General features: G+C 48.7%; 1 protein-coding gene across 3 annotated transcripts; it reads left to right on the top strand.

The window, feature by feature from the left end:
- The first annotated feature begins 1,556 nt into the window (after positions 1–1,556).
- LOC144138443 (voltage-dependent calcium channel gamma-8 subunit) lies at positions 1,557–55,732 on the top strand. 3 transcript variants are annotated; one of them, XM_077670726.1, is made up of 6 exons: positions 25,375–25,563; positions 47,654–47,957; positions 48,120–49,118; positions 51,152–51,229; positions 52,232–52,369; positions 53,136–55,732. In XM_077670726.1, exons 3-6 carry the CDS (start codon positions 48,770–48,772, stop codon positions 53,372–53,374), a joined length of 804 nt encoding a protein of 267 aa, XP_077526852.1. In that variant the 5' UTR covers positions 25,375–25,563; positions 47,654–47,957; positions 48,120–48,769; the 3' UTR covers positions 53,375–55,732. The 3 variants fall into 3 exon arrangements, with proteins under 3 accessions (XP_077526851.1, XP_077526852.1, XP_077526850.1); XM_077670725.1 differs by lacking the exon at positions 25,375–25,563 and adding an exon at positions 1,557–1,738 and having other exon boundaries at positions 47,654–49,118; XM_077670724.1 differs by having other exon boundaries at positions 47,654–49,118.
- Positions 55,733–72,089: the final 16,357 nt, after the last annotated feature.

The raw sequence follows: 72,089 nt of genomic DNA on the forward strand, positions 1-72,089 counted from the left end.
ATTGATTGATTGATTGATTGATTGATTGATTGATTGATTGATTGATTGATTGATTGATTGATTGATTGATTGATTGATTGATTGATTGATTGATTGACTGACTGACTGACTGACTGACTGACTGACTGACTGAAGGGTTTAATGCGCCGACGCAACGCAGGCGATGAGGCGCGCCGTAGTGGAGGGCTACGGATTAATTTTGGCCACGTGGGGATCTTTAACGTGCGCCAAAATCTCGTACACACGGGCGTTTTTGCTTTTCGCCTTCATAAAAGCGGCCGCCGCGGCCGGGAGTCGAACCCGCGATGTCGTACTCAGCAGCATAACGCCTTAGCCACTGAGCCACCGCGGCGGGTCATTTAAAAGAAAGAAAAAAAAAAAGATATGAGGCTGGGCAGGACCCTGAACTTCAGAATCTCTTCACATCCCTGTCGTATTTGACTCCCCCGAGTCTCCCGAGTTTGTAAAGAAAGGGGCAGCGAAGATATTCGTTGCTTTCTCGAAAATCATTACAATGTTCGAAAATATTTAAAAATTAACCTACAATTTGGGTAGAAGCTACGCAAGAAATAGTTTAAAATAAGCTACTAATTACCAATATAGAATTTAATTGAAACATGCTGAATTACTCAAGGAGGTAATTAAACTACACTAACTTGAGCAATCAGCCAAATCGCATTGAATACTGCTCTGGATAGTACCGATAGTACTAGAGATAGTTTTGCATCCTTACGGTAGACTCAAAATAACCAGTAATTTACTCGATTCCTTATATTCTGTATTTCGCCAATAACTTGCTAAAAGCAAAACTGGTGAGTTTCATCTCGTTTTTTTCCCTGTATTTCGTATTTAAACCTCATTTTAAAAGTACATACAAAAAGTGCTGATATCTGTTTTGGCGGGATCTGTCGTACGGGAAATTTCCCTGCAAATTGAAAACGTTCAGTTGAAACCTGCACGGAATCGGGGTGATCGAAAAATGGCCTAATTAGCATGCAGGCGCAATTTGCTTTTAAGCCCCCATCGCTTCTGTTACCACCCTAATGCAATAGAACCTGGCCAACACCCCTACGGGGAAAAGAATTCGCGCAGCGCGCGAACCGGTAAATCGCTCCTAAACCGATTTTTAGGTAGAATCACACCTTAAGCCGCGAGGCGTTTGCGTTAATCCTCTGTGGTTCGCGATTTAGGCTTACACAATCCAGACTAAGCGCTTTACTCGAGGCAGAACGGTATGCGCGGAGTTCAGACTTGCGTAATGGTGTAGCAGCCTTTCGGTGTAGCAGCGTTTCGGTCCCTCCGGGTAGGTGGCGCCAGCTACTAGGAGGTTTACTGTCACCCCCTTGCTCTTATCTCTCTCTCTCTCTCTCTCTCTCTCTCTCTCTCTCTCTCTCTCTCTCTCTCTCTCTCTCTCTCTCTCTCTCTCTCTCTCTCTCTCTCTCTCTCTCTCTCTCTCTCTCTCTCTCTCTCTCTCTCTCTCTCTCTCTCTCTCTCCAAGCGCGCAACAGAGCGAACAGTTAAAAAGAGCCAGAAGCAAAAATAAGTCTGAGGTTGCCGGAGTTGTGAAACGGTACTCGAAGCAGTCGGACTGTGGCTTTCGGCGCTACCCGGCCCAGCGGTAGGTTGTGTGCCGGCGACTCAGCGGGCCCCCCGTTTCGGCGCTGAGGATTACGGCCGCTGTTCGAGCTGCTGGCGCTTTGAAAGAGACGTCGTTAAAAGAACACGTGGATTATAGAGAGTGAGCTACTCTGTTTCTCTCGATTCCTAACACGCCTGTGTGAACACTCGCGATTAGTTTTGTTCACTAACTCCTTCTTTTTTGTAAGCTATAGTTAATTTCCGGTCAAAACAATGTACTGGCGGAATATAACACGCTTAAAAGGCACAGGGTGAGCCCTATACTTACCATGCATTTTTGGCCATTTTGAGGTATATTTTTCTCGGCATCTTCTAAAGATATCTACAGAATGCCCGCATCATTTTCTTTCAAATTTTGGGCTCTTTAAACTGTTCCAGAATTTTTGAAATCAGAATAAAATAAAATTTTTAACAATTTTTTTGCCAGTACCTAAATTTTGGCTTAATTTACATATCGAAAATTTTGTAACAAGAAAGCCGTTGCGTGCATATCTTCATTTCTGGCACAGTAAAGGTGGCAACTTATTTAGATGACAGGAAAAAAGAAACAGCCGGTTTTCCCGGAAAATATATGAAATAAAAGTACCTATTTAATAAAAAACCCTGTTTTGAGATAATTGAGTTTAAAGTAAAAAAAGAGGTGAAAGAACAATACTTTTTCTCCACAAACACCACTTGAGTCGTTTATTTAGTAAGCACCGGCTTCGTAATCATCGTAGAAGTCCTTTTTTTTTCGCTTTTCAGCTTGTTGTCTCTCCTGCCTTGCTATTTTGTTAGCTGTCGAAGCAGCACTATTCGCAAAGTCTCTTTTAGCCACTTGGCGGTGGTGTTGCGCCGATGGTTCAATCCGAATTATTTTGAAATCCTGGCTCGTGCGATGTTACCATCATTGAATGAAAGGACAGCATCCAATGTTGCAATCTTGACAGGGTGAAGCCCAACAGAGACATTTTTTGGCGCGCGGCTCCGAAGCACAAATGTGGAAGAAACATGCACAACGTCTTTGGATTGCCTTGGCTGAAAAATCACCTATGAAATGGTTGCCAAACAATGTCTTGATACAGCTGGTTCCAGATTATCATTTTGATCTGGAGCTGGGAGTTCCTGGATGAAAAAAATGACTATAAACATGGAGCACATTCCAAAATAATGCGTGGTCATTTGCTACTTGCTTGCGGGAAAACTGTTTTTGAGCCAGAAATACAACTTTCTCAAATAAGTGTGATTATAAAAAATGTGCATAAGGAGGTGAACTGCCCTAATTGCGAAGAAAAAGTTATTTTTCTTTTTCAATTTCGCCTTACCCTGTGCCATTAAACACTAGCTTTGAAGGCACAAGCTTAACTTGCGCGATATCTCCTTTTGTTTCTTTTATTCTCCGGCCACATACATGGGTATATTGCGGGAAATAAATCTATCGCGGTTGGAGGTGGCTCATATTCAATTCCTCTTATAGCAAATGTCGACATTGTGACGTCGATGGGCACCCAGATTGGTGCCGGTGTACTGGGAAAGATAGATTAGTGCTTAATTTTTGTTTGAAGTTACCTTCAGAGCACGTTATACAAGTACGTTTTATAGCTATCATATTCTCATGGCAGAGCTACAGCGTTCCGCTGTAGTTCTGCCAATATATATTAGGACGAACATTAGTACAACTCTGCAAAGACATCAGGGTGAATATATTCGTGAACTTACTCAACAGTTTTAGTTTAAACCCATTTCTCCCTTAGAGGGACCTTGCAACATTTTCGATAAGCGCTTTCACTTTTTCCTTCACGTCTGGAAGCACTGCGAAAGCTACAGTTATCGCCAGCACGGAACGGCACTGCTTAATTTGCTCGTCGCACCGGAAACGCCTTCCGTTTCTGCTTTGTTTTTGTCGCTTTTATTTTTAAAGTTGCTATCGAAAAGCGTTCATTTCTGCAACTGAAGGAAAACCGGCCAACAGCCGCTACATGGCCTCAGTGACGTAATTCGGGCCGTCGAAGAACGTCAGGACTGGGAAAGAGAGAAAAATCTTTTGAGCGGGTTTCAAAGTAATCTGATGGGCATAGAGCAGTAATGTTTTGGCTGAGGTACTTTGCGACCATCCAATCAAACTGGGTGTGTTGGGTGACTACGTTCTGCAAGCATTTAAGATTTAAAAAAAAGTTGAAAAAAGTGTTGCAGGGTCCCTTTAAGCTGGTTGCTTTTCACCAAGAAAGGGTATCTATAAGGACGAACACCTCTTCCACAGAATTTTTAACCACACTGCGCCATTTGAGCCTACCCTTCGCTCCCGTATAATCTCATCAATTAAAAAGCGTTTATTCACAGACTCCTTAATGGCCCGTCAGACCTTACGCTGCGCATGTTCAGAAAGTTTACACGAACGCGTGTCGGCGTAAATTTTCTGAGGAGGGGACTAAGGGGCAACCATTAGTCCCCCTTAACTTGATCTCATCCAACTTTATGTCGGTTCCACTAAAACTTTCCGACGGCTCCCCCGTGAAGAGGTTTCACTCCATTCTTGATGACTGGCCAAGAAGAAGAGGGGGGGGGGGGCTGACGGATGCGACATTTCTTCCGCTATGACGACTCGGCAAGGGTTAAGGAGGTCGTCTTCGAATGTGCCAAGTCTTGTGGCCAACAGAATTATTTGATATAACCGGGATGCGGGAGTGCCTTGCTCGTTCTTAAGCGAGACTTAGGTGGTTCATTTTCCTGGAGACGAAGCACTGCGTCATAGCCGGCTACCCACAACGTTTTGAAAATACCCCTCGTTTAAAGTCTCGCAGGGCTTCAGTTGATCAACGGTACGGGGTTTCCCATCAACGACAGTCGAGCACAAAATGTGGCTGGAAGTTACAAGCGAAGTTACAAGTTGTTACAAGTTGTTACACGAAGTCACAATCGCACATTCAACTATGTAAATTAAGTAGACCCTGGATATAACGAAGTTATTGAGACAGCGAACGGACTTCGTTAAAAGCGTGATTCTTTAAAAATGCGTCTCTATTTACTTCTCTGGGCACGCGCGATTCGTTAGATGTTAACGTTTGCGCGAGGGTCTTTGATAAAGCAGCGACTTATTCTTGGCTCATATGGAAGGTTGTTCTCAAAACAAGGGTGCGTGATAAGAAACAGATGATTATACGGATGGGAATTGTTTCAGAGGATATATATATATATATATATATATATATATATATATACATATATATGTAGTAAGGAAGTGAGGGGCTCGTTGAGGAAGTACAGAAAGGTAGGTCGGCAGTCTACAACGCCAAAGGAGGCGTAGGGGTGTGGTTTGGCTCTTTTTTTTTACTACATTTAATGAAGTTAACATGTTCTTTTAATATACGGAAGAAAGAAAGAAAGAAAAACACGCGCCCAGAGTGGGGACCGAACCCACGCATGGGTTCGGTCCCCACTCTGGGCGCGTGTTTTTCTTTCTTTCTTTCTTCCGTATATTAAAAAAAAAACATGTTAACTTCATTAAATATAGTAAAAAAAAGAGCCAAACCACACCCCTATGCCTCCGTTGGCGTTGTAGACTGCCGACCTACCTTTCTGTATATATATATATATGTATATATATATATATATATATATATATATATATATATATATATATATATATATATATATATATATATATATATATATATATATAGCGGGAAGCAATTTCTCGGACACCGGTAAGTATAATGAAGAAAATGAAACACGTCGAAAGAGAGTAGGTTTTAACGTTTCGATCTCTTTCGACGTGTTTCATTTTCTTCATTATATATATATATATATATATATATATATATATATATATATATATATATATATATATATATATATTTATTTATTTATTTATTGTCAAGAAGACAGCCGACACGCCGGTAGCCGGGTGAGGTTGTTTATTCGCAGCAGCGAAGCCGATGGAAACGCAGGTTTGAGCGTGTTGCAATTACCGAGCGCGTTTCTGGCGCATGTACCTCCTGGGGTTCATCGTCTTCCCTGACACCTCTTTGGCGAATATCCCCTTGTGTGGATTGTGCATAATCCTACATGGGCTATGCTGGTGAGGCACATAACCCGATGTCTTGATGGCCTGTTGCGTCCGTTCATTAATTACCCTCGCTACAATATATATTTATATATATATATATATATATATATATATATATATATATATATATATATATATATATATATATATATATAACACAGAAATAAGGGTTGGTCTGTGTTATTTCTACGAGCCCCTCATTTCCTATTCTGATTCGCTATTCTGATTCTGAATCCCTCGTTATAACGAAGTCAGCGGGAAGGCGAAAAAATCGTTATAAGCGGGAAAGAGAGAGAAGGAGTAAACATACAAACATCCGTATTGATTAAAAGAGCAGAGGTCTGAGAAACTGGTCTTGTGCCGGCTACTTCCCACTGGGGGGAGGGTACGGGGTAGAAAAGGAGAAAACAATGCATATGGTAGGCACGAGAAATAACAAAGAAACCTAGTAAGGAACTATGTACTATCGCGCTCACAATGACCTACAACGCTCATTAGTATTCGCCGCTTTATACAACCTTTGTCTGGTACCCGGGGTTGAAGATCAAGTACCCATTAGGACCACAACGTCCTAACGAATCAAGCCTTATACTAACGTATATGCCCATAGTCATCGTTTTGATGATATACTCGCCTGAGTACTAATGCGCGCTGTAGGTCATAGTAAGCGTGATAGTACATGCAGCAAGGCAAATGAACGTCTCACGTGCAGCGGGGCGCCGAATCAGATTATCGCAGTCCAATTTTCATCACGTGATTATCGCTCATATAAAAATACGCGAAATTATTCCGCAGTCTGTGAAATTTTTGCAACCTAGAGCCGTGAATCCAGAGAGACGTCACCGGGGAATATAAACAGGATTTTAACGGCTATAGGCTTTGAGTTCCGGTGTTAGAAATGACAAGAAGGGACGACGAAACGACCTTGGTGTAGTGGAGATGAGCAGTGTCGGAACAAGGATACTCGTAATTATGGTGTCATCATCATCGTCATCATCATCATCATCATCATCATCATCAACAACAACAACAACAACCTATCTACGCCCAATGCAGTGCAAACGCTTCCATAGATCTCCAATTATCCCGGTCCTGTGCTCACTGCGACCAATTTATCCCTGCAAACTTCTTGATCTAGTCTGCAAACTTCTAGATTGAATATGATGCGAATGTATATCTGAAATGAACTGTCAGCTGGAATGAAACGCTGTCAACACTCAAGCTAACAAGAGGTTCTCGTTCCCAAACCTAGCAAAATGCTGTGGAATGAATTCCCCCGAACTTGACGAAATCTTGTAAGTTGCTGCGAACACTGCAGTTATCTTTCAGTTAACATACAACTGCTACTACTAAACTAAATTTAGCCTGTTTTTTTTAACTCGCATAGTCGTTATTTTTGCGTTTTTGCTCTAATGTGTTACAATTTTTCTGTTTTCTCACCCGAGCTTGCCAAATCTTGTGCCTAAGTAGCAATGAACACAGTAGTTATGATTTTACAACTACTGCTAATTAATATATTAGCATTGGTTTGTTTACTGAACTCGTGTAATTGTTATTTTCGCATTCTTTCTCTTCCAATTAACTTGTTTTCCCCACTCGTGTGCTATTATTTTCGCGTTTTCACTCGAACCTTGCCGGAGGACGTTTTTCTTGGCACTGGGCCATATCTATATATGTCCGTTCCCCACCAGGCTGTCCACGTGGAACGCGTTTTTCGGCCAAGACGCCGTTAATCCGGCCACCCGCCGTCGCCATGCGCTCCGACCGCTGAGCATTCGTATCGCGATAAACAGCGGTAGAGCACAGGGCCCGTTCTGAGAACCGCTTAAACGCGTATGCGCAGGAAATGACAATTAACTTAATCGCTACCACCTGCAGTTTGTATGCAACTGCGATGCACCGGTCAACCCTTAACAGTTGATTGAATTCACAGCCACCATGCCCCCCCCCCCTCCTCCTTCTCCTCCTCATCATCATGGATAAATAGCATCAACCCTGCATCTCTGCATCAACCCTTTCCACAGGGCAAACGCGTATCCCAGAGAGTTCGGACCGCCGCTAACCTGCGACAATCCGAACCTCACGGCAAAGCAGCCTTCGTTCGTTATGAACGGAGTTCGTAATAAACAGCATTTTATTCACTTACGGCATAACCCAGATTTGTTCGTTACAAGTGGTTGTTCCCTCTCGGTTTGGCTGTGACAATCGATCTGCGGGCACTGACGGAAGTTCCAGAACACAGCAGTTCCCCGACGTAGCCTTTCGGCACTTCTGTTAGCTGAGCAGCGAAGTTTTGGCGGTCGTGCACAGCTATAAAGGCCCCCGAAAGCATCGGAAGGCCCAGGAATGCCGGCAACGACCGTTTACGCTTGCTCTAGCGATCACAACGTTAGAAACCGTCAACGTGCACTTTAACGGCGGCGTCGTTTGCAGCACATCGTGTTTTGCGCCGCGGAACAAAAAAGTCGGCAAGAAAATAGACTCCGACTTGAGAGCGAAGATATAAACATTTGATTTACGTTCTCTGGCGTTTGCTCCTGGAGTTGGCTTCGAAAATGTAGTGCACCACCCCCGGAGAAAGTTACACGAGTAGACGGCACGTTGTCTTTCTTTAGTGTGAACGTAAGACACCGCGTTTCTGGCTTACGGGCGATCTGTCACTGCTGGGCCGGCGTAAATAGAAGCTGCAGGGGAGCTGCAGAACTCGGGAAAATGTTTCGTGGAGCGGGAGGGGGGCATGCACCTGGACGCGTTGTCCGTCTCAACGTCGAGGATGCGTGAGACGTTTGTTGATATTTCCGGGGACCGGAATTCTGTTTTCCAAGAAGAACACACAAAACGTGGCGCAGAGGAAGGGGGGACAGAGAGTAGGCAACCGTGTGTCGTGAAAGCGCGTCTTTTGATTCCTCTGACGTCCTGAATGTACAGTAAATCATAGTCATAAATGACTGGCTTTGTCGTACTTCTGCTTGTATTCGAATTGTTTCTCGGTTACAGCAGCCGTGCATGCAGTGCAGAGCCTCCCAATATAGCTAAACGTAAATCACGCTGTACAGGATAACAGTACACCACATGGTGAACAGTGGTGTAGGTTCTGTGGACTGCTCGGCGCAGTGAGTCTGTTTGCAGGTCGTTCCGTCGCGTCAGCACCTTAAGAGGCCGTTGCAACGTAACCCAACCTAACTTAACATAGCCTTCGAAACTTAAACCCAACCTAAGACTAACCTAAACGTAACCTAAAACTAACACAGCGCGGTGCGACGGAACCTGCAAAAGACTTTCCTCGGTGGTTGCCACCGAGGGCAGAAAAGGTTGGTCGAACCCGCGGGAAGGACCGTATCTATGGCAGAGGAAGGAAGCAACGATGATGATGATGATGATGATGAAGCAGAGGGTTTTGGACTGCAGTGGACACAATCAGGCTGACGGCGATGATGGTGATAGTAGTCGTAATGATGATGACGATGGGTCAAACATGTACGCTTTGAAGGAGTACTGACACTAAATTTCTCGTTTTCGGTTTTTATGCTGTAAAGAATACCTATTGGTCCAGTAATTACAAAAATCGAACCAAAAGTGGCCAGCCGCCACCGTAGAATTAATCATAACACATTTATTCCAATCAGTTTTAAATTCGATCTTCACGCGCCAAATGACCGTTCAAATGCAGGACGGAGAATGTGACGTCACGGTTTCCGTGAAGTCAGGGACGTTCGCCGCATCGTCTGCTGCGATTGCACATGATCCGCACTCGTCCGCGCAGTCAACATGTCGTCTGAATCATCAGACTCGGATGAGTCGCTGCTACCAGACAGACAGACAGACAGACAGACAGACAGACAGAACAACCTTATTTGGCCACATATTGGGCGCTTAGGCCGGCGACGTCTTCGCCGTCGTCCGTTTTTTAATATCGCTGCGGCTCGAACCGGCGCAGACCGTGATAGCAACAGCTTGTCGCCACTCTTCCAATCAATCTGATCGCCGAGAAGAAGTTCCACATGCGAGAAAGTAGATGTTAGCGTGGTGAAAAATTATGCTAGGGATTGTTATCAGCGATGAATTTAAAAGCGGCGATCAGATATTTGCCGCGATGGTAAGCCTCGCTGACCAGCAGCGGAGGTTCGGTGGGTCGAGCCGGCACTGTCGGCACAGCGGTGCGGCGAGCGGCCGAAAGATGGCGCCACCTGCGCGGTAGAATCAAAACAGGCTACGGCAAATGTCTTGGTCACCGACCGCTCAAACGGCAATTATCGCCGATAAAGTTCCCCATGCGAAAAATGGGATGATGAAAAGTTGTGTAAGGGGTGGTCATTCGCAGTTGTACAGACAGCGGCGATCAAATATTCGCCACGATGCTAAGCCCAACACTCAAGCTGACCCGAGCAACGCGAGCATTGCGGGGCTGGTGGGGACGCCCCTTTTCTGAAACACGCTGCGCGTGAGCGCGTTGCGTTTGGGTTCCCCTAACTTGTTGGGGGCCCCCAACACCGCCTTCCCCTATTCTAAAACTGCCTAATTGCTTCCACTCCGCTTTTACTGCAGCTCCACCGTCAACTTCGGGCTCTGCAGGTAGCAGCCGAGAAGTGCAACGAGCAAATTCTGTTGGCTGGATTGGGCGACAGTTCTTGCGGCCGCCGCCACGCACGAACTCAGTTCACGTTTCGTGCTGCACATCGTCACGTGGAAAATATTTCATCTTGGCGTCGTCATCGATTTGCCTGGACAGGCTTCCACTGAGCAGTACTTCGCATTCCGCGAGCTTGCCATAGCAGAACTTTGAAGAGCTCGACGACGCGCACAGGCCGCTCAGATAAGTCACCGCGCAGTTTACGGCACAACTGTTAGGGAACACCATGCGCCGGCCACGAACTGAAGAGCAAAGACGTCGAACAGGCAAAGTGCTCGAAGTTTACAGGAATTGATCACAGAGGCACACCCACGCCTCCTGCCGAAACGAAGACCACCGCCAACAGCAGCGCAGGGTATCGTTTCCGGTTCCGAAAACTACTTACGACGTCACCCTGAACCGGCCAGACACGCCGGTCAATGTGTCGTCACGCCGACAGCGATTTCGCTAGTGCTGCCGATTTGTCATAGCTCGCGGCCGGGACAATTGAAATCGATTTTAGATGTGATTCCGGCCTCGGATCGCTGCAAACATTTCTGTGAGGCGTCTGTACAAACTAATGAAGCCAATTATATCATTTTTTAGGCGTCAAGATTTGGTGTCAGTACTCCTTCAAGAGGCAGACTGCGCATTCGTAAAAGGCTCAGATTTTCTTGTGAACATTGAAACGACTGTACGGTCCACAACTTCCCAGATTCGTCGTGTGTGCAGGTTTATAGTTGGAGTGGGCGGACGAAGACGTTTAGTGGATGATGACTTCCTTGTTGGAGCGCAAACCCGGTCCTGCCCTCAGCGGAAGTCATGATGGAACCAGAAACACGCAAGATCCAGCGCCGCGGCCCTCACGTGGCTCCCCGCCACGGGCCTTGGTCACGAAGAGGAACTCGACCGGCCGCCATCACAGCAGACGTGCAATACATTGCCATTCAAAACTCGTTTCTTCAACGCCGGCTTGTCGCTGTCCGAACAAGTTCAAAAAGGGGATACCAATGGGGTGCTCTGTCGGCGATTGCTCGTTGCCAATAGAAAGAGCTGTGTGAGGGGGTCATCATCGTCATCATCATCATCATCATCATCATAATCATATCTACGCCCACTGCAGGGCAAACGCTTCTCCAATAGATCTCCAATTATCCCGGTCCTGTGCTAACTGCGACCAATTTATCCCCACAAACTTCTTGATCTCATCTGCCCATCTAACTTTCTGCCGCCCTCTGTCACGCTTGCCTTCTCTAGGGATCCGCTCTGTTACCCTTAATGACCAGCGGTTATCGTGCCTTCGCATTACGTGCCCTGCCCACGTCCATTTCTTCTTTGTAATTTCTACTACTATGTCCTTAGCACGCATTTATTCCCTGACCCACTCCTCTCACTTCTTGTCCCTTAACGTTACACCTATTATCTTCCGTTCCATCGCTCACTGAGTCGTCCTAAATTTAAGTTGAACCCTTTTAGTGAGCCTCCAAGTTTCCGCCCGTAGGTGAGTACGAGTAAGATGCAGCCGTCATACACTTTCTCCTTCGTCGACAATGGTAGGCTGCCACTCATTACCCGAGAATGCCTGCCAAATGCAGTCCACCCGAATGCAGTGCCCAATGCAGTGAGAAGGCGTTAGGGCGAAAAACATGCGAGAGAGGAGAAGAGAGGGGCCTTTGTGTACATCGGCGGTCTCTGCTTCTGGAACCCGCGTGCCCCAGATACAACCTACCAGGCCCTCGTGGTTTTGTTTGCTTTTTTTCGGGCGTGACGAAAAGTTTGGGCGCCGACCAACACCAGCTCGCCATCTCTCTTTCTCTCTCTGAGTCCTGCCTCTGAGCCTCCAAGTTAGGGTGCTCGTGATGGCCTCGGCTCCCTCCCCTGTTTGTTTTGTCTGTGCCTGGAAATGGCCTGCTGGCTCCGGGCTGCCGCCGGCCGACCGCGGGTTCCTCCGCAAATGCACCGCACTCGAAACGGGCTCGAGAGGGCGTTAGCCAACGATACCTTTTGCCCGGGCATGAAGGATGAAGTGGACCGTCCGACAAGCGCGACGAGCCCAGCGTCGCATGGGTACGCGCGACTCGCGGGAGCAAGGAAAGAGGCGCTCGCTTCCCGTCGAAGCCTGTCCGAGTCTGTTGTATCGGTAATTATTGTAGGCCTTGATGCTAGTTTCTATTGCAGTGTCATCCATAGCGGATATAGGAGAATTCACGACGTAGATTAGGAAACAAACATCGGTCTGGATATACGGGGTGATCAAAGTTAAGTCGACAGGCTTTTTAAAAATTAGGCGCTTAGATATACGGGAAGACTACCTATACACTGAGGTTATGCGCCGAGGGGGACACAGAATAAAGTTGTAATTATTAGTGTCGGTGGCTTAATTAACTCAAATTGAATAATTAATCTTTTAGTGGCTGCAGTAAGCAGACATGCTTGTATTGAAAAGTTAGACGCAATCCTGTTTCGACGCAGTTCCATTTGGCAGAATTCTTCTAGCGGATCCGTACTCCGAAATATCGAACTGCAAGTTTAATTGCCGTTCGCACCCGCCGCGGTGGCTCAGTGGCTAAGGCGTTGCGCTGCTGAGCACAAGGTCGCGGGTTCGATTCACGGCCGCGGCGGCCGCTTTTCTGATGGAGGCGAAAAGCAAAAGAGCCCGTGTGTGCAAGATTTCGGCGCACGTTAAAGATCGCCAGGTGGTCAAATTAATCCGGAGCCCTCCACTACGGCGCGCCTCATCGCCTGCGTTGCGTCGGCGCGATAAACCCTACAATCAATCAATTGCCGTTCGCATGGTTACGCATGCAAGACAGTGTAATACGGCGCAAAGCTCCTCCCTTTTGTGACGTGCCTGCTGTGTACGGTGCTTAGTTTGACAACGAGGTGAAGGCATAGGCAAAAGTGATAACTGGCACCCTTTCTTTTCAGCCTTGGCTGGCGTTATCGCAATCTGCAGTAGGCGGAACCGCTATCGAAACACAGAACAAAAGGAAGGAGCTTTGCGCCGGTCGTCACTATCTAGCATGAGTAATCATGCGAACGGCAATTAAACTTCGCAGTTCGATATCTCGCAGTACGGATGCGCTAGAAGAATTCTGCCAAATGAAACTGCGTAGAAACACGATTGCGTCTAACTTCTCAATACAAACATGCCTGCTTACTGCAGCCACTAAAAAGTTAATTATTATATCTTAGTTAGGCCATGACATCAATAATTACCGCTTCATTCTGTGTCCCCCTGGGCGCATAACCTCACTGCAGAGGTGGTCTTCATGTAAAGCTAAGCGCCTAATTAAAAAAAAAAAACATGTCGACTTAATTTTGATCACCCTGTATTCCACCGTAACGGCGAGAGAAAATGAGTCCGAACCAGCGGATATGTGACCGCTGAGAGGTAAGAAGGAAGCAACAGGTACAAACAGGAGGAGAAGGTAACCGGCGACAGGCGTGGATAAAGTAACGTGTATTACGAAACAGTGTCATGCATGCGTGTTTCGTAATCCGCGTTGTTTTCTTCGCGCCTGCCGCTTATCTTTCCCTGGTGCATGCTTGTACCGCCGGCAGTCCTCATGATAGCGGCATGATGGCCGCGTTCGCACGCCAAGCAAGGGGGACATTTAGCGGGGACGCCTTTTGATGCTTGCCTAGTTACCACGTCCGTGACTATCATGCTCGAATTACTCGCATGTGCCTCAGTACACGTCTCTAACAGGCGTTTATAAGACGAAGGCCACAATACATGCAAGGAACCCTGCAACACTTTTTTTCAACTGTTTTTACATCCTAATGCTTTGAGAACGTAGTCAGCAAACACACTAAGTACTTATAATAAAGGGTCACAAAGTACCTCAGATAAAAATTGCTGCTCTATGCCCACTAGATAACTTAGAAACTCGCTCTGGAGGTTTTTCTCCCTTTCCCTATCTTGGTGTCCTCCCAGCGCTCGAATTACATCATTACAGCGCTATCGAAGCCCCTCGGCTCGATTCCCACCCGGACTCCGGTTTACCTCATCTTCTTTTCAACTATAGTATACTTTACTGTTATACTCTGTGCGCCGCTGGCGAATAGTCACGGGAGTTGTGGAGCCGTTTCTCTGCAACAGACGCCGGACGGAGGGTGTTTTTTTAGATGCGACGCAACTCTTGCTCTGAGGCATGTCCCTCCTGCGTCGTCGCGCCGTCCGTCCGCAGCCCTCCTCCGTTCTTCTCTCCCACAGCTGTGTGCAACACTCTCACTCCGGCTCATTAGCATACCACCGCTGGCGCGCTTGTTTGGGAGCGCTTCACTGCGTTAACAACTGCTCCGGCGCGCGCGGTGTGCGCAAGTGCGCGCATGCGCGACTCTCCTCCGCTGTCTCCTCTCCTTCAGGCGCTGTGAATATAAAGCGGGTAGCGCGCTGCGGCGGTTCAGTCAGCACTCGCTCTCGTTCGACTCCACGTGACTTTGCTTGACGACTCCGTGCTTGACTTGATTCTTCCGATGAAGACGTGATGGAAGCGACGGTCCCTTCAGCGAGTGGGCTGACACAATCCAATACCAGCGTCAGCGCAAACGCTCAAGGCAACGTTACGGCCAATTGAATTGAACCCCCGATGCGTCGCATCACATCAGGGTTCCCTCGCGGGAAGATGGGCGTAATTTTTTTCTCAACGAACTACGTAATGCTTTCGCATCGAAAGTCTGCAAATATTGTCACGAAATCACAAAGATCTGTCTAGTCCAGCGCCCTCCAGAATGCTATTGAGGAAAAGTGAGGTTGGTGAAACGGAGAAGCGGCGTAATAATGGTTACACTTTAGTAGGAAATTTTGCGAAATTCTGTAGGCGTAAAAAAAGAACAAAGAACAAAGGCCCCGTATCTGCTCGCTTCGCTGTAAATGTCGTCGACAGACGATAGTCTTCTGCCTCTCCTGTCACGTGACATCCTATGCTCTCTTCCCTTCCCACCCCTCACGCTGCACCCCCTCTCCCTCCTCTCATGATGAGTGCAATGGAGGTTTGGTCAATTGAAATGCATTATTCCGCGGCGTTCGTCGTGCTCGCGCGCCAGCCGTTGCGGCTATTCGTTTCTGTTTTGCTTTAAAGAACCGTCTTTTGTTTCACTGTCGCTTTCTTCGATCGGACGTGCCTCGCAAAGCTCCGCCAACGTTTCGAGTGTTGAGCTGAAACTCCCTCCCGGAGCCCTTAAAACCAGTGCCCATCGACGTCGGAAGATGTAAGGAACGGCTTGACATCAGTTTTCCGGACTTTCCCGCGTTTTCCTGGACGCAATTTCCACTTTTTTTGTGGACCACGCCGGGGTTAGGCCTAATGGCCAGGCCTACCCGCGACCAGCCACCTGACCCACGCCTGCAGCCGCGGCCATGGAGGTCGTAGTGCAAGGAGAGGATATCGACCCGTCCGAACTCAGCCAAGACGGCTGGGAAGTAATACGACAGCACGCCAAAAGTGAGTCTTCTGGAATTCCCCCAACAAACAATGCACCCGGCCGCAACGGTGCCCGGAACTGACCTGCCCGCCGTGGCCCTCCGGCATCGCCGCTCCCCGAGGAGGACATTAAGATCATCCTACGCTCAAGAGGAGGACTCGACCTCGGATCAGTGCCCCAGGCCACACTGGCCAACGCTATCTTCCAAGAAGCATGCATTGCCCAAAACATGGCTGATTAGATACGGGTTCATCGAACGCCAAACTACTTGCTTATCAGCACCCCCGCTGAGGAGAGGGCTCAAAAATACGCCTCAATTCAATTCATAAGCATCAAAGTCCGACGATACGAGATGGCCGCACACGTCTCAGCCCCAGACAACACCGTCGCTGGAGTCATATTCAATATACCCGAAGACGACTCTCCTGAAGACATTTTCCGTAGCGCCACGAACTACTACAACCCCGACCTGCAAATCTTGTCAGCAAAACGCCTCGGAACCTCCAGCATGGCATATATTCTATTCAATGGCACCCGAGACCCTTTCTGGATCAGGTACAGTGCAGGGACTTTCCGGTGCAGGCCCTTTAAACACAAGGTCTGCACAGCTTGCTGGCAACCCAATCATCGACAAGACGTCTGCCCGAATGCAAGGCCACCGCCAAGGTGCAACACCTGCGGGACCCTCAACGCCGCTGCAGACCATACATGCCTCCCGAAGTGCATCGTGTGTGATGGCCCACACCTCACTGGATCAGCGGACTGGCCGCGACCGCGATTTCAACCCCGCCGGCAGCCCCTGACCTACGCCCAGGCGGCCATTGCCGGCCACGACCAACACGACGCCAATACCAACCAACAAAACGCCCCAAGAGTTCCGAGTACGGCCACACAAAAGAAACCGGAAGCACGTGTAACCAGAAACAGGAGAGCTCGCAACAACAGGAGAAAACACTAAATGTATACGATCCTCGAACAAGCAGCCGGGAAGCGACAAGGTGAGCAGTCCCAGTGCCTCCTCTCGCTGCTCACGCCAAAGCGCTCAAATATCCGCCCCCCTCCTTCCAGAGCTAGTCAAGGAGCTAGCTAACATAAAAGCGGAGTTGGCGCTTCTCAGACAAGAAAACTACACGCTGCGACAAGAAAATGAGGTGCTAAAATCGCATCTTGAAAACCGCCCCCAGGAAGACTCTGATAGTAACCCCCCTGCCTCCAAATGTAGAACTGTAGGTGACTCCCCGGAAAATAGGGTAGAGGAACCTATGAAGGATGACGAGGTAGATAAAAGAATTACCATCCTAGGAAAGAGCTTAACCTCAGTAAGAAAGACATTTCACGAGCAAAAGAACGAATTACAGTCCAACATGACCGCCATACAGGCTAGCATAGAAGCTCTCCGAAATGAGTTGCACACATTCATAAGTAACTTCATGAAAAACATAAGCACCCCCGCAGGGCTAGTCCCCCAAACCGGACTTCACACAGGGCTTCAACATGGATTCGCAACCCAATAATAAAACCCGCGCAGTTAGAATCTGGCAATGGAACTGTAGCGGTTTCGCGAAGAAAAGGTGCAAACTCCAGTTACTCGTTCAATCAGTCGAAATTACCCCAGATGTAATTGCCCTTCAAGAGACGGGCAAATCAGCCAAACTGCCAGGCTATGAAGCCTTCCAAAGCGACAGCGATCACAAAACAGCAGTACTTATTCAGCGTAATATCACCCCCAGCAGAACCCAATTCGACACGATTTCATTACGATTCTGCCCACCAAAAAAAGAGCCACAAAGCTCTTCATTCTAAACGTGTACAGTAATCCCAAAGCGCAACACCATCGATTTCACTTTCTATTCTCGCTAGCCAGACGAGAGGCGGGTCCCTACGCATTGGTTGTGCTAGGAGACTTCAACGCACCACATAGAGCATGGGGTTACTCCAAATGTACGCACAAAGGCAACGACCTCTGGGATCAGGCCCAAATTCATCACTTTACAACAGAAACAGAACCAAATACCCCAACCAGGATAGGTAACAGCGTACAGAAAAACTCCACCCCAGACCTCACTTTCACTACACGCCGAACAGGTCAGGTGGAAAACCACGGATGAATCACTTGGAAGCGACCATTTTATTATACAGATAGACCTTGAGCTCACTCATGCCATCAACGAAACTCACAAACAACAACAACTCACCGACAGGCCCGAGTTCAGAAAAGTCAGAGAATCAAGGCGAACAAAGCACACGAAACCCCCCGGACCTCCACAGCTGGGTCAAACAACTGGTTAAAGACGTGAAATCAGTCACTCAAAGGACAGACCCTGAAATTCCCGCGGAAACAGTGGACACGCATCTTCAACACCAATGGGAAGCATTCAAAAGCGTTCAGAAAAGGTGGAGGAAAAATCAACACAATCGAAAACTACGCCGAAAACTCGCTGATTTAGAATCCGCCATCCAAAAACACTCTTCCACTCTCACAGAACCAATGGGACGAAATTTGCGACCGAATTAACCTGGGGATGAAACGTACCTGGCAACTACTCAAACACCTGTTGGACCCCAGCAAGTCGAAAATAGACCAGGCCCACCGACTCACCCACATTATACAATACTTCACTGGCTCGGACACATACCTTATTAATCGCATCAAAGATACGTACCTTCCCAAAACCACTCACGACCCCCATACACGGGCACAGACAACCCGAACATGGACAGGGACATCACCGAAGCAGAGGTTAAGGGAGTCATACTCAATTTACGACTTGGCTCAGCCCCGGGTCCTGATCAAATCACCAACAAGATGCTAAGAAATTTAGACGACGACTCGATAGTCGAGATCACCAGCTACTTCAACTACTACTGGAAACAGGGCACACTACCGCAGTCATGGAGACACGCCAAAATAACAATTATTCCCAAGCCCGGTAAACCCCTCTCTCTTGAACACCTACGACCTATATCCCTCACGTCGTGTCTGGGAAAACTGCTTGAACCCTTTATACACGCAAGACTAGTCCCTCATTTACAAACGACGAGCTCTATACCGCATACTATGATTTGATTTAGGGCGGGGCTTTCCACGCACGACATTCTTCTCCAAATCTCGCACGAAATCATAACCCCTAGAAACAACCTCGACACAGCAGCAATCCTAGCACCCGATTTATTAAAAGCATTCGACAACGTATCCCACTCAGCCATTATGCGAAAACTTAGTTCAGTAAACCCAGGGCATCACACATACAATTACATACGGAGCTTCCTAACCGATAGAACGGTCATCTTGCAGATTGGAGGAGTTACGTCGGACGCGGTAAAACTCCAGGCTAAAGGGACGCCCCAAGGAGCAGTTTTTTCGCCCTTGCTATTCAATCTGGCCGTACTAGAAATTCCCCAACGACTTGACCAGATTCCGAACCTTAGATACAGTTTATACGCTGATGACATTACCTTGTGGGTCAAAGGCGGAAGTGAAGCACAAATAGAACAAACCTTGCAGGAAGCAGTACAACAGGTGGTAACATGAGCCGAGAAGGCAGGATTAACATGCTCTCCTAGCAAATCCGAATTGCTTCTACTGACCCCCAAGACCCGTTGCAAAGTATCCCCTAACATCAAAGTCCACATAGGGGATGATCCCATACCAGAAGTCTCCGCGTTCAAAATTCTAGGATGCATATCCAAAACAACAGAGCAGATAGCGAATATCTGAAAACTCTTGAACGGCACGTCGCCCAAACGATATGCCTTATCAGTAGAATCTCAAACCGACGGAAAGGCCTACGTGAATGCGAAAGAATTCAGCTAATCCAATCACTCGTCATTTGCAGAATCACGTACTCCCTACCATAATTGCAACCCTCTAAAACCGAATTGCAAAAAGTCAATATTTTAATTCTGAAGGCATACAAATCGGCGTTTCAGCTCCCTCTAAGCACTTCCACTGCCAGATCGAGAGCTGAGGGGTACACAACACGGCAGAAGAGCTTATAGAAGTTCGCATATCGAATCAAATAACTCGTTTATCCAAAACGCCAACTGGAAACCACATTCTCAAACAACTGAAAATCAACCAGGTCAATAATACGGAAGACAGGTTCCCCCTACTCCCTGAAATTCACAAATAGCTGTCTGTCAAACCAATCCCCAGAAATATGCATCCTGTATACCACACCAAACGCAGAGAGCAGAGGGCGAAGGCTCTACAGCAACGATTTCCCACCAAAGCGGAAACAATCTATGTGGACGCGGCAGTATGTACGCATCGTGCTGCATTCGCAATCGCAGTAACCAACGACCCCATAACCCCCCCCCCCCCCCCCCCTTAACTCCCTAACACTTCTCACCTCCAATCCTGCAACTGCGGAAGAGGCGGCTATAGCCCTAGCGCTCGTAGAAAGGCCAACCCCTACAACCATAATCTCCAATTCTAAGACGGCATTCACATTTTTGCCGCATGCAACGAAAACTCGTATGGGCTCCGGCGGACGCTGGCCTGGAGGGTAAGGAGGCCGCCCACAGTATAGCTCGAGGGCTTACTATCCGAGCCGGGGCGAACACGTTCCCCTACCGTCGTGTCAGATCCGCCAGAGACAGCATGATCTCATATCAAAAAATAACCATGCACTACCACCTCTCCCACAGAAAACTCTCCTCAGTCAGTGTGCTGCTCAAACCCGCACAAGAGCACACTTGGAGACTCCTTCAAACGAACACCTTTCCGAACCCCGCCAAGCTCACCCTCATCACCCTCCCTTTACCCCTCACCAAACTGCAAAACATGCGGAGCCCTCGCGACCCTTCCCCACATCATATGGGGATGCATCAAAGACCCTTCCCTCGCCCCCCCCCCCCCCCCCCTCGTTTCCTTCAATGAGCAGTGGGACGAGGCACTGGCGAGCGCAGACCAGGAGAACCAAATCTCCCTGGTCACCACAGCCGCCAGAGCCGCCGACGTCGCTGACGGCATAAACCGGCAGCCACAACAGCCTTCTTACCGCGCAAAGCTCAATAAATTGCTTTCTCGCTCTCTACCTCTCTCTCACTGTTTGTTTTTACGTCGCCTCTCTTTGAAACCTTTTCAACGCGTTGCTTTTTTTTTCATTTGTTAAAGTAAATCAACGTGTATTCTTCGTTAAAACAACACTGGTACTCTCCCGTATCTACTATTATGAACAATATGAAAAGGAACCCAGGAACGCGTAGAAAAAACCCTCCGACCCAGCTATGAGTGATACGCAGCGGCCGCCGTCGGAAACAAAGTGGAAAGGGGGACGCTGTTCTAACAACTGTCCCCATTCCCGCCGTGCGTCTTATCGGCTGTCGGTCGATACCATATTATCGGCGAAATGACGTAAGCTGCTGCTGCTTTGTAGAAATGCCAGCGTGGTGGGAGTGCTAACAGTTAGTGGAACAGCGTCCTCCTTTCCCCCTTTGTTTTTCACAGCCCCCTCCGCGTATCGCTCCGAGTCTGTTTTGAGGCTGTTTGCCACGCGTTCCTGAGTTCCCTTTCATATTGCTCATAATTATATCTTACCTCGATTGATTGTAGGGTTTAACGCACCGACGCTTCATAGGCGATGAGGCGCGCCGTAGTGGAGGGCCCCGGATTAATTTTGACCACCTGGGGATCTTTAACGTGCGCCGAAATCTCGTACACACGGGCGTTTTTGCTTTTCGCCTCCATCAGAAAAGCGGCCGCCGCGGCCGGGAATCGAACCCGCGACCTTGTGCTCAGCAGCGCAACGCCTTAGCCACTGAGCCACCGCGGCGGGTTTATATCTTACCTCAAATATGCCGGAGGTTTCACTTTCACTGTATAATATAGACATGTGTGACCCATGGCAGCAGCTTTTGTAGTTTGGAATGGACTTGCCTACAAATTATTCGTGTCCAAGCATTCTTTCGACTGTTTGTTGGCCGGGCGGTTGAGTCGAATGACACAGGCAGAGAGACAGGCCAACATTTTTGCGTTTAGGTAGCCCAAGAAAGACCATCGTCTTCAAAACCGAAACGCGCATTTCTGTGACGCAAATCTGTTAACCAAGGCGTCACCACGCAGTCACGCGCGACGCTGTCCAGGACGGGACCAGCGGCGCCGGAGAATCTGCCAGCGAAGTCTTCCCCGGGCGTCTCTCCGGCTAAACCTGCATGCGCGTCTGTCACGCCCGAGAAGATTGCTGTTTTAACTTGCCCCCTAACTCGCCAGGAGGGGCTGGCCGTTAAAAATAATCACCCTGTCCTGCCTTCCCCCCTAATGCAAGCACGTGGCGGCTTCAAGACTCGCCCATTGAGGAGCGTATTAATGTTGCACCGCGCCTCTATCAGGCGCCTTATATTCGTCATCTCGCATCTCCGTCAAGCTATCTCGTCTGGGGCAGGCGCTGAGCAAGACGGTGCCGCTTAAGCAGCAGCAGCAGCAGTCACGTCGCAAAGACGGCGCTCCTCGGTGACGGCTCATCGCTCAGGCGCGCTCACCTTGGAGCCACTGTGGCAACACCGACAGAGGCTACAGCTCGGATCTTCTTTCCTCGTTTTTTGGCGCGAAAAAAGAAGAGAGAAACGGTAGGAGAGCTTGGCGCATTCGAGGCTGCGTGAATATTTGAGCTGCTTGGGGTAAACGGCGTGGCATTTCCTCTGGCCGCTGCGCATTTTGTTGATTAAGTGAAGTGACTCTCTAATCGACCGTCGAGGTAAGGCCAGCCTTGCCTGCGGGTCAGCGAGCAGGACCACGCCTTGCGCAATTTCGTGGCGGTCGTCCGCAACGCCCAGCTGCTTACGAGAAGACCCACCGCGGTGGCTCAGTGGCTATGGCGTTGTGCTGCTGAGCACAAGGACGCGGGTTCTGTTCCCAGCCGGGGTGACCGCTTTTCTGATGGAAGCCAAAAGCAAAAACGCCCGTGTGAACGAGATTTAAGCACACGTTAAAGATCCCCGGGTGGTCAAAATTACTCCGGATCCCTTTACTACGGCATTTCGTCCGCAAACACCCATCATCATCGTCAGCGATTCGCAAGCCGCCTGCAGACAATTGATCAGAAATTATCTGCACCACCGCACAGCCCGCCTCATGAAAGACGCGCTCGACTACAAACCGTACGCGTTCCACATTATTTGGACTCCTGGGCACGAGGGTTTGGCAGGAAATGAGCGGGCACATACGCTCGCCCGAGCAACTATTTACCGGGCACCTGACCAGCTCTCGTCAACCTTAAGCGGTACACAGCCGTCCTTAAGTGATGCACAGCCGTCTTTTAGCCCGCGCGAATACCTTGAGTCTTTTCGCGCGCAGCGCAAGGTACATCCCTCCCCCATCGTACACTCACAAGGCGGCAGTCCGTCCTCCTCCGACAGATTCAGACAAACACATTACCCACTGAACATCTCACACATCGCTTTCGAAATTTACCCGGCACCCCTACTTGCTCGTTCTGCGGAGGTTACCCAAACATATTCCACACAATATGGGCATGTGATCGACATCCAAAGTTGACCCCCATCCCGAATCCAACTCTAGCATCCTGGGAGGCAAGTCTGGCTGACCCCAGCGCTGCGACACAGCTCCTGCTGACGTCCAGAGCGGGGGAAGCCATGGCCATGGCTTCCCAAGACGGCGCCATGGACTAAGGGTGCTCAGGAAAATAAAGTTTACTTCCTTCCTTCCTTCGCCATATCGTCCGCGTTGCGTCGGCGCGTTTAACCCTGTAATCAGTCAATAGGAGAAACCGGGATAATCGGTTGTTGTTCTATTCCGTGTGTGCGTGTGTGTGTATGTGTGTGCGCGTGCGTGCGTGCGTGCGTGCGCGCGTGTGTGTGTGTCGGGATTACATCATTCCCTGTCTTCTATTTTAGCTGTAGAAGCTACACGAAATTGGCCGGGCGCACACACTTCTGTGGCAATTATACGGCCTTGCAGAAGTACAGTAGAACCAGCGTGAGGGGAGCTCTTGCAAGACTAAAAAATGCAGCCAAGGAAAATTCTTTAGCTTGCGGGTCTTCCGGGCACCGCGCAGCCTCTTCTCTGCCAAGTGATGTCATCTTTCGTTGATGTCACCCTGCGATAATTTCGGTGATACGAGATTTCCGGAAGCTGCATGTAGCTGCTGACCACAGCATAACTGACAACTGGAGATGCCTTGCGTGACCAGGAAGGCTGCGGGTCGCGAAACATTTCTTGGGTGTGGCATTCTGCAGACGCTGTGAATCCTCCTTTCGGCTTAGTGATGGCACCCCGAGTTCCGAGGTGCCGGAGCGGAGCATTTAAAAGTTCTCCCATCTTTTTTTTTTTTGAAAATTCCGGGCCATCTCCACTAACGTGAAACCTGGGGAGGGGCGACGCATGCAGTGTATGAGTGTATTTTTGGCGCCTTGGCGTTTTTTGCCAACGGAAGTGAAACCATTGCGGAGTAGAGCTATACAGCTTTCCTGTAAAAGTCTGGTGTCCTTGAATCACGAAGCGTCCTAGAACGAAGCGTAGATGAGTGTCCCGGTGTTTTTTTAGTACGCGTTACGAAGCGTTCCAGCGCGAGGCGTAAACGAGTGTCCCGGTGTCTTAGTACGCGTTAGGAAGCGTTCCAGCGCGAGGCGTAACGAGTGTCCCGGTGTCTTAGTACGCGTTAGGAAGCGTTCCAGCGCGAGGCGTAAACGAGTGTCCCGGTGTCTTAGTACGCGTTAGGAAGCGTTCCAGCGCGAGGCGTAAACGAGTGTCCCGGTGTCTTAGTACGCGTTAGGAAGCGTTCCAGCGCGAGGCGTAACGAGTGTCCCGGTGTCTTAGTACGCGTTAGGAAGCGTTCCAGCGCGAGGCGTAACGAGTGTCCCGGTGTCTTAGTACGCGTTAGGAAGCGTTCCAGCGCGAGGCGTAAACGAGTGTTCCGGTGTCTTAGTACGCGTTAGGAAGCGTTCCAGCGCGAGGCGTAACGAGTGTCCCGGTGTCTTAGTACGCGTTAGGAAGCGTTCCAGCGCGAGGCGTAAACGAGTGTCCCGGTGTCTTAGTACGCGTTAGGAAGCGTTCCAGCGCGAGGCGAAAACGAGTGTCCCGCGGGACACTCGTTTACTCCAGGCTTCGTAACGCTTCGTAACGCGTACTAGAAAAACACCGCGGTGTTTTTCTAGTACGTGTTATGAAGCGTTCCAGCGCGAGGTGTAAATGAGTGTGTCCCGGTGTTTTTTTAATACGCGTTACGTTCTAGCACGATGCGTAAACGAGTGTCCCTGAGTTTTAATGCCGTAACTACTTGAGACGACGGTTACGACGATGACAGGAGGCGCTAACAGCCCCAGCCTCTCAGGGACTTCGCCCCTTAATATGTTTTGGGCCAGAAAACTATCGGAAGCACTCTCCTTTGTTATCGTAATCTAGCATTTAGGCCACCCTTACATGTTAAGCATTTAGTCTGAATTCTTTGTGACCCGGAAACTTTCTGCGTGATCTAGAAACTTTTGACAAAGACTCTATTTTCCGGGCAGAGCGGATGGAACGGCCACGAGAGACAGAAGGGGGTTCGGCTCGTCATGAATGCCGACTCGGTGCTAGGCGCGCAGAACGCCCGTGGGAGAGCTATAAATATGTGGTCCGAGTAGGGGGGAGTTGCCGAGGCATAACCGGGCCCGCCTGCGCGGACGCGACACTATTTTGGGCGGGAAACGGAGCTGCGCGCGTCGAGGGCCGCGAGTCCACGCTTCCGTGAAGAGCGGCGGCTGTCCGAGTGGCGTCGCTGTGGGCGCTACTGCTGCGGACACGTGCTCAGCCGCCATTCCCACGCCGTGCGACTTGGATGGTGCCCAGGCGCGGGCCGGAGCGTAGACCGCGCCGCGCTGACGGAAAACCAGGCGAGCCGTACGTTCCGCTTCTTTGATAATGGCCACTCTTTACCTTCAAACAATGTTAGCAGTCCTAACTGCCAGAGGAGGGGGAAGAGGAGAAGGAGGAGGAGGAATAATTTTATTGATCCACCGGTCACTTCACGATAGGAAAAAAGTCCTTCTTCCCCGTCGCCACCGATTGTGTCTTGACCGATGATGAGTCTGTGGCTGTTGGGGTCCGGGTTGCGTAGCGAGCTCGCCTCCCAGGATTCTATATCTGTGCTTTCATACAATGCCAAGCCTGCCCACACCGTGTGGATAATACGTACTGCATCGCAAGTTCGCACTTTGGTGTAAATATTTGTGGCTGTTCGGAAAAACCCCGTTTGTAATTTCCTCCTGTAGCTTCTTCCTTCTCGTTGAACGTCCTGTACGCTTCTGGGTAAATTCGCCTACTCAGTCTAAGGTATTGTGTATCTGCTTGATATGTGCGTATATCCTCTGCGCGGTTAGTTTCTCCAGTGGGTTGAGAGGTTCCGGGGGTCAACCGGTAAGCGAGACCTCGGGCGACCAAATAAACCCCCTCATTTCCTCTGAATCCTTGGCCGGGCCCAGACAAGCAGAACCTGCTTTCGGCGCACGTTAAAGATCCCCAAGTCGTCAAACCTAATCCGGAGCCCCCCATTACGGCGTGCCTCATCGCCTGTGTAATATCGGCGCGTTAAACCTCACAATCAATCAATCAATCAATCAATCAATCAATCAATCAATCAATCAATCAATCAATCAATCAATCAATCAATCAATCAATCAATCAATCAATCAATCAATCAATCAATCAATCAATCAATCAATCAATCGGAACCTGCTCTTTGGGTACACTTGCCCCATTCAGTATTTGGACAGCAGCTCTGGTCACCCTTGCCGAATCGTAATTTATAACCGCATTTTTAGAGTGACTGATAACCACCTTGACCCCCTGCTGGCTGGTCGCAAGGGCCACGGCCTTATCTTTGCATGCCGTGACGCCACTGAACGTACAGCACACCACCGGAAAACCACCTTCCCTGACCGCTACTGCTACGTCTGCAGCTCTCCCTTCATATTTTGCGGCGTTCGTGTACAGGACGTGTTGCTTTCCCACATATTAGGCCTTTTTAGAGATTCGGATGGGGCCTTACGTCTCCCCGAGGAATTTTTTGTCCAAAAAATACACGGAACACTAGCCGTATAAACTTTGCTAAAAAATGGCCCGCGTATTTGCAGGCTTCACTGCAAATATCGTCGAAAGACAATAGTCGTTTGCCGCCGACCCTTCCATGTAACTCCTTCTCCGCTCCCACTGCTTATGCTCTTCCATTCCCCCTTCTTTCTTCTCTCTTTGGGTTAATTGAATAGAGGTTTGTTCAATGTGCACAATTCAATTTTCCCGCTTTGCATTACTCGCGCCATCTGTCGGGACATCACGCATCGTTTTGTTGACTTTTTGTTTCTTATTCTGACTGGAGCAGAGCGAACGGGAGCTCTATTCTTATACGCTTGCTTTTTTTGCGACCTCGAGCCTTTCTCTGCTATTTTTAACGCGTTTTTTTTCGTACTTGCTATCGTAAAAACAAACCAACGTGTATTCTTAAAACAACGCAATACTGCCGGTTATGTACTTACACCTTTCTTCAACTGTGCCTGAGGTTTGTTTGCACTGAGTAATGGCGACCTGAAATGACTTACGCCAGCGGCTTCAGTAGTTTGGGACGGTACTACCTATATATGCTTCTTTTAAGGGTGAAGCCCCTTAGGGGCTGGGGCTGTCGGCGTCTCATGTCATCGTCGTAAGCGTCGTCTCATGTGGTCACGGCACTAAAACACCGGCAAACTCGTTTACGCATCGCGCTAGAACGTAACGCGTACTAAAAAAACACCGGGACACTCGTTTACGCCTCGCGCTGGAGAGCTTCGCGCTTCAAAGACAGGAGACTTTTACGGCCAAGCTGTGTACCTGTACCCCCCACGGTTTCATCTCCGTTGGCGAAAACGCCAAGGTGCCAAGGCACTTATACACTGCATGCTTCGCCCGTCCCCAGGTTTCACGTTAGTGGAGTGGGCCCGGGATTTTTGACAAACTATTTTAACTTTAGCAGGAAGGTTGAACCGAGAGACGGACAGACGGATACGCCGAAATTTTCGCGTTTAAGTAGGCAAAGAAAGACTGTCATCTTCAAAAGTAAAGCGGTAGGGCGAGGTAGGCCGGGCTCACGGTTTTAGCTCGTCCCGCAGTTGGCGATCTTCGTTCCGGATTGTGCTCTGTGTTGACGCTACACCGTTTTTGGAAATGATGTCGGAGCGCGTTACATCTTCCTTTCGAGCTGAAAAGGCAGCTCGTGCTCGCGCGATCGTGTTTGTGCCCCTGATCTAAACGTCCCCCTTCCCTTTCCCCCCGAAGTTTGCTTGCTCATTAGGCACCGGTCGGGGAAGCTTAATTCTACCAGATTGGCTGTTCGCTAATGACGGATGCGATGCGTAAGTTTCAGTAAACAACGTCGCTTTGCAACAACGCAGGTTTAGATTCCCCAATTTTCAAGGCTGCGTATTGACGGAGAGCTTGCAAAAGTTACTCGCAGAATCCACTTCTCGATGATTTTATTCAAATGCGGAGCACTGTTTGGAGAATGACTCGAGGAATTGTATGCTTGAAATCGCCCGTGAGGAGCACTTGGACTGTGTGGGGGAAGAGATGTAGAAATAACGACGCTGGTTGTTCATTATTTGCGAGGGAATCGTGTTTAATACTGGCGACGAAACATTTATTCATATTGAATAAACTAGTGGCTGATCGACTCCGATCGTTTTTTTTTTTTTTCAAGTGTTCATGCGTTCGACTGTACCCGTGAGCGCCTTCCGAATGCGCTCCACGTATCAACGACAGACTGTACCTGCAACCAACGGGAACAGAAACTCGTAACGATCCCCAGGATTTTAACTTACACAGGCAAGAAAAATGAAAATATTTACATATTTGTGTAAGAAAACGTTCTTAAAAGAGCAATTTAGTTCCTAAAAACGTCTCATTGGCAAACGCATAATGAGTGCAGCGAGAGGGCGCTACGTTCTGCTGACGTGCCGTTTTTCGTTTGTTTCCACAGGCGCCACGGCACGGCGTCGTTAGGAAAATAATGTGGTTTATCCTTCTTTTATAGGAATCGGTAAAACACAATATTGAAATGTGCCTTCACAGGAGCATTTGAATGTTTATTGTGCATCGACATGAACTTGCACATCGCTATTTATATTTCGTCGGTATTGCACCGTTAGGCGCATCAACATTAGACACTGGATTACACGTACCGGAGCATAGCGTAAATCCGATTGAAACCCCAGGCGCTCGCAAACCGTGCGAACGAAGCCAACGTGTTGTCAGCGAATCGTTCGGTGACGTCACGGTCCACTGCAGCGAAAGGAGCAGGATTTGCGGGTCGGCAGCAGTACTGTGGGTGTGCTTGGCGAGCGACGTCCTGATGGAGGGTGGCTTCGCCAAAGGTGCGACCACATTGGTCCTGATCCGTGGCGTGTACGCCAGACGCTTGCGTTGCGACGAGCTCAGCTTGTGCAACGCGGAGGCAGCGTTCCACATGTGAGCGGCGTTCCTCATAGGCGGTGGACTAATAAAAACAGCAGCTTCCGCTGCTATACGCTGCCCTATCGAGGCGCCAACTATCGGCGCCCATTAGCGTCATGACGCACTACTTCGCTTCACCTCTCATAGACGGCAGCACCATCTGAATGGAGAAGTTAGAGAGAAGGACATAAGGCGCGTTCGTACAGCTATCCAGGCATGAATTCATGGCACAGTTGGCAGAGCGGTTCACACCTCCCGTTGCTGCAAGACTAATCGTGGCCTCGAATCCTGCCGCCGCCGCCCCAATTGAACTTTTTCTGGTGATGTCACTTCCGTGACGGATATGACGTCAGTGAGGACAGTGTACCCCGGAATAAAACACTTCTGTGTTAAAATTTGCCCGTACAGGAAGACAGATTTTTAGGGATTTCAGCTGCGGCTCAATCCGCTCACGCAACCACGACGCAACGCTCGGGACCACACCACGTTGCTCTCTCAAGGTCCTATAGGGACGAGGCTACAGCCGCTTTTAAGAGGAGTCGTTGTGGGCGGGGCAGCCGTCAAGAAGTCCCTCACAAGTGGAGCGCGCGGTGTCAGACCCGAGTGGCCATCACTCATGCCTCGCGAGCACGTCTAGCCCTTGGAGGCTCTCCAGCGTGACGCCAAAGCCGCCGCCTCGAGCACCCGTCGACGCCTTCGGAAAGATCACCAGTGTCGGCATTCCTAAAGAACTCCCAGTGGACCCGGCGCTTTTTCTTGAGAAGCCCGTGCTCTTTGACATTGACCTTATTCGCACTCAGCGGCGATGCCTCGATGTTCGGTTGCGTGCAGGGTCTTTAAGGGACTCTGCAACACTTTCAGTAAACGCTCTCACTCATGACTTCACGTCTGGAAGCACTGCGAAAGCTTTAGTTATTGCCAGCGCAGAGAGCGCGACAGAATAAACGTCTTTATTAGCAAAAAATAAAAAAATAAAAAGTCGTGGAGTGGTGCTCTCATTTCAGGACCACATTCGTGGTTCCAGCTACGACGGCCGCGGCACTGCGTGATTTGTTCGTCGCAGCAGCAGATACGCCTTCCGTTCCTGTTTTGCTTTTGTGGCTTTATTTTTAAAGTGGCTATCGAATGCGTTCATTGCTGTAATTGAAGGAAAGATGGCCAATAGTCGCTACACCGCTGTAATGACGTCATTCCAGTGGTCGAAGAGCGTCAAGACCGGGAAAGAGAGAAAAATATTTTGATCAAGTTTCTAAGTTATCTGATGGGCATAGAACAGCACTTTTTGGCTGAGGTACTTGCGACACCCTTATCTAAGTACTGGACTTTTTGGTTGACTACATTGTGCAAGCATTTAGGATTTCGAAAAACGATAAAAAACTGTTGTTTATTCCTCTGGTCATAGGAATCAGTAAAACACGAAAGTTAAATGTGCAGTGAAATCTGCAGCTGAGCATGATTTGAGGGTTGGCGAATGTCTTGGGGGTGTGCTTGGCGAGCGACGTCCTGCTGGCGGGTCGCTTCGGCAAAGGTGTACTAGTGTCATTTCCGTGACGGATATGACGTCAGTGATATCTTGGGTATACCGGCATAAAACAGTTGCGTGTCAAAATATAAAACCCGAAAACGAACAACCCTACGTATAACCAGAGTCCTCAAAAGCATTGAAGGACTCTGGTATAACGTACTCTTTAGTACTAAAGGTTGCTTCTCCGCAAGAAGACCTTGTGTGCAGTGGTGCTCCCTTTACAGGCCGCTTGCTTCGTTCTACTGACGTACGTCAGTACACTTCCGTGACAGATATGACGTCAGTGAAACCTTCGTGTGTCCGGGAATAAAACACTTTCGTATTAAAAAAGTGTTGCAGACTCCGTTTAAAATTTTATCCCCAGCATACAGGGGCTAACTTGGAAGCCCGAGAGAAGGGTTTTGAGGGGGGGGGGGTAATACATCTTTAAAAAATGGCCGCGTTTACCTTCTCACTTCGCTGCAAATGTCCTCGTAAAACGGCAGTCTTCTGACGCCTCTCCCAAGTAAATGCTTCTCTTCTCTCCTCCGCCACAATATTACGCTCTTCCGCCTCCCGTCTCGCTTCTCCCATGATAAACACGGTGGAGGTGTGTTTAAGTCAATTTAATTTTTCCGCGTTCCGCTGTTCGCGCGCCATGGAACTTGGAACACCGCCACAAGGTCTAGGCTCGGGCACCGGCACTTTTGTAATTTTTTTTAAACATTGTTTTCAACGCGTATTGTTTTTTTTCTATCGCAAAAATCAAGCACACATCTGTTTTCAATTTATTGAACCCTGCTATAGTACCACTTACTTATTGATGTTCTGCCTCGAATATGCCTAACGTTTCCTTTTTGCTCAGCAATGCTGACAAGTATGAAATATTGTGCCAGATTTAGTCGCTTAGGAATGTTTTGCTTATATGAACTTCTCATTTCGGAATTTTTAGATCTTTCGGTCGAGTGGCTGAACGGAAGAACAGACAGATATACAGACCGACATTTTCAAATTTAAGCACCCGAATAAAGACTATTAACTTAAAAAAAAAGACTACCGTGGACATTATATTTAAAATTGGCCGCGTATCTGATTGCTTCACAGCAAAGGACATTGAAAAACGACAGTCCAGAGTTTTACCATAGCGGGTAGCGTACGCTACGCTAGCGGTGGCGGGTATCGGGACCCGAGTGCGCATGCGCGTGAGGGCGCGGCGCGGGGGGCCTCCCGTCTTTAAAACGAATGCGCCCATGCGCAGACGGGTCCCGCCATTCGCCACCGCTAGCGTAGCGTACGCTACCCGCTATGCTGTTCCGGCCGCCCCTGCCACGGAACACCTTCTCCTCTATCCGCCTCCTACCCCTCCCACTTTCGCCATCCCCTCCCACTCCTCCTATGATGAATACATGAAGGTTTGCTCGATTCAATTTTCCCGCGCCCGCACTGCTTGCGGGTCCATCTTTTGGGACCTTTTGTTTATGTTGTGCCTAGAGCAGCTCTGACGACATGTTTTCGTTTAGTGTTTGCTTTCATGGCGCCTCTCTCTTTGACACCGTATTAACGCCTTTTTTTCTTCATTAATTTTATCGTAAAGACCAAATAACGAGCACTACAAATTAAAAGAACTCCAGGCTATGTATATACATTTTGCCTCGAATAAGACGGGTTTTTTCCTGTGCGTTGAATAATGTGGACGCATGTGAACCATGGCGGTGTTTTAGGTGTTTGGAACAATTTTGCCTACATAAACTTCCTTTTCAAGCGTTCTTTGGAAACGTTTCTGGCGGGGTGGTTGAATGGAGTGACACACGGACAGATAGGCAGACAGACAAGCCAATAATTTCGCGCTGGGGTAGCGCAGTAATGATTATCATCTCCAAGAAACAGCGCGCAGTAACGGACTACAACAAAGAATACGGACATACAATACGTTAGAACGGAGGTGGTGGGCACTGAAACGCACTCGTACTCACACATGCACGCGCGCATGCACACACTTGTGTGTATATGCGTCGGCGTGAGCAGAAGACGTACGTGAGCAAAGCTAATTTGTCACAGGCGGAGTGTATTGTCCCACTTTCGCGCAAGAATAATCGGAAATGTTGAACAAGAAAGAATGCTACGCATTAGAACTTTTCGTCCCGACTTTTGTTCAGAATACCCCTGGGTGCTCTAACACTACGCTACCGCGGCGCGCTGATACCGGTAGAACAAAAACAGATAAGCATCTTTTTTAACGTGAAACCTGAGGCGGCGCAAAGCATGCAGTGTATAAGTGTATTCTTGGCCCCCTGGCGTTTTTGCCAACGGAGATGAAAGCGTTGGGGGGTAGAGGTATACAGCGTTGCTGTAAAAGTCTCGTGTCTTTGACACACGAAGCTCTCTAGCGCGTGGCGTAAACGAGTGTCCCGGTGTTTTTCTTTTCGTACGCGTTACGTTCTAGCGCGAGGCGTTAACGAGTTTCCCGGTGTTTGAGTATACCTTGACTACATGAAACGACGATTACGACGAGGACGACGACAGGAGACGCCAAAAGCCCCAGCCCCTAAGGGACTTCGCCTCTTAGACATGCTTGGATAAAACCAGCGCGAACTCAGACGAAGACGAAGGAAGTGTACCACAAGGACAGCCGCTGGTACACTTCCTTCGTCTTCGTCTGAGTTCGCGCTGGTTTTATCCAAGAATGTCTTTCCAACTAGCCCAGATTGCAACCATCCTTAGACATGCCCCTAACATGTTCCCACTTTGTGCGATCTATAGGCACGTACGGCAATTACGGACCATCCAATGGTGCACCATGACGTGAAATTGCGTTTTGAAGACAGGCAACGCAGTTTTGATTGATTGATTGTGGGGTTTAACGCGCCGACGCAACGCAGGCGATGAGGCGCGCCGTAGTGGAGGGCTCCGGATTAATTTTGACCACCTGGGGATCTTTAACGTGCGCCGAAATCTCGTACACACGGGCGTTTTTGCTTTTCGCCTCCATCAGAAAAGCGGCCGCCGCGGCCGGGAATCGAACCCGCGAACTCGTGCTCAGCAACGCAGTTTTCGAGCACTTCAAGTAGCACGCCTTGCTCCAATAGAAGCATAATTTCCTTTGGCCTTCCATCGAAACCTCCAATCCCAGCCTTTATTTTGAAAGGCCCATGAAGACAATATACAACATTGTTTAATTTGAAAGAACGAGGCTTCAGTACCTCACTCAGCTCCATTTTAGCCACAAAAGACGAAAAAGCGGAAGTAGTGAAAAACGTTCATATTTCGCGCTACAGTGACGTCAGGAATGAGGTCATTGAGCCAGCAGTAAAAACATGGTTGTCAGCGTACTAACTTGACGTTAGCATTCCAGTGACGCAATCAAACGGAATTAGACGTTTCACGACAATCGTCTATTCGCGTGTCTTAGCCATGGGTAAGTTCGGTGGCCGCCAATCGCACGAGCAAGATTCTGTGACGTCATATAAAATTACCGGAAAGTGGCTAAGGAGTCGCCAGTGCTTCACAGTGTTCTTTAATCTATTTGTTCGAAGCTTGCGATAAAATTGGTATAATTGTTATCGGGACAAAGCAGTTTTAAAGCGAAGCTTTTTACTTCCACCCCCCAAGGGTTCTGTCGCAACCGTTGCTGTCAACAGAAAACTCCCGCGAACAAAAAAAGAAGTTACTGGCACCTCCGGGAGTCGAACTTGGGACAAATAGAGCAAGGGAAGGTGAGTTCGTTGTCTTACGGATTCAGTTGCAAGCCCACCCGGAGGCGGGGAAGACAGACGTCCCACTAACTGAGCACATCAGCGGGTTTACCCCCTGCGTTCTCGCTGAATGCCACGTGATAGCGTCACGTCACCTCTCGCGCCGCTGTGCGCTCCGCGCACGGCACGTGCATAGGCCGTGTGTGCGCCTCGCGCATACGCTAGGAGTTATAAAAATTAAAGGAAGGTAACAACAACGGATGGCATTCACTTATCCTCCGTCTCTGTCACCGATCTCGTCATCTCCGTCGGCGGCAGCAGAAACGGAGAAGTGAGATCGTCTAACACCGGGTTTGAGCTTCCTTTAATTTTATAAAAAGAAGAGCATCCACTCATGTGATCCACTAATACAACTCAACCAAGCACCGTTCATGAATCATGCATTGATTTAATTTTAGCAAGAAGTATATCTTTGCAGTAATAAATGGTGCGGTTAAGTGCATTTCACTTGTATCTGGTTTCGTTCTTTGGAGAGACACGTGTGTGAATGTACGTGACATCGCAAGGATAATCGTCGTGGGTGTCGTTTACAGCTTCGCTTTCATACCACCTTCACAGGGTAAATTGGCGGGCATTTTTTTTCTAATGAACCAAACCGGCATTTTGTCTTCATGGCCCCTTTAAGGTGAAAGCCTTGGTACCCCATTCTCCGAAAAGGGCCCATCTCCCCGCGAGGGGGACTCGAGTAAATGCATCACATAGGGGGTGTGTGTATTGCGTTAACGTTTAGTGTTTGGGGAGTTGGTGGTAGTGAATGCGTTGTATCAGCAGCTTCTTGACGTAGTTTGAATGAGTCAAGGATATAAGGCGCGTTCGTAGCCTTTCATTCTGTGTCGGTTTTGTGGCGCAGTGGGAAGAGCACCATGTACCTCGCGTTCCGCCCACAGGTAGTGAATGCGTTGTGTCAGCAGCTTCTTGACGTAGTTTGAATGAGTCAAGGAGATAAGGCGCGTTCGTAGCCTTCCATTCTGTGTCGGCTTTGTGGCGCAGTGGGTAGAGCACCAAGTACCTTGCGTTCCTCCCGCAGGGTCGTGGGATCGAAACCAGGCGCCGGTAAGTATTATTTTTTTATATAGTGTAGGGGGAGGGGTGCGGACCTGTTGTTTAGAGCGAGGAGGGTAGCGTGATGCGGGAGAGGAGGAGTGGGGGAGAGGGCGCACCTGGAATGGCTGTTGGAGAGGAGGTGTGGGGGAGAGGGCGCACCTCGAACGGCTGTTGCGGACGCCGAGGCACGCCAACGCCGGGTGACATCGTGAGTTAAAGAAATGCTCTGCATTTAAAAACCGACGTCGGTGTAGTTGTTGTCCGGTTACTTTGTTTTTCCACCTACATGGGCCGCACAGAAAGGCCACGCGGTAACAAGGTCCCCCGATTATTGCTCAGCGCGCCTCCGTGCTTCCGTTCTCGGAGGCATTGTTGAAAGTGGGCCAGCACTCAGGTGGGCCTTCTCCAGCGCGGCGCCTTGGTTGAGTAGCGTCGAGTTGGTGGCACGTGCGCGACGCAGATGGGACGCTGGAAGAGCGCCAAGCGCTGAAAGCGTGAGTGCCTGCGTACTTCGCAATGCTGGCGGAGGCGGGCTTGTCACGCGTGAACGACCTCGGCTGCACTGGTTGCGCACAACAATGTGTGAAGCAAACCACCTTGTTTGCGGCATGTCGGCGAACGTGTTGCTAAACAGAGTTCGACTTCTTTGCTTCGGCATTGCGGGCTATGGGGCTGGTTGAACGGCATGCCGATGGTTCAGAAAGCGATTGTCTTTATATGTGAAGCGCGTCTTGGTTTTTCGTGACACTTACGCAGAAATATGTCACACTGCGGACAGGCTCGTTGTAACTAACTGAAGCAATGGAAGTATCCGGGATTGTTGGCTCATATTACCTAGTAGTGGTACAGAGTATCGGCACCCTTTTCTCCTTTTGTTCCGTGCCACCGCCATGATCATTAGTAAGTCGGCATCACGTGACACGTGTTTACACTGCGATGGTTCATGGGCGACGCCATTTTGTTGCTTGTGCGTTTTCAGTCGGCAAACTGTGGTAGATTTAGCTTGTTCTCCTCCCTGCTGTGCGGCTGCGCGCGGCTGACGTAGTTCCGAATGCGAATCAAAGGTAACGCCGATAGCAGAATTTCAGCAGCAAAAGTGTGTGACCCGAAGATACCGTTTTGCTGCATCTTCGGCAGTGTTGTTACCAAACGACCCCGTAGAAGTTAGCGGCGAGGCTGTAGAAGCGGCAATCTCGCAACACTCGCCGCCGTTGCTGACTTGCATACCTCAGTGGCGCTACTCTACACATTATCTAGTGACACTAATATTACCTAAACAGCGCTATGTCGGTGTAGCCTCCTTTTTTGTGTCCCGTCTTGAGCGCTGTTTCTGTTTTCGTTGTAAATACCCAGCCCCCACAAGCGCCTAGCGAAAGAAGGCGCCACCATGCTACGAAGAATTCAAATCAACCCATCCTCACAACAGCATACCCCTTGCCATTGTGTTACACCCGACACAATACACTGCAAAGTACAAATACTACCTGCAAATCGGCACCCTGTCCATATCGTTTGGGAGTGCCCCCACACGCCGGAAATCGTGCCAAGCCCAAATAATTTCTTTTATCAGTGGGTGGAGCTACTGTGCTGACCAGGCCTGACTTCTCTGACTTGTATAAGGTGGTGGAGAGGGTGAGGAGGATTGGAAGACTCCAAGAAGTCCTGGATGAGGACCGTCTCACCGGGCGGGTGCCCCAAACACCAGCACATTGCTGTTTAAAATAAAAGTATAATTGTCATCATCATCAGCAGCAGGATCATCATCATTGTCATCATCCTCCTCATCTGCTGAGTACGAGGTCGCGGGTTTGATTCCCGGCCTCGGCGGCCGCTTTTCTGATGGAGGCGACGAGCAAAAACGCCCGTGTGTTCGAGATTTTGGCGCACGTTAAAGATCCCTAGGTGGTCAAAATTTGATTGATTGATTGTGGGGTTTAACGCGCCGACGCAACGCAGGCGATGAGGCGCGCCGTAGTGGAGGGCTCCGGATTAATTTTGACCACCTGGGGATCTTTATCGTGCGCCGAAATCTCGTACACACGGGCGTTTTTGCTTTTCGCCTCCATCAGAAAAGCGGCCGCCGTGGCAGGAATCGAACTCGCGACCTCGTGCTCAGCAGCGCAACGCCTTAGCCACTGAGCCACCACGGCGGGTCAGGTGGTCAAAATTAATCCGGAGCCCTCCACTACGGCGCGCCTCACCGCCTGTGTAGCGTCGGCGCGTTAAACCCCACAATCAATCAATCAATCAATCAATCAATCAATCAATCAATCAATCAATCAATCAATCAATCAATCAATCAATCAATCAATCAATCAGCCAATCAATCAATCAATCAATCAGTCAATCAATCAATCAATCCTCACCGTGACATCACTTCTCTAAAGCCGATTTATGCTCACAGGGGCATGATGTATATAGCAAAACTGCTTACTCAACTACTGGCTCTAGTTGTATGCCTCATACACTGGGCTCCAAACAAACCTTTGATACATTTGAGGCGATAGATATTTAAAATAGCGGTGGGTCGCACTGTTCATTCAGTTAAAATTGCGGGTTGGAATGGAGGTTTTTACATGGATAAATGAAAAGCACGCACCGCACCTGCGCAAAAAATATACAGGTGCTTCAGACTCCGCAGCAATGCGTTACCGTTCTGCTGCGCCCCATGCGTTACCTAGCATGCGCGCGCTACTTTGTGTTTTATTAATTCCAAGCACGTGCTTGGAACGCGTCACAGCCAGTGCGCATGCGCAGGCGTTGCCTAGCAGTGCGTGCTCCTTTGTGTTTTGTTAATGCGAATCATGCGCTACGGAACACTTCGCAGTCACGTGGGTTCAGGAGCCATTTCGCTGCTACAGACGCCGGCTCCTTCGCTCAACGGCCTATTTAATGTTTCTGCATTAAAACGGTGTCGGAAGGAGACGACCTAGTTCGGTGGCCTAGTTCCGGTCGACGCCTCTAGGTGAGCTGACGCTTACGCTCCAAGGGCGCTTGATGTAAGCTGTTGCTCGTGAGGTTAGCTCGTACTCGTCAGATACACACTCGTTTTACCGGATGAATCTACCACTCATGGTATCTGCACTTGATTGGGCAAATGTACCGTGTTTAGATGATTATAACGCGCCTCAGATTGTAACGCGCAGGTAAGTTTACTTGCGAAAATTGCAAAACATAATTTTCCGGCTATCTTTAAACGCAGATGTAAAAAAATGTAAAACCTGGTAGAAAAAAAGGTGAAACGCAGATGTAAAACCTGGCAGAAGACTTTTTATTTGACGCACGCAACTGTGACAGCAAAAATTCATTGCGCTTCATATTCTTCCTTATCCAACTCGTGCTGGCCTTAAAACTAAAGCGGGGACCATTGAAAGCCGATTTCGGCTTTGAGCCCGATTGTAACGTGCACGCAAATTTTAAGGCTAAATTTTGCGAGAAAAGGTGCTCGTTAGGATCGTGCAAACAGGTATGACTTCGCATCCCACGCATTACTCTCCCAGGCACCTATCGTAAGCTATATATGGTTAGACCCAGTAGGAAAATATATGCTTGCGCCATCACGTACGCGTATCACGGGGTCCTTCCTCCGCAACCACAAAAAGGTTACTTACCCAGACACTCCATACAAAACAAGCTGGAGCTGTGACTAGTAAAATGTTCAGAAATGTGCTCCATTTATGCATTAACTAGTGCTCTAAGATATGCACACGCAGTTAAACATGATTCAGTGGATGGGGTGAGGATAGGAGTCATGGCTAACGTATGCTAGGCAATACTTAATAGCTAACAGAGGCTATATCGATGCTAATCATCATCAGCCTATCTACGCCCACTGCAGGTCCAAGGCCTTTCCCATAGATCTTTAAAAATGCCGGTCCTGTGCTAACTGCGACCAAGTTATCCCTGCAAACTTCTTGATCTCATCTGCACATCTAACCACCTGCCGCCCCCTGCCACGCTTACCTTTTATCGATGCTAAGAGCGAGACTTAAATTGTAAACGTATCGAAACTCAAAAGTGTTTCGCCGGACTGGCTAAAAGCGTGGCGGTGGAGGATATAAATGCCTTTCAGCTGTGGACATTTCCACCGGTACCCCAAACCCCGCTTAGTGGCACCACTCCCTGCGTGACTCGGTAATTGGGACCGAAATAGTGAGAACCATCCTTGGGCTTTCAATGCCCGGCTGCTTACAACAAGTATTAACTGATTACCTGTGCCACTTGCTTGTGTTTCCGCGCTGAATGTAGCGACAACTTTGCTAGTTAGTGCAACGAACACTTTAATGAGCCGCGTTGTCTTTACCGGCTGCCTCACTGATTAGTGGGATCGGTGTAGTGTGGGTTTCAGCTAGTTGTTGTCGGTAATATATGGCTGTGTTTGTCTTCAGTTGGCATCGGTGATCCAATGGTTACGCTGACTGATCACCCGATCGCCAAAACTTCCACTCCCAAGGGATATCCAAGTTGCGAGTTTGAATTTTATCGCCCGCATCCAGTAATTCATTTGCGTATATGGTTCGTTCTGAGCTTAGTGCCACATTTCGCGAGCTAGAATTTCCTTCTCGCATCCCACGATGTTTCAAGTTTGAATTTCGCGCCCCTTATAGCACAAATTTCATTTGTCTCCCGATTCATTTCAACTCTCTTTCAATAGTCTCGGCCGATTAACCCAAACCGCTTTGTTTTATAAACAGAAAAAAAAAAGAAAGATGGAAGTAGGGGCACAGCTATTGACAAAGGCTGCTGCTCTCGAATGGGAGCTTAATTGCGTAAACAGAGCAGGAATTAATTAAGAAACGAGCCCGTATTCACACCCTTCCGTCTCCTTGAGATTCACAAGTCGTAACGCGTCACAAGAGGTGCTGGCGCCCGCATCTGCAAACAGCGTCCAGCACTTGCCGTGCCACGCCGCCGTGCCGCCCAAGGCGCAAGCTACGCGTTCATCCCAAAATATGTCCCACACAGATTCTTGCGACCTTGGCAAATATATGGGCTCCGAATTCCCCTGTAATGCTCCGGCATGTTTCTTTATGCTTCTCATGAATGCATGCTCTAGTAATGTTCTCGTGAATGTGTGCTTCTGTATGTACTTTGTGAGTGCATAGATGGTATTCACTGAAAAGTTTAGCTGCTAATTTCTTCGTTTGTCAACACTGGAAACGGCCACGGACATGGCCGAAGCGCCACGGACATGGCGCGGCTTGTGCGCCACTGACCCCGCGTGCCGCAGAAAGAGAGAGAGAGAGAGAGAGAGAGAGAGAGAGAGAGAGAGAGAGAGAGAGAGAGAGAGAGAGAGAGAGAGAGAGAGAGAACTTTATTTTTTAAACAGCCCTAGTCCGGGCCGTCGTGCCACAGTCTCTTCATTAGGAGACGGCTGGTCCGTAGAACTCCCAGAGGTCCGCACTAACACGAAGGCAGTGGGCCGCCAGAAGTTCTTGCGTCGATTTGACATCTACGCCAGGACCCGGGTTCAACCAGTCCTCCCAGGAAGCGATGCGGGAACGCAGGTGTGGTGGTAGGTCTGGCGGATGGCACTCCCAGTAAAGATGTCATACTGATGGGCAAAAAGGGCAGTTGTGTGTAGAGCAAGTGGGACGCGAGAGGATGCCATGCATGTAGTGGATACGGGATGGAGTGATAAGAGATGAGGTCTGTGCTTTCCGGACCATAGATGCGGCTTCACGGGAGAGGGCGAGGTGGGGGACCGGGAAACACTGCCTGCTTGCGCGTAGCTCGCAGAGATGCTGTCGGCCTGCCTGATGTTCTGAAATCTTTTGAGTGCCAGGGTGGTACACATGGGGCCACAACATGGACGGACCAGGGGAGAGTACTCGGGTAAGCTCGTGCGCTCGAGCATTGCCGTCCAGGTTGGCGTGGTCGGGGACCCATACCAGCGTTATCTTGTGTGGAGGATGGGCGCGTACCCATCCTGTACCCATGTACCCATCCCGAGGATGGATACATACATATATCCATCCATCCATTATCTATCTATCTATCTATCTATCTATCTATCTATCTATCTATCTATCTATCTATCTATCTATCTATCTATCTATCTATCTATCTATCTATCTATCTATCCGTCCGTCCGTCCGTCCGTCCGTCTCTCTCTCTTTCTCTCAAATACGGTATGTTCTTTGTGAAAACGTGCTTCGTTTGCCCTTCGTGGTAGCATCCTCCGGCATGCCCTTGCTGAATGCATGCTCTCCGTGTATGTGTGCATGGAGAGCGCTCCTGTACGCTGTTCATGCATGTATGCTGTCTGGAAATGTAGGCTACGGTGACCCCTCACCGAACGAGTGATCCGTAATGCTATTCGTGAAAGCGTATTTCGGTACGCTCTGGGATACTCCTCGCTGTTCTCCTTGTTTTCAGAAAAACTACAATTTTGTAGCGCAAGCTACACTACGTTACTTCGGGCAGTCTTCGCGGGGTGACCAGTTTTGCCCTTGAGCGCTAGAGGTCAAACCACACCCCCTTCCGCAAGCGCCCGGTACGGAGCAGCGGCCCGATGGCGAGGAGAGATAGGTGGCAGGGGAGAGATAGGCGAGGAGGGATAGGAGACGTGCGTGGGACGTGGTGGAGGAAGGCGAGGAGGCCACCGTCACAGCGATTAACGCGCGCCACCAATGAAGGCACATCCAGCTGTGGTCCCTCGTACAGCGGCGACGCTTAAACAACGCCGTAAGGCGAAAAAGAGGAAAAACGTACCGTTTTCGCACAGCTTCGCTACCTTCAAGCTTTGAGCATTAGTGTGAGCTTCCTTCATTTTTGAACAAACGTACGACTTAAACAATAGTGAACTATTTATGTGGCAAGCGTATTGTTCCTGGATAATTCTGTAGGCGCGGTGTCTTTCAGCCACAAGGTAACTCCCAGCGTAATATTAATCCTACAAATCTTTCTTGAGCTCCCAAAGCGGTTTTTTTGTTGCTGTTTGAAATTTAGTAGACTCTCATCCCAGCTGTGCTTTGAAAAAGGGGGCGAGAATAAGTTACACCAAAAACGCTGCTCTCCCGGTTTACAAAGTTAAACTGACCACGACGCCACGTCTGCGAGTAAGCGAAGCAAAAGAAACTTAGAAAGAGCCGCAAAGAAAAACGTCCACTCAAGTGAGAAATAAGAATACCGAAGCCGTGACGCTTCCACCGGCAGAACAACGTTTGTCATTCGTCTCGTTGTTGCTTGCTTTGTTCCTTTCTCATTTTTTAAGCCTCGAGAGAAAATTCGCGAATGATACCGAAGCTGTATACTTGACGGTGCTGCTTTTTTTTCTTTCTCCCTGGGGAATTGCCCGGGACTATCGAGCGGTCACCTCCCTCGAGCAGCGTCTTCTCGGCTTGAGAAACGAGCCTCGAAACCGGCGATCCGCTGCCGGTGCGGCCCGTCCAAACGCGAGCATTCTCGCGCGGTTTCGACAGCGTATATGCCTGCGCTTCTGTCGAATTGTTTTCCTTACTTTCTCCCACCGTTCGAGGCGATCGAGACGCTTGGTTCTGTCCTTTCTTTACCGCTTGTGTGCGCTTCTATGGCTGTCATTGCTTTCCCATTCGAGACGTGTCCGGACGGCCAGTCCCAACCTCCAATCACCGGGCTAACCGCAACCCCATGGTCTTTTCACCAGAGCCGCGGCATAGCGGGCAATAATAAAAAAAAAAAGACAAAGACGGTATAACAACTTCGCAGTATATAGAATTTCGTCCGGCGGTGCTCTAGCTCGGCGCTGCAGGCTTGGCTAAGGTGCCGTCCGACGACATTCGAATATTCAGGACTAGGCTGGCACCAGCCGAAACGTCTGTCGTTGTGGTGTAGGTCTTCAGCTACAGCCTCATGATGCCAATGCCTGCGGTTCTAGACCCGTTCTTACCTCGGGTATTTTTTCCCCTTTAAATTGAGTTATAATTTTTATGTCTTAGGTTAGATTTTGGTGTTTTAAATGATTTCTTTGCGTTCGTTAGGTCATGTTATGTTAGTTTAGGTTAGGTTCCCTTGCTTTACGTTAGGTAGAGCGATATAAAGCCAGGCGTGGCATTCCCCCCCCCCCCCCCCAAAAAAAAAAAAAAAAAACACCGGTGGACGTCGATATAGTGGGGTGCTTACAGTACCGTCGGATGGCACTTTAGACACCGTTTAACAACTAAACCGTTACGCGTGTTTCCAAACGCTTCGCTGCACAGAGCACCCACGTGACATGAGTGATGTCACTGCGCGCGCTATTATTTTTGGGCCCACTAAAAGGAGCCCACCCTTCAGGCTCTGTAGCCTCGATGTGGAATACTGAATAGCCGCACTGTCTGCTTCGGTTCGAGCCCGAGCAGGTGTGTCTCTTGGTTTGTTTTTTTTCATTGCTTACCTTTTTTTTTCTAAATTTATTTATTTTTTGCCTAAACACAAATATAAGTGTAGTTTTTGTTAATAATAGCGATTTGGTATGTTTTAGGTTGCTTTAGGTTTGGGGCGCAGCAAATGACGACATTTAATTACCGTTCTGAATCGCGCGAACAGACATGTCACGTGAATGCTCTGTGCAGCGAAGCGTCTGGAAATACGGAACCGTTACAGACTGGGCCACGCGCATGTGTTCTGCCGCTGGGTATATTGCTATTGAAATGCGGGAAAGTTTCGAGTGCCTTGGTTACTTTAAGGTTTTAGACCACAACCGTCTCGAAAGGGAGAGAAAATGAACAAAAAACAGAGCCTGCTGGTGCATAAATGCACTCCAACGGTACACCTTTTCTTTGGCGTCTGGTACGTGGTTGCCAATTTTTGTTTCTTTTGTCACGGTTTTCACCAAGTGATGATTGTTCTCCAACATAACTTAATGCTATTTTAGTGAATAGAGTGAATGAATCGTCATGGACCTGCAACGCACAGCGCAAACGGGGAGGGCGCGCGAGAATGCAGGAACAAATGATGAACGAGGGTGAAGTAAAAGAGGGAATGACTGAATGAATGAATGAATGAAATCTGTAATATGCAAAGACATGTTCTCATTAGAGCTGATTGTGCTTCAGTTATTTGTTTACGGTGATACGGGCATTTGGTAAGAGGGAAGAAATATGGTGTTGTCGATGAGAGTACGGAAGTTTTCGTTCAAGTCTTTAAGGGCAGTGATTCATTGCTTTACATGTGCTCGCGTTCCTTTTATGATCAAGGGAGAGGAGCGAAGATTGGAGTGTTGATTGCGGTCATAGGCATGACTAGAGAAGGTTTTACGGGCGAAGCCCCTTACGGGCTGGGGCTGTTGGCGTCTCCTGTCGTCGTCGTAATCATCGTCTCATGGAGTCACGCTACTAAAACACCGGGCTGGAACGTACCGCGTACTAAAAAAACACCGCGACACTCGTTTACGCCTCGCTTAAGAGAGCTTCGTGCTTCAAACACAAGAGACTTTTACAGCAACGCTGTATATCTCTACCCCCCCCCCCCCCAAAAAAAAAACAGTTTCATCTCCGCGGGCAAAAATGCCATGGCGCCAAGAATGCACTTATACACTGCATGCTTCGCTCCTCCCCAAGTTTCGCGTTAGTGAAGATAGCTCGGGATTTTTTTTTTTTTTTGAGTATTCTGAGCAACTGTATGGATATTGAGGACTTTCCGATGAAGCGTAACAGGTGGGGGTATGTCTGTTTTTTGCTCTTCGGGTAAAGAATGCATGTGTTCGGGAGGGGGCACAGGGAGGTGTGGTGTCCTCTGAAAGCAGGCAGACAAGCCAGAAGAATTTCACACGCTTTACCGAACTACGTTGCTCCCTTAACGAGTTAACCCATATTTCCAGCTGTGGCACGCCGGCCACGGTGCCGACGGCAGTCCCGTGAAGGATGTCTTCTTCTGGAGCCCAGACAAACGGCTTTTGTCCTCCGCGCGTGGCACTGGAACGGCTCTGTGATCGTGCCGGCCGTGTCGCATCCCCGTTTGTCGTGATCCGAAATAGCCGCGGCCCCGAGGAAGACATTCGTTTGTTCTCCCTATGCGGAGCCAAGGCAAGACGGCGCGGGTCCTTTTGGATCCCCGCCCGCGGGCTGCGTTTCAGGCAATGCGTCGGTACCAGCCTCGCATGCATCGGCAGGCTCAGCAGAGGGTTGCATCCTCTGGCACTTAAAGAATTTCGCCGAATCTAAGTGCTGTTGATAGGTTCTCCGAACAACGAGGAAGCATTAAGGTGCTCACAAACTGGCTTGGTCTTCCCGATTTGTGATTTTGGACTGTCCAGAAACGCACCAGAACAGTTCCAGAGTACTCTTTCGCCCATAAAATTTGTATACCGAGAGCAGTCCTGGAGCTTCCCACGAACTGCTCGGAACTATTCTGGATTGGCAAAAAAAATCCCAGGCTATATCCACTAATGTGAAACCTGGGGAGGGGTGAAGCATGCAGTGTAGAAGTGTATTCTTGGCGCCTTGGCGCTTTTTCCAACGGAGATGAAACCGTTGTGCGTAGAGGTATACAGCTTTGCTGTAAAAGTCTCTCGTCTTTGAAGTGCGGAGCTCTCTGGCTCGAGGCGCAAACGAGTGTCCCGGTGTTTTCTAGTACGCGTTACGTTCTAGCGTGAGGTGTAAGCGTAGCGTGAGGTGTAAGCCTTGTTACGAAGTGGCTCTCGAAACCGTGTGGTTTTCGAACTTGGCCTATGGCAGCTCATTATGCCTTGCTCGTTCTTTCCACTCATTCTCCAAACAAAACAGAAGCATACGCGCTCATTGTACCGAGGTGAAGAGGTTCTCTTGGGCAAAAACTCAACTTGTCTCCTTGTTTTCATTGTTCCGTATACATTCGGTGCTTTATTTCTGCACTGACTCTTTCTGGTGCACGGAATACCCCTTTGCATACTGCCTGATGATCATGGTAATTAATATTATGATGATAATGATGATGATGATTAGAGGATTCCCTTTGTATCGGGACGGGTAAGGCATTCGCTGCCCTCTGTTGCGACCTGGAAACATCTAAATGCAAATTTACTAGAAACGCGTGCTTGCGCTACAGTAACGCACCGCACTGCTCTTTCCGAAACTTGCGGGGCTGGCATTTCTTAACACTCACATTTCTCAACGGACGCTTTGGCAATGAGTCGCAACGCTACGTGCGTTTGCAGCGCTGCTGGTGAGGTGACGTGGGTCGCAAGAATTGCGAGGAGCGCGCCCTATAGTCCATCTCACAAGATGGTTGCAGCACGGTGCAAGCTACCAAGAGTGCAGCGGGGTTGTCCCGAGGCAGCGCGATACAGTGCTCTTATTTAGCTTTCTATTCATTGATAACATAACTAAAATTTACATTGGTGTTCATGTTGATGTAGTTTAAGATCCCCCAGGAAGACTTCAAGGGGAGTTCCGTGATCACATTCCTATGCGACTTATTAATTCATGAGTCATGGCCAAATGCCTAAAAACCATCGCACTCCAATAATGTTCCTAACGACCTAGTTTGCTTAATTTTGACGATATATCACTTCTGTATGGAAATAAAAAAGAACTCTCGCTTGCTACACATAGAGCACGATCTAGTGCAAACTAGCAAAATAAAAGGTGTTCATTGGTTTGTTTTTCTTACCACAGAAGTGATATATTTCAAGAATAAGCATACTAGAAAGTTAGAACCATCTTCATGTATCTCTAAAACTTTTTGTTTTGGGGCACGATGGTTTTTAATCCGATGGGTCATGAATTGGTAAGTTCCACAGGAATGCGATCAGGTGAGCGCCCCTTAATATAGGCGGTTTTTACGATTTGATTTCAGTACGGCTATTTTTTCTTCCAGCCGATGGGGAAAAGTGCCGCGTTAGGGATTTTCCCCCCTTTTTCGCTGTTGCATTCTTCGTAGCTTTCAAGGTGCTGCAACCAGCGTGTGAAATAGAGTATAGAGTCTTTATGATATACAGGTATAGAGTACATATAAGATAGAAGTGTAGTACGAAGAATATATAATAGCACATTGCATGTAGAGCGTATAAGTATAGTGAGAAGTATAGGGTATGCTACTATGTTGCAAAAATAAAACAACTGTTTTGCATCTACAGAGAAAGGAATGCAATGAAAGGGGAAAATGAGTCATCTGTCGCATCTTTTTAGGGAAGACCAGAAGTCATTTATGCCTTCACAGCGACAGCAATTCCTACCACTTTGCCCACCTTCCAGTTCTCTTTCTAACTATTACCGCGTGAACCTTCTTTGTAACTTGGCGTTAACCCAGCGCGACGTTTTCGTGCTCGCAGGGTGGCTTAGCCTTCGGCTGCAGTCGGGCTGGAGCGCCGCCAGCGGGGTTTCCCGAGAGAACGAGCAACAAACGGCGCTTGCTATCTCGGCCTTGTTGCCGTTCCCAACCTTCATGAGGGCCCTTCGAGACACTCGACCACGAGGTGGTCGCTTCTGCTTCTGCCCGGATCGTCTTTGGTGCCAAGACGTCGGCGCCTCGGAGACCTGACGCCGTTCTCCGGGTGAATGCGTTGGGGCCAAGAGGATTGCGTACAGACCAAGGCTTCGAGATTGGCCGTCTGTGAGGAGTGTTGCCTTCTCAAGGTAGCCCGGAACGTAGCGGCTATCCGTGGACGGTTTTGCGGGTGTCGCGTGACACTTGCGGGCAAACCTCTCAAAAGTTTCCCTTTGTAAAGTTTTTGTGACGTGGTCTTCGGAAACTGACTCATTTTCTTTGTTCCTTTCTTTTTTTTTTCACGTCACTAGCCTCCTGCAAGCTAAGATGACAACTCAGTCGTGCAATCTATAACTATGCCGACGTTCTCCAGGGGTATGTAGTACGCCGCGTGACTTCCAAGTATTGGCGAAGAGTTGAAGAGGAGAAAAGAGCCCTTTGCCAAAGAGTTAATGCGACTGAAAATGAGTCCCCACGAGACAGAAACACTCACAGCCATTACACGGTATGCGCTTGGTTTTCTTTCGTGACTATCGTGGCATGAAAACAGTTTTTGTGACGTGTCACGTCGACTGTGCTTGTGTGGAACGGTCATCATCCTTTCTGAGAGTTGAACCATTGTGCGTGTGTAGCTGCTAGTGGCCGAGACACTGCGGCCTTTCTTGAAGACTACTGCCGTATTCTACAAGGAAAATCAACTCAACGCCGGTTTACCACGTTTGTAGTGGGTGATTGACGCTTTCATAGTGGGACGCTTCATTGTTGTCCGTGAACTGATAAACAACACATTTTTCATCGCCAGCCAGTGGCCTCAATCTCAACCCTGTTAGTAAGGCCAAGCAACAGCTAACACAACAAACAGACAAACGGGTGCACGAACGAGCAAGCACACAAACTAACCAGCAAACAAGCAAACTAATAATTAAACAACAACCGAGGTCGTTTGGCGAGTACGTGAGCCATGGGCCCGTCCAAGAAGTCTCGAGGCGGCAACCGCAAGACGAGCCGTCGGTCGACGCGCAAGCGCCACTTTGAAGAGGCCGCCGTGGGACCAGACGAGGATCCGAAGGCGGCGCTCCAGAGCGAAAGGCGCGCCCTCCTGTGGGCAACCCTGGCGGCCTTGTTGGGCTTCTTCATGTGGATCATCTGCATCGGCACCGAACAGTGGGTGACCGTGACGGCGCCCAGTTCGGGCCCCGTCTACGTGAACCGCACCAAAACGTTCTTCCTGTACGCCAACATGGGACTCTTCAGGATGTGCCGAACCTCGGCGCCCGCCATGCCCAACGGGTTGCCAGGAGTTGAAGAGAGTGAGTGTAATTGCGCTGCGTGGTGCAACGAAAAAGATGAGGGGACCGAAGTTAGGGCAACACGAGTGTACGCCTGGTGTAACTGAGAATATGTTAGCTGAGGAAGAGCAGCGACGTCGGGGTAGCAGTGTGCATATGGGCGTAGTGCAAAGAAAGAACATAGAGCATAGTGAAGGCTAGCGTGTGCACTTGCCTGGTGTAAATACGAATATGATGATACAGAGTGAGGGCAAAAGAATGGTAGTCAGTGTACTCACATGCGAAGTGTTGCGGAAACGACGAGAGGGAAATAAGGGGAAACCACAGTAAAAGCGAGTGTGTGCCTGTGCCCGGTGTGAACAAAAGGAGGACAGATGGCTGTGCACACGTGACACGTGACAGGTGACTGTGTACACGTGTGCGGTGCAAAGGAAAGATGAGAGCAGAGAAAGTTCAGCACCGTGGTGACGCCATATGCGTGGTATTAAAAACTATGGGAATAGAGGGCAGGCAGTGCCATGGCAGTTAGTGCGCGGAGAAGTGTGTATAGAAAGAGTTCAGGGGGTAATGACGGTAACACGGTAATTGGTGTGTGCACGAGCGGGCCCGCTGCAAGCCGAAGAAAATAGGTAAAGTCGTCGATTAACGGTATTTGCTAAACTAAGATTGTTCTTGGCCTGTCTTGAAATTGTTTCAAGCCTATTCTACTAACACACGCAATACCGGCGTTTTAGTAAACAAAAGCTTGACAACGTTATAAAACCGGCGGTATGTTGGAGCCCGGTCATAACGCATCTCGATAAATACAACGTAGGTTTTCGTTAATAAATGACATTTATTTTGGTTATGAACAATGCCATAAGAAAGCGAGCATGCAAGAAACAAGGTAATAGTTTTAATGAGGAAACGTACCAACAACGGTAGGAAGCGTACAACTTTTAGGGCTATTTGAGTTACCAAGGAAGGGAATATTATGCATACTTGGTTTCAGCACGTTGATTGAAGTGGAAGTATTTTAGATAATACCAAAGTGTAAATACTCTGGTTTGGAGGCGGATCGTAAAACCTGTGGATATTTGTTGTGGTGTCTTAGGAAAGGCGAAAGTATGGGTACCTAAAGGTTGTTTTAGTAGCGTGTCGAGTGAATGTCGCAATTACCGAAAGATGAAAAGTCAACGTTTAAAACAATATGATCAAACGCATAATAAAAATGATGGCACCTTAAGTATCAATACACAGCACAAATCACACCCCAAAAAAGTTTTCGCGAAGCCGATGTTGGAATGAAACTTTAGGAGTGTGTACCTATTATTGCACGCAGAAACGCCGAGTGACGTGCGGTCTAAAAATCGCTATTTACGGTAAATGAGATGTAACTTCTCTTGTAGAGAGGAAAAAACAAGTAATATATTTTTCTTGCGTTAATGATAGCCAGTTAGGAAAGCATCATTGCTCAACAGAAAGGATTTCAGCCTGATTGGTACAAAATTATGCCCGCCCAGTGAGCGCAGCTGAGTTTGAACGTTTGCTAGAAGGTTGGTAATATTGATTGAGAACAATAGGGTGCCTAGTACTAAACCTTGAGGAACAACTGTCTCTGTTACTATCGCGTTATACTTTGACTGCTCATGGAAATGATTCGATACATTTATAAACGAATTGCAGAATAAATAACGACCCCTATTCGATTGTATTGACCGGTCACAGCCTTACGACGGCACGCATAAATGGACAGTTGTTTCACACTACTAGATGCGCACTATTGTAAATACCCAGGCAACATAGGCCGATGACGATGATTAGTTACATGCTGGTGCTGCCTGTCTGCAGATGAGTGAGGCTGAACGTTAGCGCCGCATTAATCAGCATGCACCTTGTTTTGGGCGTTCCATGTGGGACATCTTTCTTGTCGGTAGGAGTTGCATTAGTGTATGCTTGACAGGATTTTTTTAGCCGCCGGTGCTCTGCCGCTTTCACAGTGTTTCCATGTGCACGTTCTGCAGTAATGAAATGCCAGTGTAACAACCTGACGGTATTCATTCTTTATATTACAGGCTCGTGCTTTTTCTTCAGCGTGTTCCCGTCGGAGCACGACATCCGGCACAACATGGAGATCGACCGCACCATTCTTGGTAGGTGACGTCGCTTAGCGCCACAGCGCTGTTTCAGCTGACCTAGAAGAATCCTAAAACAAAATTTGAAGGGAGTTCTCATTTCCATTTCAGATCTGCTGACTCACTAAGTAGAAAAGAAATATTCAAAGCTGTCTGAACATTAGGAATAAACGAAATAAACACACTCGTAATAGTTGGTTATATCTATCTACTAGCGTGATCGGTCAATAAGGGACTGCTTGCGATTAGCGCTTGGAACTACTCCACAACTACGCCAAATGAAATATTACGCCTCAGTTGACAAATAGTTAATGCATAAAAAAGGACTCTTCTCTACTAAGGGTTCCTTAGCACGGGTTGGTCGGCCTCCATCTCGGGAGCATCGCAACCACACAGCAACATGCCCCTTATTATATTCCTCTCCTGACAGGCATTTTTCTGTCCGCTTCAAAGACGGTTCTACTACTACTACTACTACTACTGATACTACTACTACTACTACTACTACTACTACTACTACTACTACTACTACTACTACCACTACCACTACCACTACCACTACTACTACTACTACTAGTACTACTACTACTACTACTACTACTACTACTGCTACTACTACTACCACTACCACTACCACTACTACTACGGCTCCTACTGCTACTACTACTACTACTACTACTACTACTACTACTACTACTACTACAAATACTTTTTTACTCAGAACTTTTGTTTAGATAATCGTTTCAATAAACGAACATTACTTGATTGATACAGTGATCGACCGATCGATTGATTGATTGATCGCGTGTTTGATTGATTGTATGATTTATGTATTGATTGATTTAATGATTGATTGGCCAATTTATTGAGCGAAAGATTGATGGATCGAGATATCGGTGTATTCTTTATAAACATACTTCAGTAGAAATGCCTGCAGTTTCGTTTAATGATGGCCGAAAAGAAAACCCGCATTTATCGTGCCCCTTTCCGGCCCTTCCCCACTTGCGGGCCCCGTTGCAGAGTACACCCGCTCGGAGGTGGCCTTCTGCACTCTCAGCATGACCCTGCTACTCATGGGCATCGGGTTCTCGGTGTACACCTTCAAGGAACACCGGTACATGTTCAAGAGGCTCGCCGGAGGAGTCCACTTCATCAGCGGTGAGGCCATAGCCTTTCTCCGACTACCTAAACTCGAACATTTTCGTCTGTCTGTCTGTCTGTCTGTCTGTCTGTCTGCCTGTCTGAGTGAATGGTGGGGAGACGATGAGTGTGACGGGGCAAAAGGTAGTGCGAAAGTGGGATATAGAGAGTGAGGAGGCTAGGTGTGAGAGCGAAGGAGCACCTCCTAAACTTCCTGGTTGTGACAGGACTAGCGCTGCGTTTGTAGGCGTCGAGCCATGGTCGGGACGAACGTGACACAGACTGTCCCCCACTCCTCTCTCCCCCTCTCTATCACCTCTTTCTTCCCCCCTATCTCTCTCACTCTCTCCACTTTCTTCCCTCCTTCCCCCCTCTCTCTATCTCTCTCTCCATATCCCTTGAAACCACCACTCCCCTTCCCTGAGCTGGGTTGTAGGAGGGTGAACTCCCCGTTAAGTCCAACAACATCCCCAGTTCTTTTCTCTTCCCTCCTTTTTTAATAAATCCCCGCCCCCATTCAGAGGCAAAGAATGCATGGCGGCGGGCACAGGGGGAGGACTGGAAAGGGCACGGTGAAGTGTAAGAAGAGGTGTGCGATTGCTGTGATACTCAAAATGTTGTCAGCTTACAAAAAAAAAAAAAAATCTGGGAGTACCCCTGGTAGCTCGGATAATGTGTATGAGCAATCAGTTTTTATGGTCCCTTCCACATCTTCGACCATTCTTAACCTCAGCGGCAGCGCCTTGGATGTTTTATTATCTAATTTTCCACCTCCTATTCGCAGCCGGAGTGATCATGGTGGTGATGGAGGTGGAGAACAATTCGGCGACCTACGAGGAGCGCTACCTCACGTCGCGTCTCCCCAAGGGGTGTCGCTGGGCGTTCGGCTTCTCGTACTACTTCGCCTGGATTACGTTCGCCCTCTACGTGGCCGTGGGCATCACGTTCATCCTGTGCTCTCGCAAGCGCAAGAGCCTCTCAGGCGAGGTGGAGGACGACGACCCGCAGATAATCGGACGGTGACGTCGCCGTGTGTTTCGCAGCGCTTGAACTCACGACTCCCGGCCGTCGCTCCGGATTCTCGGCGAGAGTGACTCAGGACAGACGCAGAGCCGCTCAAATACGAGGACGATGGTGATGCCGGGGAACGACGCGGACAGGACGCACGCGGAGTGACTGACATCCCCGGAAGTTGAGGCTGTCCTGGCACTAGACAGCAAGAAGAAAGACCGGCCCTTCATGTTGCTTATAATGACAATGGGATGCAAACCGTCCTTGCACCAGGCTGAAACTTACACGTTTCACAGCGTCGGGCACCTGGCGTGTGTCGGACGTCGGCTGAGTGTGACACAAGTGTGACAACAGGGCATATGAGGACAAGGCGAGTGTAACAACAGGTCATACGAAGTGTGATAGCAGGGCAGAGGGCGTGGATAGGGCATACACAGGATAACACGAGTGTAAAACAGCTCATATGAAGTATGGCAACAGGGCATAAGGTGAGGTACAGGGTATACAGAGGATAAGACGAGCTTTTCAAGCACCTTGGGGGCACGTAAAATTTCCTTTCAAAACAGTCACGTCAGGTGCTCCTTTTTAACGGTGTCGCAGGCAGGAACGCTAAAATAAATCATGAATGTCACTGCCAGTCATGCTAAAAGCCATAATGTGTACTTCCCGCTCGCACAGTGGACTGTTCGGGGTGCATGACGCGGACAGCGATAGGGCAGCTTTGTATACCCGTGCGGCATGTCTACCGGTATCCTGAGCGCTGGAGGAGAGAGAACAGGCCCTGAACAACTACCATAGTAAGCCCCAGTTAGCAAGCCGGGGTGATGAGAGTCGTTCTCGTTCGAGCCCTGCTCGTGTGAATGTATTGGGTCAGAATCTGGCCCAGAAACGCATGACTCACCATGCGTTCACTGAGCCTCTTATTATGTAAATTAAGGGCGGCGCGAGCATACAATTACTTGCTTCATCGTGCCGCTATTCGGGACATACGTTTCGCCCACCCGGAGGACGACTGGGGATGTCACTCGAGGAGAGACATGACGGCTAACTGTAACTTTTCAATATGCGGAAGCGCGCAAGCGGTCGCTACGGCAGTGAAGCTAGCTACCACTGCGCTATTCACTGCTGAAGCTAGCTATCGTACGCTAGGGAAGCTACCTTCCGCTACGCTAGTGAAGCTAGCTTTCATTACCCCACTGAACCTAGATATCGCATGGTAGTTAAGGTTGCTATACGGAAGCCGGGCAAGCAGAACACAGGTCTGCTGCGTACCCTATATCATTTAAATGATCGATACTCACCAGTGCTGGTCACCCGGTTCCTACGAACTGATTCTCGGAACGGCGTTCTTTCGGATTACGCGCTTTCCGCATTCATCGGGATCAGTTGACTGGGGTGACGCCGTGTTTTTCGGGGATGCCGTGTACCTTGCGACGTGAAAGTCGTATCGTGATCTATGGGCGCAAAAAAACGGCATGTCACGCAATTCGATTGGCTGAGACGTGAAATGACTTCATTCTTAAAGTTATTACGACAGTTGCAGAAACAGTCTGAACCCGGCCTTATAGGTTTTGTGTCTGCCTATTCCTGTTGTAAATAACAGACGTAGGACGTCAACCCTGGTGTCCTAGCGGCTCATCTAACGTTAATGTGAACATTTCTAGCGATTATTGGCACTGCCGATGCACAAGACGTCAGCGACGACATGGTAAAACAGCTGTGCCCGTGGTGGAGTGAAGCACGGCCTATGTTGTTAAAGGATCTGCTGAGGGGGTACGTAAAAAGGTGTCTTCTGATTCTGCATTCGGCTTTCTTTTTTTATGACCTATGAACACCAGTGCCATCCGTTAGCGACCGCAGCTGAGTTTTGCCAAGCTAAGCGGTCTTCTTCAGTCAGCTTGTGTTCCACAACGTTCAACGGATGCCTAAACGCGCTGAAACAAGGGGGGGGGGGTATATTTGTCGCAATATTGCGCGAGTATCTGCTATAAAAGAATTCCGGTAGTCTACGTTTTTCCATGCTTCGTGCCTTTGTCTCCTCCTGTAGCCTTTCATGACTACTGTAATGAGATACCACCTACCCGGATCATGAACAGACATACATCTCTGCCCTAGAAGACCTTGTTCGCTATTAATGTAGTGCTTGGTGGCGGTGCGTGACTGTGTGTGTGGCCTGTCCGGTGATAAGCTGCCTTGCATTGCGTATCTGACTGCAAACTTCATGTCAGGACACCTTTCTGTGGACTCGTTCGAAGCTTCCCAGAGACTTTCGGCTGCTTAAGTTGTAAAGTGAGTCAATACCAATACGCCGTATCGTGTGCGATTGTATTTGTTGGCACCAAATAAAGTGCAGTTGAGAAAATCGCCAAACTCTGACTTTCTGAAGCAACCTGAGTGGATGCCGTCGTTGCCGTTTTGATATACCGTATTTTTGCGCGCATAACCCGCATTAAAAATGAGAAAAATTCAGTGGCGAAGTTTTAAAGCGGATGATACGCGGATTTTATCTTTAGTGCAGCTTCACGGCAATGCGCGCTGTGCCGTGAAGTTGCACTGGGCGTTGTGCCATGAAGGTGACGTTGTGTAGAACAGCGAGGACTGCGGCTCAAGTGATAGCTCTAGCGAGAGCAGTGACACTGACTGAATTGCGACTTTCGCCTTGCAGTCTGTGCATTGTACTTGCTGAATGTATGCTTTTTCTGTATGCATGGTATGTGATGTGTTGCTTGAGCAGTGGCTTTGGTGCAGCTTTTCTTGTACTAAATATTTCAAGTTTCAAGTTTTATTATTTCCAAAAAGAAGTAGTTACAAAATCAAGGGTATAAAGACAAGGGTATAAATATACGGGCAATACGCGATAATTGTTATTTTTCTTTTTCGGTGGACTGGAAGTGGGGGTGCGAATATATATGCAGGAATTGGTTATACGCGCAAAAATACGGTATCAATCTTTCTGGTGCCTTACATGCATTCCGCTTGCCCATCTCAGTCCTATTTTATTCCAGGTGCAAAGTTGTCAATAAAAGACCTTCAAGACAAAAAAAACGGAAAGCAACATAACTTATTTTCTCAGGTTGTCAATTTGTTGTTCTACAGTGCCTGAAACGATTCTAATGCGCTCTTTTTTTCGGCAAAAGTAGCCTTCAAATTTGTGTGCGCGTTAGAATTGGGCGCGAAACCAAAATCTGCTTCAAAGCGTCCAGCGGCATCGCAATGGGCACAAATTCCTCCCAAAAATCCGAGTCAACTCAATCCAAAACAATCCGTTAACATCACGCGAGGAAATTCTGGAGCAACCATTCCTCGATAGGTATACCTGAACTGGGTGTTGCATATATTTATTTTTAATTATTCTGTATCATTAAATAATTTCGTCCAATTTTTATGAAAAACTTACCTGCGCGTTACAATGGGGGGGGGGGGGGGGATTAGAATCGTAAAAATACGGTACTCACAAGTCAGTACAACGTTACTTAAAGCAAAGGTTTGTACACCGCTCATAGATGTATATTTTCCGCCGAGGATGATTCAAATTTGTTCTTTCCCATGTAAAAGAAAATTGCCAACCTGATCTCTGAATCCACAGCAAGGGCAATGTAATAAAACTTGCGAAATACAGACCCATTATCCTGTTCTCCGGTGCCCACTAATTGTTTGTAAAATACCAATTAATCGTGTAAGAGACCCGGAAGGTTTCGAACAACCGAGGGAATAAGCTATATCAATGGGTCAAATTCTTGCTGTCAACCTGCCATCAAACCTCTTTACATCACTGATTACATCGTTGAGCTGCAGAAGTATTAAAGCGAAGGCTTTCTTAGTGGTACCGATGGCGTCCTGTCAAAAAAACTAATGCATTTCCCCGACGACCGGTTGGTCGACCGAAGTGTTGTGATAACATCTCTCGACCCATGGCGTGCGCCGCAAACGGGGTTCCATTGTGCCGAAACGGTTACTTGAAAATCGTGAAAAAGAAACGGTTCTACATAACAACACACGCATCGATCATGAAGGAGGAGTACAATAGTATGCCTTTATCTCAGAAACCACGTATCTGTGTACACTTAGATCGTTCATAGGTGCGTTTGCTTAGTGCGCGAAGAATCGTCGCATGAGTTTGTTCTTCGTTTGCGATTGGGTCTGAGAGTTTGACGATCAATTGGGCGCACTTTTATGCGAAGGTTGGACGCACTTTAACGTACGTTTTTGACGCACTTTTCACGCAGTTTTTGACGTTAGAAAGCTTTCGCGCTTCTCTCATCTTTCTTTAGGGAGGGATTGTAAATTCTATCACATAGATGTCATATTAGTGCAATAAAAATAATAAGATGACTGGGTGCAATAAAAAAATGGCGTCGTTGCCATCGCCAGTCAAGGACGTAACAAAATTAAAAATTCAGCGCGATTGCACCGTGTGGAGCTGGATGACCAGCGGAGCTGTTTGTTGGTTATTATACCAGAACCGAGGCCCCGGGAAACCACAAACGATCCCAAACCGCGCAACCGACGCTTAATTGGCTGGCCCCACACTTACCGCTCAAACCGCGCCGTTGTGCCTGGGAAACCTCCAGCTGGATTGTAGCAGAGTCATTCAATGCTTTACTGGTCACGAAACTTCGGCGCTCGCTTCATATAGGGACCGCGCGCGCCACTACAGGCGCCACCGCCGCACGAAGGTCATCCAGCCTCCGCGCGTGCGGTGTATTGGCCAGCTCTTGGAGTGCAAAAGCTCGCTGCTTTTGGTGTCTGCGCGCTGATTAGGTGTGTTTTTTTTCGTAATAGTTAGCGATGAATAGTCCAGTTATTGTGTTTATCACCTTCCTTTAATGGGGTTTTTATTTTTCGAAGTAAGTTACCGTAGACTTCGGCCGCGAACGGCAACGGCTTCTGTGTGCTCTGGTACAAGCGCTGCGCCGTCGTATTTACGGATTTTAAATCTATATTGCTTCTTTTCTTAAAGCAAAGTTGTAAATACCACACATACGGTAGCTGTGTAGTCACGGACTGCTGCGGGCCTATCGATAATACAATAAAAAAACTGAAAGAAACCAAGTACGCGTCGTTCAGACTACGCTTAATGAATCCGTTGATTGCTCTGGAATGCACATAACGCTAAAAGAGATAGCCAAATAGTATTGTCGTTTCGATGAGTGGGTACACACTTGAGAACACCTAAAAACGCTGCAGAAACGCGAAGGATCAAAACACGAAGAGATATATGTTGCACCACGTGTTTTTCTGCTTCCACGCTTTGCAATCCTTGCAAAAACAGGAATCGAAAAAAGAACAATGAAACTGATTTTATCACACGCAACAAAAAAATTTCAATGTTACCAAGGGAGACAAAAGAGCGTGGTCCAGCGTACAAAAATTTATTTTTTCGCGCTGCGATGTGCAGCACACGGAGGAAACAGAATATTGCCACGTAGCCAAGAACGACGCAAAGCTTTTCTGAACGCAGCGAGCTAGCGATCTCCTGCACTACAAAAGACTAGAATGAAACACAAACGTCGAAGAAGCAGTCCGCAGTGTGACGTGAACAGATGAACGTCGGAGCTCCGAGGTTTCGGACCAGGTGCTAGTCACCTCCCGAGGCCTCCAGGTCGCTGCGGCCCTGTGGGCAGCCGCCACCGCCCCATAAGGAGGAGCTCTTTCAATAAATGTTATTTCTCTCTCTCTCTCTCTCTCTCTCTCTCTCTCGATAAAGTGAGTTGCGTGGCGTTTGCTATGTTTGCATTACTCTTGGAACGTTATTAATTTCAGATCCATGGAAATAGGATCGAGAACAGTGTTGAAGAAACAAAAAATCAAGTTAGCGACAAGGTGGCACCCTTTCCATATCAAAAAATATTGCCCGACGGGACGTACGACAAAAAGAGCAAATGGACGCTCCGGTTGAAACGCCAGATAAAAAAACCGGAATCGGCCACGCGCGGTTACAAAACAAACAAAACGAACTCTAAGGGATAATTCGCGGAAATATGAAAAGTAAAAGCACAAGGACGTCCCAAAGCTTTTTTTACACGCGAGCCTGAGCGCAAGATAATACAAGTTTGCAAATAGGTAATGAAGCACCGCTACAACCTGACTGATATGACAAAATCCGGCTTTAAGTTAGCCAGGTCCACGATGCTCTCAAAAGGGTACATTGCTTTTTCCATTCTCACACACAGCACTTCCACACACTGTCGCACACTTATAATCGAAGCTGAAATCTCCCGTTGCTTGCCTTGGAATGACGCCCCTCCATTTCTCACACAGCTGCCCGTCGCTCGGTCAACAGAACAAGGAAACATTTTCTGTGGTATCGTTGTACAAGGGACGACATCCCGGGACGCAACACATGTTCGGCATCGTCGCTGCACTACGTAAGTCGCATCACAAGAGCGCGATACGCACGTTACATTTTTTCCCCCGCACAAAACAAACACAACTCGCCGCGGCTCCGCCGTTCGAGCCAGCGCAACGCCGCCCGAGGAGTGACCTCAGTGAGAGGGTGGCGCCACCGCGCGGCGGCCAAACGCAGCATATGAAGCTCTCCCATTGAGTTACGGAGCAGTTTCGTGACCAGTAAAGCATTGAAGGACTCTGATTGTAGCCATGCCGACGTCTTGAGTTTTCCGCTTAGCGGTATTCGGGGTCTCCGCGGGCTTTGCGCTTAGCTTGGCGACCGCGCCACGATCGTCTTCGGTGGTATCCTCCCGCCGTGTTTGTTATTTCCACGACCGCCTTCATACCTATGAAGACGGTCGTGGTTATTTATTTCTCGTGAGTAGGCTTCACTGCGCAACTCACAATGCGGGAAAGTCAGCCTACAAACACCCAGCCTACGCCGACCCTCTTAAAGTCGGCTTCACCCCAAAACAAATACATTGGACGGAAGTCATTTTTCACGGGCAGTATAAGACATATAACATATAACATATAACATATAACAGTATAAGACATATAAGACGTATAACATATGGAGGAACTAGGACCTTCCAACTTTTTATCAATTTCTTTCCATACGCGGAAAATTAGTCTACGCTAAATCTGTCGCCGCGTAAGATCTGTTTGATCGTAGTTAAATATGGATTCGCTGTAAAAATCGCTGTTCATACAAGGAATGTTCGATTACAAACACAGCCGGAGAAACTACGTTTACATTTCCGAAAGCGTATTGCACAGTGCATAAAGAACGAAACCCCTGCTTGCCACTCTAAAAGCAACGACCGTTTGCGTTAGCTGAAACAAAAAAAAAGTATCGGCAAAACACCAGATCACGTGTATTCATTCATGTCGTCCAATCAATTCCCACTGACAAACGATGCATGGAGTCATGGTAGATTATCTTTTTAAGACTGAAGGATGTTTAGTCTGTTGGGCTGAAAACTGTCCACTTCCGTGGCCGTACAGATACAGTCGGAAATTTTTCGCATATTCATTAGTAAACGTGCGCTGTAGAACACCGAAACTCCAAAGAAGACGTGCCACTTTCTAAAAATATTACGGGGCAGCACTCGCAGTCTTTCTGCTTAGTTTAGCCGATGTCGTAGATTCTACCGCTGTGTAGTGTAGTTCCCTGTGCTGACTCGCGGGATAAATTGGCGGCCACATCATGAGGACCTAGCCGAGGCAGTAGCAGTAGCGCGACCTGGGGATTAGGTCAGGGGCCGTGACGTAAATCTTGTGTTCGATCTCAGCGGGTTCCCTGCGGACGAACGTAAATTGAACAGAGTCTGAAGGGCGCGCGACGTCTTTCAGGTCGTAGCAGCCCCAGACGATCGTCTTCTGGGACATGTTCACGGCTGCATTCGGCATGTCAACTTTTCTGAAGTCGCTGCCTTTTACGAGGCTTAATTATATGCGTATCAGCAACGTGCAGAGGTAGTCTTCGCGCTTTGTAAATGGCCTTGATCCAAAGCACGGCGGCTTCCCATACGAGCTCTTCCCGACGCACCTTCGGCTCTACCGAGCCGAGCAGGATGTCCACAAGGTCTGTCAGGCGGAGCCTTGGGAAGTCGCGGTTGTCCTCGTAGATGAGCTCGATGTTGCCGAGCAGGAAGCGGACAGCTGAATTGTAAAAACTCTGGCAGTGGTGAGATGCCACCACTTCTAGGACCACGATGGAGTGGTCGTCGTCCACGTTGCGCGATATGAATGCGCAACACGCATCCCAGAGGTTCTCCGCCAGTAGATACTCCGCTCCGATGGGGAGGTATTGAAACTTGTCCGGCATTACCACCGCATGCGCCATACTGCAATAGGTGACAATGGCCTGCAGGCTCTCCATGCTCACTCCGGGGATGGGGAAGTCACCTACGCGTGGCTTCGACATGGGGCCGCTGTTGGGGCCGTCGAAATAGCGACCGCACGTGGTCAGCCTGTCCTTTAAGGCAAGAACACTTCCGCCGTCGAATGTACCTGGGGTTGCCAGGGGGATATGACGACTATGCTCATTCCTCAAAATATGGAATGCTGCGCACTGCCGCTCAGAGTGCGAGGGTACCCGTGGTCGTAACCGACCATGGCTCCTGGGTTCTCGGCGTACCCGCAATGTCGGCGCTCTTACGAGTGTGCCAGCAGTCAGCACGAGGGCTAATAAAGAAACAGGTGCTTGCCTTCGGAGACGGTGGCCGAACCAGCGACAAGCCCTGTTGCTTTATGAGGCGTACAGGTGTCGTGGCAGTTGACGGAATATCGGTCAGCCCTTGTGCTTCGACGAGGCGGCCAGGAGCGTTTCGCATGTGCTTGTGGCAAAGATCACGAGAAGGCAAATGGAGAAAAAGAAGAATGTGTGATTTCTTTCGGACTAGTTGGGAGCAGCTGCCTATATAGATATCAAGAATTGTCGAGGGACAAATAATGCTTTATTATCAGGGCACCGTTTCACTTAAAATTCTACGAAAGTTACACACCATGCAGCAACATAGTCCCTGTAGTACTAGGCGATAACGACGATTAAACAAGGGCAATATAGCACACGATACGTGTAAAGTTGTCGCTTAAAAACGAGAACAAATATTCGCAACATGGGTGCGTCATGACTACAGGTTTATAGGCGGGTACTGACCTGGGGCATATGACCGTGCAATTAACGTTGCCCGTTTTGGCCAATCCCCCGCAGTGGATGTGTACGTAGTGGGTGACTAGTCATGACACAGGAGCAGCAACGATATGGCGTTTCTATGTCCCCTTGTGGGGAAATCTCGAATTCACGATTAATTTTTCTTCCTCCTCAATGTCCCTAAAGCAGGCCACACGAGCTTTGATTCACACGAAGCACTTGTAGCCAATCAGAGAAGAATCATCGTGGAGGTGTTAGGGTTCCCAATTCAGAATCAAAGAGGTGTGTGTTAAATCTCCCAAAACTTCTGAAGTTCCAGAAGTAGAAGGATGATGATGATGTATGAATGTTAATGGCGCAAGGCCAACTAGGGCAAAGAGTGCCAAGAAGAATAATAGGGGAAAGAGTAGGCGCGGGGAAATAAAATACAATCTGACCATATTTTTCGCCTTAGGCCGTGTCCAGAGTACCGTCCGACCGTATTATAAGCACTCCACTATATCGACGTTCACATAACAATAACTTATGAAGTGTACACAACAGCTGGGAGGAATTACAGGAGGAATTACCGCACCTGTCAGATCGAGCGCTTGAAAAATACCACAATGACGGGGCGCGCTACTCTTCACCGATTAGCTTATACTACGACTCCACTGATTAAAGATAAGAAAAAAAGCCTTCCTTTGAAGATCAGACATTACATACGAGTGGCACCAATACCAAGAAATATGCATTCGGAGTACAAGGCCAGAAGAATCGCCCAAGCACGAGCCATGTCCGCCATCTACACAAACGACCCAAATACCTGCTATGTGGACGCATTCCCTTATCCGCACCATCACGCCCACGGGACCTGTGTAGTGAATTGACGGGGACTAGAAATAACATCCTGCACAGTCAATACCACAGCTATTGATTCTGCCGAAGAAGCCGCGATTGCCCACGCCGTCACCACTACCCAAGACCCATTCACCATACTCACCGACTCTCAGGCAGCTTGCAGAAATTACCTACGAGGTCGCATTTCTAAAACAGAACATCGTCTTCTTATAACGAGACCGAGCATTCTGGAAGTTTATATAGGTTGGGCGCCAGGACACGAATCTCTTAAGGGGAATGAGGCGGCTCACGCCACTGCCCGCGCTTACATACACCGGGCCGTTTCTCTCACGAGGCAGTCACCACCTCTTCCACCTAACCCTCCACCTCTCTTGCGTTACACGGACATCTTGACGGACTACCGACACAAACGGCGATTTTTCCTCAATCCACACCACCAACTCACAACGGATGAAGCAACAACGTTCAGACGACTCCAAAATAAAACATCCACATCACACCGTTCTTCATGCCATTTATCCAACAGACTATCAAGCCACCTGCAACTACTCCCCAGTGCCCGGTACACTATACCATCAGGTGTGGGAGTGCCAGAGAACACCGGACCTGCAACCAATCTCCAGCTACTCCATACAACCGTAGACGACGCGGTCGACCAGCAAGGACCATACGTTCCAGCTTGACCTGGTGAAGAGGGCCGGGGTAGCCAACCGCAGCCGGGAAATCCCGGAGTAAGGTACTCTACACCGGGCGGGTGCCCTAACAACAGCTCCGGTTGTTCTCAAGAACGATTTTATTCATGCATTCATTCATTCATTCCTTTTTACAATTTACAAACGATGCTCGGCGGAATGCTAGTCTGATTTCAAATTTGCTCAACACTAAGCCTCTACGACCGATTTCAAGCGAAATTCTTGCCCAGTCCTGTTTCCTGGGCTTGGAGATTCAATCGGAAGTGTTCGGCACATTCTTAAGTAAACAAGCGCTGTACAACCAGTTCATCGCAAATAAAATAGGCAGGCACTTGTCGTCAGCCCCCGAGGAATTCTCCAGGCGACGATTGCAGTCTTTCCGGTTCATTTCGCCTATGGCGTGGATCCTTTCATCGAGTACCAAGGCTTCCAAATTTCTTTTTGAGGTTCCTTCGATCTCTCTAAGCACTTTCCAGTCTTGGGGTCATAGATTGTAGACATCGCAGAAGTTTTCCTTCTCGAAATGGCCACTTGTGGCGTAAGCTCTTTCTCTGAACGTTACAAGACCGGGAAAGAGTAATCCCGTTTTCATCGGCGCGATGGTCGGCAGCAGGGTTGTTGGCCCCGGCCCACCGGGATGGCTCCACCCAGGACATACCGCCCACTACATATGCGACCCGCGCAGGATGTGGCGGCAGCTCCAAGCGGCCGGTCCTTCATCTGCGCAGGTGTCCCCCACATGTCCGTGATGGTGTCGTACTCTTCGACAGTATCTGGGATAATGCGGCTGTGTGACGAGCCGCCGGTGCAGTGGAGAAATCCTATCATGCACACGCTGGGCCGTCTCGTGGACTTTATGGGCACCCCCGTCATGGCGGAAGGGTCGAAGCAGTAGCAGAAGGGCGACAGCGTGTTGAGGTCGGTCACCGTGACGTAGATCTCGCGTCCGATGTACGCGCACAGTGGGGACGAATACCGTCTGCTTCGTGAGTGACGGTGAGTGACGCTCACTTTGCTACACTCGTACAAGTCGCAGGTGCTGCTCTTGTGGTTGCGGCCCACGTCGTCGTATATGAAAAAGATTTCGATGGGTGCCCTGGGGACGGATACGTGCTGAGCAGAGTCTGCTGAGCATGCGTAGAGGCCGGACTTCTGAAGCTGGCATCAGCGCTGAACGATCCACTTGTAGAGCATGTTCCTGCGGATGAACGCGTTAGGCATGATGACCTTTCTCAGACTCCTGCTTCTTACGAGACCAAACTTCATGTTCGGCAGCATCGTGCCAAGGCACTGCCTTCGCTCTTTGTAATTAGCCTTGATCCAAAGCCCGCTGCCCCTTCACGCGACATCTTTCCGAAGCACCTTCAGCTCTACCGAGCCGAGCAGGATGTCCGCAAGGTTGGTCAGGCTGAGCAGAGGGAAGCCGCGGTTGAACGCGCAGGCGAGCTCGATGTTGTCGAGCAGGAAGTGCAAAGCAGCTGCAGATTGCTTAAGGCTCTCCAAGTAGTATACGCTGGTGGTTTCCAGGAACATGGAGGATTGGTTGATGTCCATGTTGCGCGGTGTATACGCGCAGCACTTGTCCTGGAGGCTCCCTACCAGTGGCTGCTCCGCCGCAGTGGTGAGGTCTTGCACATTGTCTACGGTTATCAGCGTATGCCCGATACTGCAGTAGGTGAAAATGGCCTGCAGGCTCTTCGTGCTCAGTTCGGGGATGTGCAAGTCACCTCCGCGTGGTTCCGACTCGCGGTGGTTGAAGTGGGCGGCGAAATATCGGCCGCACACTGGGAACCTCTCCTGTGAGGCCGGGACGATTCTGTAGCCGGATGATCCCGGGGTGCCCGGGGAGGCTGCGACGACTTCGTTCATCACCCAAGATATGGCGTGGAATCGGTACGGCCGCTGAGTGGGCGGGTTGTCGAAGAATCGGCGAACCCAGCACTCTTGCCTGCGGCCGCAACAGGGGCTAATACAGAAACAGATGCTCGCGAGCGAAAATAGTCGGTGATTTAGCGGTAAGGCCTCTTGCTTAATGATCCGTAGAGTCGTCGTGGCGGTTGGCAAAATGTCAGTCAACAGTGATGCGTGGACGAGGTCCCGAGCTCGCATGAGCTCGTGGTGAAGGTCACGACAATGCAGATGAAGAGGAAAGTGATTCTGCAGTTTCTCTGCGGCGGTTTGGGAGGGTCAATTACCCTCTTGAGATATGATGATGATGATGATGATGATGCCCTTAAATATTTTGGTACGTACCCACAAGGGTGATTGGCGAGGGCTAAATTCCTTATTGTAATTCATGAGGCCCTCAAAATACTAGTTTATCTCTGGAATTACAGTGGCCGTGAAATGAAAGTTCTTTATTATTAAAACCCCAAATGCCCAATAATTTATACCCTTAAGCAAATTCAAGCGACCTGAAGAAGGATTGTCGTGGGTCCAAAAATAACTTCTGCGTCGGTGCACCATTTCACTTCCGATTCCCTAGAGGTGACACAAGAGGCAACAACAGCGTCCACAAGACTATGCGATCAGTATCACACTAGGGCAATATTTTACACGACCCGTCTTAAAGTTGTCGTTTAAAAGCGGGAAGAAATATCCTGGACGTGGGTGTATGTCATGCATTCAAACGAGGGTATTGGTTTGGGGCAGATGACCCTGATATTAATTTTTCCCTTTTTGCCAGTCCCCAGAAGAGGATGTGCGTGTCATGTGCGCTTAGGCATGGGACAGGAGCCGCAAAGAGAGATAGAAAATTCTTCATTGGTAACGAGGTGGAAAAAGGCTAAAGATGGCGTAAGATAAAGACACGGCGCTTTAAAAAGAAGCCTTCTATGCCTCACTAACGGCATTCGATGTCACGCCAAAACACACTGCAGGAAAGCCAACTTTACGCAGTAGGTTTTAGAAAACGGTGATGATGATAAGCGAAGGCACTTAAAGCGTCTCTTCCCGTGCTCGGAATCGAACCTGGGTACCTCGCGTTGTTTATCTGGCGTCAATCGGATTCATTGGCGAATCCAGAAGGGGGGTCCGGATGTCCTGACCCTCCCGTAATTTTTGAATTTATACCCCATGATGACCCCTCAGGTCGTCGAAAAAGTCTATTTCTTCTATTCGTGTATTTTCTATTTCTTGTATTTTTAGTTTTCTAGAATTCCGGCAAATAAAAATGGCTACTATCCCCCTCCCCCTCCCCCTCCTCCTAATCAACATCATCATCTTCACTGGTAGACGCTGACTCCCCCCTCAGAAAAAAAAAAATTACCCCATCTTCCCGTAGGGGAACCCTGAGTAGTATTCGGAGCAGCCATGGGGTCGACTGAAGTTCCCATTAGTTTTCAGTTCGTCTTTTCCGTTGACGTTCAGCTTCGCGTGCCTTCGTTGTATCAGTAGCTTCTTGACGTAGTTTGAATGAGTGAAGGACATAAGGCGCGTTCGTAGCACATGCTCCCGTCTGGGTTTGTAGCGCAGTGGGAAGAGCACCACGCACCTCCCGTTGCGGCCAGAGAGTCGTGGGATCGAAACCGGGCGCCTCCTAACTATTTCTTTTTACAGTGGACTGCGCTGACGTCAGCCCAAACGCTGACGGGGCTGAAGAGACGCGCATGCGCAGTAGAGTGTGGACGGCGGACAACGACAACGACAACGAGGGAGGGAAGGACACAGCCCCGAGCATGAGATGCTTCGCATCTAAAAAATGGCGCAGCCGTGTCCGAAAATATGTGCACCGTAGTATGGAACACGGCGTGCATCGGCTTCATGCCATGTGTTTAAAATGTATGTGCTCTCTTGATTCTCTGCCAAACGGAAGGGGAACGCTCGAATTTACCGTCTCCCCTATTTGGCACCTCGCGCCCCTTGCCTAGGGCATATTTTTTTGTTTTCCAGAAGCTCCGAGCCTGATACCGTGCTTTCTGCATTCCCACAATTTCAATTTTATTTTTAGCCACAACATTTAACTTCCACGTATATTTGAAGCATCGAATAATTCGCGAATAGTGTTTGCTGTTCCATTCGATTCGCAGTGCACTTTTATCGCTCGAAGTACTCGACGTTTTCGAATATTCGAAATTTACGAAATAACAGAGCTGTAAAAGTTGGCTCTGTCGCATGAGATGCGAAGCATGAGATGCTTCGCATCTAAAAACCTGGATCCGCCCTTGATCGGATTGCGCCATTAAGGCATGGTCAAAGCAGTTTAGATCTTGGACTTTGACTTTGACTCAGGTTGCATGAGTGAAAGCTCCGCGTTTGAACCATCTTCATCTTAAGAAAGGGTCTTTGATTTTTATATTTCCAGTTATGGCTAAATCTAGAATCCCCTATGAATTTATATCCTTCCTCCTCGAAGGCATTAAAGCAGGCCACAAAACATACCGGCAATTGTGGGCGATCAGCGAAGAGCCTCGGTGGAAGGGTTAAAGTTCTCACGCCAGAATCAGAGGTCTGTGTTCGATTCCGCAAAACTTCTGAAGTGGCAGAAGTTGATGAAGCAGGATAGGAGAAAGAGTAAGCGCGGACCATTACAATTGTATCATACTTTTCGCCTTAATCCTGTGTCACCTCTATGTCGTGTGCTAAAAGCTTCTCTGGTCGTCCCCCTTTGCTGAGTGGAATGGTTCCTAATTTTTTAAAACACCGACTGAAGCAGTCACGGTCGTTTAGTTACCGGTCTAGCTTCGGAAATGGTATATTGAGCTGGGCTTCGAGCCGTAGTACTAAAAAATACGTATTTTTTTCATCCTTGCATGCTTTCTGACGTGTGCCCGCAGAAATAATGAAAGATGGGTTGCTTAGTGCTGACGGCGCCGAGTCTAAAGGCTAATGAATAATTAACGCGTAGGGTGTTTACAGGCCTGAGTGCTATAGCTAAGTGAGCAACCCTATAGTAGTAGACTGGTTTTGTGCCAAAGTGAGATCTGCACAATATATAATTTTGATTAATTTTTGAAGTCATTGCACACATATATACGATTACGTATTACTAATGTGCTGTGGGGAAGTTTATGTTTAGTTCAACGAAAGTGTATTGACTGGTAGACGATGAACGAAACAATGTCTTCGCTTGCGGCTCTGCAGAAACGGCCGTTTATTGTAATGGGAACAAAAAAAAGCATGTTCAAAAGACTGTCACGGGTATTTGTGCGCGTCACAGAATGAATTTTGTTGTTGCAAACGATGCATCGTAGCATGCTACAGAATGATTTCAAGTCGGCTGAATATTTGTTCTCTATATACGATCCGTTTTTCATGCGAATGTATGCGCTTTATGGCCGGCGCATTGCAAATGAACCAGGCAGGGCGGGCCACTTGCCGTCACCACCCGAAACATACGACTGATCCCTTCGTCGTCGTAGAGGAACAAGATCTCGGCGGGTGTCCTGTGAACGAACGTGTGTTGGACAGAGACCGATGAAGACGTTTCGTTGCCGGAGACAAGCTCGCAGCAGCGTTGTGGATGATGGTCTTGTAGAATACGCTCTTACGGATAAAACCATTACGCGTGATGGCTTTTCTCAGGTAGCTTCTTTTTATGAAACCCAACCGAATCTTCGGTATCAGCGTGCCAAGGCACTGCCTTCGCTCTTTGTAATTGGCTCTGATCCAAAGCACGGCGCCTCACACAAAACCTCTTCGCAACGCACCCTCAGCACTACCGAGCCGAGCAGGATGTCCGCAAGGTCTGTCAGGCTTTGCCGAGGGAGGTCACGGTTGGTTTTGTGGACGATCTTGATGTTGTCGAGCAGAGAAGCGGAACGAGGATTTCTTAGTATTCTCCAAGTTGTAGAAGCTGGCCGTTTCCGGGACCATAACGCTGTTGTCGGCGTCCATGTTGCGCGATATGAACGCGCAGTACTCGTCCCGAAGGCTAGTAGCTGCTCCACCACGATGGTGAGGTCTTGCGATGGTGGGGTCTTGAGGTCCTGCTGAGGTGACAATGGCCTGCAGGCTAACTATGCTCACTCCGGGGATGTGGAAGTGACCTCGACGTGGCTTCTACATGTAGCTCTTGATGAGGGCGACGAAGAACCGCCTGCACAGGGTGAGCATGCACTTGGAGCCTGGAATGCTTACGCCGTCGGATGTTCGTACTGTGGCCAGGGTGGCTGGACCTTCTTCCTTCATCAATCAATATACGGCGGGGAATTGATATTATCGGTATTGCCGCTCACAGTGCGCTGGTATGCCTGGTTGTTAGTCTGCTTGGTTGGCGGCATGTGGGCAAACTCAGCGCTACTACGAGCCTGCCTGTGGTCGGCACAGGCAGTAATGAAGAAACAGGTGCTTGCCTTCGACGACTGTCGGCGATCTAGCGGCAAGCCCAGGAGCTTCTTGTGGAAGCGCTGTTGTTGTGGCGATCGGCGGAATATCAGCCAGCTCGATGCTTCGACGATGTCGCGAGGAACGTTTCGCATGGACTCGTGGCGAAATACGAGGATGCAAATGAAAAAGGAAAGGATGTTGCGATATTTAGATTTGATCTCGGTCACCGAAGACTCCTTTGTTAAAGTAATCTTCGGAATACGTATCCGCCACCCATACAAATTGAATCTGGTTATTTTTGCTGTTTGTCTCAGCATTACCGTTCTTCCTGCATTGCTAAACTAAATAGCCCTTCCCAAGCCCTGGCCAATCCTCCACTGGGGTATGGACGACTATATTAAGCTGAATAATGGGACTAAAAAGACAAAGACTGAGAAATGACAGTGCGACTCTTTTACATTCATTTTTTTTGTTCTCTTTCCTTTCATAAATGTTGAATCTAAGTCAACCCACGTCAAAACCAAGTCTGGAAGACACCTTGGCCAATCTTCCGCGTGTCGATGTGCCACGATCCGAGACAAGCAAGCAACCGACCCACCTTTGGGATGTGAACTTGTCGAGGGGCAAAAAAATCTTCCACATCAGGTCCACCCTACAGAGACGAAACTTCTCTTATGATCAACCAAGGGGACACAACAGAAAGCAACAGTGTCTAGTGTGCCATTAGCATAATTACCCAAGGACAACATTCCACACGCCACATCTTCAAGGTGTCGCTTAAAAACGGAACAAAATATTTCGAATGCGGGTTTGTGTCTGGAGTTCTTATGTAAGCATTGGCCCGGACAGATTACTCCGTAATAATAGTTACCCTGCTAGTCCTACCCCCAGAGTGGGTGTGCAAAACGTGTGCATAGGCATGGGTTCGGAGCAGCAGCTATGTGGGGTTTCTACTTCCCGTTGTGGTGAAATTTAGAAACCGCAATGAAAGAAGGAATGAATTTATTTAGAAGGAAGAGGTCGAACGCCTCGTGCGGGGGAAGGGGAGGGAATTTTTTCTTCTCCCCGAAAGCCGTCAAGCAGGCCATAAATCTTTTCAAAACTGGCAGTTGTAACATCAGCGATCACTAATCACTGAGTGTTTTTTCATCCCCGTTTAGAATCAATTATGTCTGAGTTCGACTCACCAAAAACTTCTGAAGTGACAGAAGTATTTCGTTCTGGAGGTTCAGTATCCTGAATAATGCGTTTCTTTTAATTCCACCGACCAGCCTTTACCGTGACCATTAGGTGACACCCCGTTAGCATATGGGACACCATATTGAACTTGAACTAGATGTGCTTGTCGGGCTAGTTGTGATCTAAATTGATTCTGTGGGCCGTTGAAAATATAGGGTGAACTTTGATGGAATTTTTTTACCGTATCGGAAGATAAATCCATTTGTTTCTGGTTCCTATACACGGTGCATGCCGTGTTGAAGAGGAACTTGTCCGATCCGTGTAAGTGTAGCCCGTGTCGGCTGAGACGAGCGGACAGCTGTAATCTATTCAGCATACTCTAGGAACTTTCTGTGATTGTTGATTTTTACAGTAAGTGCGTGAACCACCTTTACAAAAGCTCAGACAACCACACAGCTTCTTTATACGAACCTCCAAAGCCACATTATGCACGCTGTTCTATTATTTGCCACGGAATATGACGGAGAGCTACATTTATACACCTTTTCGCTGCTAGCTGGTCATGAAGTTGCGGCCTGGTGGAGAGAGCCTTCTTATCAACGCAGACTCGACGGGTATGTGACGCTGACCACACCCTTCGTACTCTCAGATGATTTAAAAAATTGAGAGTGCTTCCACTATGATGAAGATATAAGAACAG

The sequence above is a fragment of the Haemaphysalis longicornis genome, unplaced genomic scaffold (genome assembly GCF_048455015.1).
Source record: "Haemaphysalis longicornis isolate Haplotype H1 unplaced genomic scaffold, Haemaphysalis longicornis Haplotype H1 scaffold_5, whole genome shotgun sequence".
Taxonomy (NCBI): domain Eukaryota; kingdom Metazoa; phylum Arthropoda; class Arachnida; order Ixodida; family Ixodidae; genus Haemaphysalis; species Haemaphysalis longicornis.

Bases quoted from the DNA above. Each gene is read 5' to 3' on its own strand.
- LOC144138443 (XM_077670725.1), top strand. From the start codon at position 48,770: ATGGGCCCGTCCAAGAAGTCTCGAGGCGGCAACCGCAAGACGAGCCGT. The intron at 49,119-51,151 runs GTGAGTGTAATT...TTTATATTACAG, and splicing joins GTTGCCAGGAGTTGAAGAGA to GCTCGTGCTTTTTCTTCAGC. The intron at 51,230-52,231 runs GTAGGTGACGTC...GCCCCGTTGCAG, and splicing joins GATCGACCGCACCATTCTTG to AGTACACCCGCTCGGAGGTG.